This window comes from Nesoenas mayeri (assembly GCF_963082525.1).
Source record: "Nesoenas mayeri genome assembly, chromosome: 7".
NCBI classification, from domain to species: Eukaryota; Metazoa; Chordata; class Aves; order Columbiformes; family Columbidae; genus Nesoenas; species Nesoenas mayeri.
In genome coordinates, this window is record NC_137551.1 from 20,150,715 (window position 1) to 20,222,803 (window position 72,089).

Consider the following 72,089-nt stretch of genomic DNA (forward strand, 5'->3'; position numbering starts at 1 on the left):
CTAAATGAAGCTACATAATGCTTAACTAGCAATGGAGGAAAAAATTATTACAATCTATTAAAGATGAAACCATTCAATTTTTTTTTTTTTTTTTTTTATTTTTTTTTTTACAAAAAAAGCTGCATTCAAAACCCAGACAAGTGGAACTTTCTTGATCAGTCTCCATGTATTTACTAACAAGCAGATGTCTAAACATATGTATTTACCAATCAGAGATTACCTGAGTTTAACAGAAAGAAACTTTCAGTTAAAATTTAACGGTCATCTGCTAAATTACGTGACTGCAGACTTTGAAGCCATGCCCAGAATAAAGTAGGAGTTCTCTGTGGCAATAACCTGATTTGAGCATGGCTAGAGGGTAATGTTTGAAGGACTGCCAATACAAATGATGCTTGTTGATAACATCTGCCTTGAGTGTGGTGAAATGTCTCTTGGATGCAATTCACTAAATATTTCTGTCCTCTTTGAGCAGCTTCCAAGTCTAAAAAAAAAAAAGCAACAAACAAAACAAAAAACCCCCGACAGAATCAAGGATCATCAGGAGTTGTTGCATCTGGCTTAATAGTCATGTACCCTTTTGCACATCTATTCATCCTGGGTAAAGATAGAAATCAGTAGCACAGAGTTGTGTGTTTCAGCTTCCAGATTTGTTCTGCTAATGCAATGCTCATAGACCATGTCCTGCAGAAAATTTTGGGGAATATGAAAACCCTTCTGCTTAAATATGGTGAAGAACTGGACAATAAATTATGCCATGTGTAAACAAAGTCTGCTACTTATTTAAGAACACGTTTTAAAAAGCTGAATATAGATCAATCTTAAGGGAGAATGCTAAAGAGCAACATATTTCTCAGGGTGAAAAGGGGGCTACCCTAATACTTATTCAGCATCATTCTTTGTTGACACTATCAGGTTTCAACAAGTGACTAGAAGACATGGGTTTAACATTCCTTAAGCATAAAAGCACCAGTGAAACACTATTTTAAGAAACTGCAAAGGATGCCCAGAAACACAAAGCTTGTTTCTTAGTCTATGAAGTCATAACTGGGAGTAGGCTGAGCTAGATGCAGAGAAGTATGAAACAACCATATAAAGGCAAAGAAAGTCTATTGTAATCACTGGCTGAGTTAAATCTGTATTTGTAAGCTGCATACCACCACAGCCAACAGAAGTTGGCAGCTATGGATATGCAGCTAGTTTTTCTAAAGGAAGGCCAAAGAAAAACTAGAGTGTATTTATTCTGGCATCAAGATACTCTCACCCCAGCCGAAAGCTCAGCTATATTTGTTCTAAGTCCAGAATTATCTGCATTCTACTCTGTGTATTATAATTCCTTTCAAATACATATGCATTCTTAAAATAAATAATAATTTGCATCCAGAAATAATATTTTAGAGGAAGGTTAGTTCTGGTGAGATTACCTGACAACTCAGCAAGCAAAAGGGCACCTTTTGCAATTCCCACTATCTGGTGTCCTTCAATATCAAGAGCTTTTACTAAAACCTTCACTGCTCCCACTTTTTCATATGGGGAAACTGAACTCTAGGGAGGCTATCATCTGATTTACTGAAGGCTCAATAATTTCTAATCTTGTTGCAGCCTCATTTGAGAAAGTTGACAACATGCCATAGTTCCCAGGTAAAGGCTATTGGTGTTAAAACCAGAGTAATAACTAAGAATACTGATGTTTACAAAAGTAACGTCACACACCAAATATGTAGCTCGGGGAATAAGTTGGGTGTACTAAACCCAAAAGCAAAATAATCACACTTACCTTATTAGAGAGAGATCTATGGCTGCCTCTATTTACGCAGGTGTTATCTGGAGGAGTTAACTGGGAGCTGCAATGAGATGAGCTTTGAGATGAGAAGAGTGTCACTAGACCTTTGGGAAAGGCTATAGGAGAATGACTGGAATATCACTGCAGTTGGGATAAATCCCTGGGGATCCCTCACCAGCTAAACAGGAGCTGAGGCGGGTCAGTGGGATGCAGGTGAGACTGCCCAAACCTGGGTTAGCATCAGATGTGGTCCTGCCAGGTGCAGCTCAGTGCCCCTGGGCTTAGAGGCTGCTGCTGCATCTCCTGGCTAACAGTGAGGGGTAGTGTGAAGCCACCGAGCCCTGCCCAGAAACACGCTCCATGTCCAACATATCCTGTCTGCTCCCCAGGACCCGCAGGGCTGTGCCTGGTGCCAGCTGCAGCCTGCTGCAGCTCACACAGGAGCCCTGGTACAGAGCCAGGTGCTCAGTCCACTTCTCCGGAGCTTCAGGCCTTCATCACAAAACCCCTTCATTTCCCCTCAAATCACTTGCACTTACTTTCCAAGGTATATGTATGTTTGTGAATAGGAAAAAGAAAAATCAAAAGAAACTTAAACACTGTAATTACTTTATGGAAAAATCTCACAGAATACAAAAAAAAGAAGCAGAATTTTATAGACATAGGGTCCCACAGAAATTATAATAAGAAGTCTGCAGAATTTTATCAAGAATTATTACTTGTTTCTTTCATCCAGACCTGTGTTCCTGCTAGGGTTCTGCAGCAAGCCTGAGAAGTCAAGTTGTAATGCACTAATTATCATTTGGACCTTACATAAAGATTGCCAGGGAAATAGTTTCCCTCTGCAAATCAGCAATTTTGTACTTGAATGAGAGCTCACCTTTAGCAAAGTTCACTGTTATCATTATAATTGAACAGTTCCATGAAATGTGTTATTTTGTTACCTTACAAGTGCACTTAGGTGAAGTACTGCAAGATAGCAAAGTTTATTAGCTTTATATCTTCAGATATTTGCCCATTAAACACACCTTAAAACATTTTTTTTTTTGTCAGGATACCCGTTTAAATGATATATCACTCTATGTGAATGCACTTTGTCATACTAAGTCCCCACAAACATATTTTTTATTCATAGCATGATTTGAGTTAAATTTAGGGCTAGATTTGTATCATTATTCATATAAATGCCAGCTACAGTGGAAGTATGAGAGATATTAGTGCCCAATTGTCAGTCCTAAGTGAATTTGATAGCCTAGTAAGTGGGTTTTAAATAAAGAGATGCTTTACTAGCTTTGGTTGACATAGCTACGTGCGGTGCGTGGTTGCTGGAAAAAAGGCCTTTGGCATCTCAGTGGTCCACAGGAGAATTCTTTCCCAGAGAAGGCAGACACACAAAAGGTATCAGAGCCTGAATCTGAAGTACGGTATCATTTTGCAAATTGTATTATCCAGGCTTATCATGCATGTATCAGTTTTGAATTTAATCTCTGCATTAACTGACTTTCCCCCAGAGCATGTACCCTACCAGGAAGATGTATCTTCATTACCTTCCTATGTGATTTTTATAATACTAATCTTGAGGCAAGCTTGAAAAGGCAGAACAGCAGTTAGGTCCCCATCTGGGTTTTGCAGAAAGTTTGTGGAGGTTGGAAACAGGCTTAGAAAAGGATGATTTATCATCAGATACAGAGCTTTCAGATCAGATTTATTAGCAAGTCTGGTATGATGACCAGCCTTAGGGAAACAGGACAGGCTTTGCTAATGAAATCCTTTATATCCAAGACTTTGATTTGCATGAAATGCTGCCTCTTGCCATAGGCTGATCAAGACGCTGACACTTTGCTTATCAGTGGTAAACTGATAACAGAGGGAGGAGCAGGATCCTATTATGTGCTGTGGCTGACTGGATTTTTTTATCTCCTGGCACTTGATAGATGAGTTTGCTTTTGTATTCTTCTGAATCTTGTGATCACTGTAGTCTTACTGAACTGGTAACAATACAGGACTTGGGAATGCATGGAGAAAGAAAAGGGTATTTTACCTTGTCTGCCATTTTCCTCCTGGTTTGTCTATGCTTGCTCAGGAAGTCCGGCTGCTGCTGCAAGAAAAAGTGTGTGAACCCAGGTCAGTGGACTCAGCCAAATACACTGTGCTCATGGGAGGCTCAGGAATAGTTGCTGTCAGAGTCAAGGCCTAATGCAAATAAAAATTCACAGAGTAAGAACACATAAAATCTGGTTTGTTTCACTGCATTCGCTGTCTCTCTGAAAGTTGCAAGAGAAGCATCTGCAATAAGATGTGACAATGAGAATACTGGAAAGATGCTTTGAGAGAAGTCTGAAATAGTGTTTTCACTTGCCCGAAGCGTGCCTGGTGATTGCCAAGTCAACCAACGCACTACTCGCAGAGCCTTGTTATGGAGAGGGCAGGCTGAGAGCCTCGGCACAAGAGGTTGTTCTTCAACCGGCAAATGCAATCCAGCTCACAAACAGGCTTTGGCCCTGTCCTGGAGCTGCGATGGTGGGTCACCTCCATCCCTTCCCCTGCAGATTGTTGCCAGAAGATTTGGAGGAGCACAGCAGCACTGCCAAGGGAGTGAGCCGTGGGGCAGGGACCAAAGGCACAGCCCTCTGCCAGGAGAAAGCTCCTGCTGATTGGGGCCAGACAGGACCCGGCAGGCAGAACACACAACCCCATCCTTACAGAGGGGGTGCCAGAGACACCAAGGTGCTCTGTCACAAGCAGCCTGATGTCCCTAATGCATAAACCCCATTGTTAACTGGAATTTCTACTGTGTTTCAAGAATGCATTAATTATACCGAAAAGGTGGTGTAATTAGGTGGTGAATAGGCCTCAGATAATGGAAAAGAAAACATTTAGCAGTGATTTAAAAATTTATAATGCAAGACTGGTTATGTTTTTGTAGATTAAATCCTTTCAAGAGTTTTTAAGCATAGATTTTTTTTTTTTTTTTCCATTTTAACTGTCAACACTCCTCTGAGCAAATACTCCTTCACATTAGAATGAGGATTTAATGTGGAGATAAAAGCTTGGGGCGGATTCTTGCCCAGCGTGAACTCGTACCTTTAGGATGGAGGATGGCTCTGCTTGTTTAAATAGCTGTCTTTCTGCTAAGGATGTGAATCACAGATTTTGGTGCTGACAAGATACACGACCTGGGCAAGCTCCCTGCATGAACTCAGTGTCAACCTATCAACATCATTTCTTGCCTTGGAGAGGGTCAAGGTTCTTCTATGAGTTTAGAGGACAACTGGCAAACGCCTAATCTCCTGTTAAAAAAAAAAAAAGAGCAACAGATTAAGTGATTAGTGTACAAAAAAACCCCCAACTATTTGAGAATAAATAAAACCAAGTTAGACTGCAGAAGAAGCCTTTCTTTTTGTCTTAGAAGTATTTACAGAATATGATTTTAGTGGAGTAAAGGTGGTGGGTTATACAAGCCCATGTTGAGATACCAATACAAACATGGACCTGCAGAAACTGCAAAGGTACAGATTCTGGACATTTCTTTACTTTATTAATGCATCCTGATCATTCAAAACTTTAAACACTCAAAGGCAGTCAACAGTTTTGAAAGACAGCGTTCATATGGAAGTTACTGCCTGCAGATTGGTGACTGGGTCTGTACCCTCTGTAGCAGCCACATCCTCAGAGTAATTGTGCAGAAGACAGCGATGCAAGGTTCGTGTTAGGAAATGGTCAAACTCACCTTTGGCAGAATTTCATGTGGAACCAGGGCAATTATATCAGAAAGTGATTAGGCACAATTGAGCCCAAACATAGAACTGCAACAGCTAATGTGGTACTATTGATTCTTACTGAATAGGATGTTTATAAAAAAGCTTAAATATGTGCTGCATAAATATCCATGGGGAAAAAGGCACACAATTGCTCATGCTGTTTTTCTTTTTTCTGTTTTGATGATTTTTCTCCTTAGTGTATTCAGAACCACAGGGTTCCTGAAGCTGATTGTGATCCCCCCCGCCTCAGATTGGAGAGTTACAAAGCATTTCAATGTATTTTACTTGTCTTGACAAAAACCAGTTCATTAAAGAATGAGAAGTCCCTTGAAAAAGATGCATAATATTTGGTGTTGTAGAACTTCAAGGCAGGAGGGAAAACCTACAGGTACACCATTTACTTTCTGATATCTGAAAACAAACACCTCCTCGATTAAAAATGGGGTATTTGTGTTTCAAGGGTATTGTAAGGAGCAACTTAATAATAAGGCAATTTAAGAATATTCAGAGAGGATTATGGCTTTATGTGTTTCTGGAGTGCTCTATGGTTTGGGTATAAACACTCACAAAACATCCAAGCTTGATAAAGGGGGGAAATATTAGAAATTAAAGCTTTAAAAAAGCCTTTTTTATTGTGAAGACTGCAATTCTATACACAAAGTTGTGATTTTCATAAAAAAGGAAAAAATGAATGATCAAGTTGTTAAATTTGGGAAACGTATTTTGTAAACTAGTGAGCACATAAATAGTTGCATTGAAGTCCTTGCCAATCAGGTTCTCAAAGTGGAATTTCTACAGTACAAACTTGAATTCTATATTGACAGCAGTTTTACAAGTAGGCAAATAGGGGATTTATCCAAAACCTCTTGAAATAAGTGAGCATTTTCATGGGCTTAAATAAGGACTTCAACATGATATGCTTCATAATACAAATGACACTGTTCTCAACACTTATCTCTGCGAAACTGCTTGAAGCTTCGTAATCAAAATGGATTATTTTCAGCTTAGAAAGCATGTTAAAAATTCATAGTTTCATGGAGACTCCAAATGCATATTTTCCATCACAGTATTCTTCTAAACTGTCATTTATCTATGTTAAAAAAAAAAAAAACAAAACAGCTAAGAAGTAAAACAGAATAATAAGTCAGAAATCCAGGTTGGGTTAAGTCTTGTACGTGATTTTTTGCAAAATGTTCTGTTCTCTGTGATGAATATAATTTCAAAATGCCATAGGAATCCTCACCTTCAGCACTTGAAGTACAAAGGTTTTTCCGCTAACAAAATCTGCAAAAAGTGTACACCAAACCGAACAGTTAAGTCTCTTCCTTTAGTTATCTGCAAACCAGAACAGAGTTTTGTAAAAGAAATGGCCTAGAAAGCATCATAAGCATCCATTTGCTGGTATGGCTTCTGCAAACACCCACTAAAAAATTACATTTACAAATGTCTCCATATGCTATAGAAGTGGAAATTTTAGGACGCCTTAAATTGCACTTGTTCACACAGACTATACGCAGTGCAGCATGCTGACTGGAAGACTGAAAAGTAGCAGTAAGAACTGGCAATAAGGTCTCTTGATCTCACACAAGATAATGTTTGCAAATAAACTTGCTCCAGGAAATAAACCGCACAGCTAACGCGAGGGGCGATTGAGTCTGGGACCCAGAGGTTCTCTGCTGCTCCACTTAGTGGCTATCCAGCTCAAAGCCCGACTCCACACCAGTCCTCCCCCAGAGAAAATAATCCCTTCGGTGGTTCAGAGGCCAGGCAAGGTTGACCGTGTTATACAAACAGCTAAACACAGCCCAAAGAATATAGTGTTGATGTTACAATAAAACATGTAATTTTCTGGAGTTCAATAATAAAAAAAGAAGTTAGTGCTGTGTAATAACTGAACAATTTACCATGATGGCTTTCATAATATCCTTTGCATTTTCAGCCAGTAAGGTCTTTCTGGCTTGTTATTTTTGTACATTGCTCAGGAAAATTTTATACTGAGACATGAAGAATGATGGTACTTCAGTTAGTAGACTTACCACACTTTGCAGAATGTGTTCCCATTCTCAGCCTCTTCTGTTCTCCTCTTAGGCCATGCCTGCCTTGCGAGCAGGAGGGAGGGTTTCAGCCATGACTCCTGAATGTGATTAATATTTTGGTTTAGCCACTAAACCAAAACATTTTCAGAAAACAGACTGAGGTCACATCAAGATAAAAGTGCAATGAAGGCTCTTCTATTTTCCCGAGGCAAGGAAGCAGAAGGCTCTGGTTCACACCGGGTTAGAAACAAAGCTTTTATTCCACTTGGAGATGTTTAACAAGAGCTACTACAGAAATGAAAAGCCAGAGCTCACACAGCATTGACAACGGTGGGAGAACACTACTCTCTCTGACCAGCTCGGTGTGCCCCCCTCCAGTACCAGAGGGCCAGGCTCCCTCTGCCCAATGCAAACCACAGGTTTAGGAGCTCATGGGCTACGGGCAACACAAGTTCAAGTCCTACTGTCGGTAGACTTGAATACCGATTTGCCCATTGCCAGCAAGTGTTCAGACCACCTAAGTGTTGAGTGGAAAGGATGGAAAAGCGTAACACCTCCCTCACTTCATAAATCAAATATTTGCACGAGCTGAAATTAGCCATTACATTTTATCAGCAATTTTGGATCAAAAAAAACCCTCAGGTGAGCTCTCAAGGGACAAGGGAGGATCGCTATACGTTTGCAAGTATGCAAAACCCTGTAACTGTATTTTATAGATGCGCTATTTATCAAATGAAATTTCTGATATAAATTTATCTTGCTTCAAGAATCAGACACATTTGCTATAAAACTAAGTAATTAGTGAAATAAGCACTTATGCTACTGGCTAGATGTAATACTGAAGGGAGTATTTACAAACTAGTACATTGCCCCAGAGTTACCTCTTGTTTTTTTAATTCCCTTCAGCCAAAGCCATCCTGTGCTCTGCTTGTGGGCAGTCTGGGAAGCCGACCAATAAAACCACCAAAATAAAACAAAAAAAAATCCCCAAACCCCCGCCCTTCAATACGCAAAAATAAATAAACCTTTTTTTATTATATGCAAGTTGCCAATATGTGGTTCAGTATTTTCTGTGGTTCTCTCTTCACAGTCCACCTATGCTAAAAAAGTAGCTGAGTGAGATGGGAGATGCTGTTACGCAGTTTTACAAGACATAATGGACATGTAATGCCCAGCATGCACTGCATGTTGAGATAATATTAGGCATTTTTATTTAGCTGCTTTGGACTAGTAATATTCAATAATTGATATGTAGCTCTGATCTACACAATACAGTTTCACTTTCTTTTCATACTACTGCTTTTAGGTTTAATAAGGTACATGAAAAATTCTTGGTATTATTAACAAGAAGCCCTATGATCTTGCTTGCTGCAGATGTTTTGCCTTTTAATCTGCTACAATTAGGACAAATTAAGCTATATATCAACATTGCATGTTTCCAAAACTGTTTTAATTTAACATGCTTCAATAAATCACCAACCATGAGGCGCATGTGCTGCTGAGTCCAGCCGGCAGCCTCTGCCCTGTCTCTGCTGCAGGACCCATCGGTGGCACCAGCTGAGCGAACACCATCTCCCAGGGCACTGGAATCAGTCTGGGTTAAAAATGGGTCCATCTAGACAGACTTGAGATAGATACTGTTAACTCTTTAGCTTTCTAAACATTGTCAAACAGAGAGGGATTTCCTATGGTCCAAGACAAGTCTTGGCTTCTTTCTCATCTCATAAGTACAGCTCAATTGCTTAATTTAAAATTGAATTCTGACAATCTGAAAGCATGTGAAACCCATCACCGGTAGAAATTAGGTAAGCATGGGCTATGACAATATCAAACAGGAAAGAAAGTAAACATTGCCAAGGTAATTCAAGGTAATTCAAACAATAAGCTAATTGCAAGAAAAAGGAAGAGGAGATCAAATTACAACAGCTGATCTGAAATTCGGAGCAAAAGCTTCCATTTCTTTATCATTCAACAATTACATATCTCTTTTATTATGAATGACAGTAGATCTTGAACATAGTGAAAGGCAGCATCACTATGCAAAGAATGTGAAATAATATGGCTTGTTGCTATAAGTAATGACAGGAGAAATTAGCACAGGATTGGTTGCGCTTCATGAAAGTAGTAATTTCTTCTTCATGGTACAAGTATGAAGATGCTAAGTGCATGATTAAGCACAACATCTGTGCTTGTCATATAAGCTCTACTAATAACATCAGCAACAAATAAATCAAAATTAATTTCAAGGACAAAAGATAAACTGAGAATATCTTTGCATGATAAAATACATAAGCCTTGATGCATCAGTTGGTGCCCTGGAGACAAGAAAGGGTAACCCAGGAAATTAATTTTTTCTTTTGAACAACTAGTGATATGAAAAATGATGTGAGCTTTTACGCCTTCAGATTCACAATTGCAGTGTACCCACTGCAAACAGTTACAAATGAAAAACACACACACTACTACAGCTAGCACATGGGGATGGGAAATCAAACAAAGAGCTCAAAAAATCCCAACACTAGCACTTTAATATAAAAAAATACTCCTATTATCTCTCTCACATTTTGGTTATGTGCCAACAGTAGTTGACACACACACACAAAAAAAGAGGCAACGAGGAACAGAAGACATGGTGCTCAGCATAGCAGAGTTGATGCTGCCTGAAGAGCTTTGATTATAGGATGATGTTTAACTCTTAAAATCAAGTATGGGAAAATAAAACTGGGTCTCTAAACTAATTTCATTGATATTTCAGTTCTGCACCTGTGAGTTCTTGAAGAAACTTGAGTACACTTCTTGAAAGGAAGAATTCACAGGTATTGAATATTTCAGCGTAAGAAATAAATTAAAAAAAATCCGTAAGCCTGTGAAACCAGTAGAAAGTGGGCAAGCATGGGCTACGACGTGATCAATAGGACAAAAGCAAACATCCCCTAGATAGTTCCAACACAGCTTGGTTGTAATACCTCAGGAGAATTCGTCTCGTCTTGCAACTAACAGAGCAAAGAAAAAAATTATTAACTTGCAATCCTTTTCACAGATTTACAATAACCTCCAAAAGCACAGGCTACTGGAAAGAGAGTTTTCACCTTTCAGAATGTGCCATTTGAGATAATAGCTTAATGCACTTAAATCAATATGCAGAAATATGATATTGAATAGCTTCTGAATCCTAAAACAAAACCACCCAAAACAAAATGCAGTGAGGTTGTTGATATGCAACAGGAACAAATGTATATAATTACTTTAAAAGCTTCAGTTTGAATGAATACCAAGTGCTTTCAACACTTGGGAAAGCTTTTCTTTCACTGTAAAAATTGCCACAAAAGTTAGAATACCCAAAGAAAAGTGATGCAGAACATTTTACTGATTTCAATACAATTACATAATGCAGTAAGCATTATACAGCGGTGCACATGCGAAAATAGTAGTTAACTCAAGTTTTAGCTTTATCTAACATGATGATTGAATTAAAGAAAAATATTTTCGGTTCTTAAACTCTCAGAGATACTAATCACTAGAAAAATTAAACCTCATCAGTTAAGGGAATAAAATTAGATTTCTCCAGCTTAAAAGCAATTCTATAGAACTACTGTATAAGAAAGCAGATTTTTCTCTTCCACTACTAATCAATTTTTTTCCTGTGCTCATCTCTATTTTACATAGGCCACATTTGTCTGCTGTGATTAATTTTCTATTAATGAAGCAAAATGTTTAAGAATGAACATGATGCATTTAGTATCACAAAAAATGTGTTGTGAGGAAGTTTTAAAGTCTGGGTAGGATACTCCTCCACCTTGGAATCCAGAAAAATTTGGGAAAAGATGCTGCTGTAAAGTAGATGAATGAGATGACAAAATTAAGCACCTACTCTGCTTCCTGTGGCAGACCCTGCTGGCCCATCTGCCCATTCCTTCCCACTGATCAATGCCAACCATTAAAACCCCCAGGCAGTATGCATGCTGCCACCACTGCCCTTGAAACTAAAGTGTGTGAGGTTACATAAAATCACTAGAGACAACCAAAATCAAGTCTCACATGTTTGAGTTTAAACCACACTGTTTTCAAAGTGACTGTGCTTTGGCTACTTTACATCCAGCTGGACTGATTTTTCTGGGGGTCAAAACATAGTTCCTGCCCTCCACAGTGTTGTTACTGACACAAAAGGAATAGCAAAATAAATGAATATTCTAGCTCTTTCTAGAGGTAAGAGACTGAATGTACATCAAGTAAATCACTCCTTAACAAGATGGTTTGAATAACTTCCACAGACTTACAAATAGTTTTGTTCTGATAATGCCTACACTAAACAGTGGAGGCTGGATTGTTACCATCCACAGTGTGGTAGCAGCCAGAGATTTTAGTGTAAAGATACTAAGGACTCTGTGAGAATACAAGCTTTTTTCCTAGTTAATATGAAAGCATGCTATAGAGTTAAAGCACTATGTAAACAAGAAGCCCATAAATTAAACCTGACCATCATACATCTATATAAACTAGGACAGCTCTTATGGGAAGAGAATATTGCATCAGAAAGTAAAAATCTATTCATCACTCACTACAAATATCAAATCATAACAATTGATGCCAAAAAGAAAAATGGTAAATGAAACCTTGCTGTGGTAGAACAGAAAACTCCTGAAACAAACAACAAAACCATTAATGTATATATAATATTCTTATGTATACAGGTATTATTTAATATTAGCACTGCAGAAGAGTCCAGAACTGAACTTATGTTAGGTGCTGCCCAACTTGCATGATCTTCTCTCACCCTTCCAGAGTTCCGTGAGCAACTAGTCTACCAGATCCTCAGAGACAAAAATCTCTCCACCTTCCTTGGCCTCAGAGTTCTTTCCTAAACGTAGTCTGTAGAACAAGTTATTTTTGAATCAAATATCCATTCTACAGTTATGAACACACTATATCAAACTATAATAACCCTTGCCATACCTGTTCCCCTGTTATATTTTACATAAAGCCATTGGGGTTTAAAGACTGTAATAAGAATTTAATTAACAATTTGAAAGGTGCAGATCTCTGGGGACCCACTTTGCTCACTAATTTAACAACAAAACCCACCTGACTATGAATTAGAACATTTCTAACATAAGTGAAACAGCTGTGGCAGTCTAAGCTGTCCTGTTATTATTTTCCTAGATACTATGAATCTTTAAAAGTGCAAGGAGCTTCAACAACACATACAACAGCACAGATCCTGAAGAAAAAAAAATCCAAATAGAATGGAAAAATACCCAAACAAAAAAGAAATTTTATTGAAAGCACTAAATGCTCTAGAAGGAAAAACACATGCTCTTACAGTTTGTCAGTCAGGACATGAAAACAAAGGCTTTGAGGAACCTTTAAGATATTTCAGTTATTTTAGGAAAGGATTCTGAAAGAATGTTAAGTACCACAGCTATGAAAAATAACAGCAGATACAGCATTTGCTTTTGGAGCAAGTCAGCCAGCACAACCAGCAACTGCAACTACAGAGAAGGAACCTCAGCATTTTGGCATCAAAAGAAAATACTGCATTTCCATTTTTCAAGTCCCAGCACCAACCATCTGATCCCCAATTGGAACAGGACAAGGCAAGCTGCGTTTTCTAACCTCTTTCTAAATACCAGTCTTGAGGTTATTGACTGTTCAGAGATCAGTAACAATCAATCTCCTGTCTTTGAGGCTTTTGGAGAGTTTCTCATTGATCCCAATAACACATCAGGGAACTTTTCATAGAAAGAGAAGACATTTTCAAAACTCAACAGCAGACAGAAGCAACTGCTTCTCCCTCCTCCATATCAATTTGTTAAAGCCAATTTATATTTGCTGATTTTACAAATCTGAAATTATTTCTGATATACATTTATAAGAGAGAACTTTTTTCTTCATTATTCAAAGTCTGACATCTAATTAAGTGGTTTCAATCTCCATCTTTGCTGCCATCTGTAGGTAACTTGAGTAGTACAAAGGAGACAAGAAACAAGTTTGAATTTCTTCAGATATTAGTCCTGTGATCAGAACCTGTGCTCATGAGAAAGCATGATGTTCTTGTTACCTGCCCCTCCCAATTATAATGTTAAATTACTCAGAAGAAGACAGAACATACAACGACTTGGCTTTATCTCTCCTTGTACCTCACATTACTCTTGCAACTGAGAAAAAAAGACAAAAAGGAAAAAAAAGAAAACTGAGGATCCATGCTATTTTGCAGCATTATTACTCCATGGTACGCACTGGAACACCTGTAATTTTGACTATAAATATGGAATATACTTCTGGGTGTACGTCTGGTAGTCAAAACTCAGTTTCTTTTCCAGTGAGCCATGAAAAGTTTTAGCAAAACAGTAACTATAAACAAAACTTTTCAAAAGAACAATAAGACAAAAGCAGATAAGCTGGTCTTATTTTTAAACCCATTATGATCAGTTTTGGAAATCTGAAATTAGACAAGTGAGGCCAAAAATTGAAATATTTGATTTAATGACTGCACAATTTTAATACATAAAAATAGATACTTAGTAATGAACAAGTTTATACAAACCAGATTTCTTTTGTACGGTACAAAACAATGACGGAGATAAAAAAAGATTTGCTGGATTACAGTGCAAGACAAAAGAACAACAAAACACCATGGAGGAAAAGTTTTAAAATTATCAGAGGCTTATTTCATAAATACAGTGCAATGCTTTCATTTAACAAATAAAAAATTTACTATTTAATTTATCAATGTCAGGAAATATATAAAATGTCATTGAATGACAATCTTATTTAAAAACTGATGCAAATACAATAACCTTTTCAGAATTCTGAGGTAATATTACACAGTAAATCAAAAAAGCTTCAATACATAAAACTAAACCCAAGGCAAAGTGCAATTCAGTGAAAATAAGAAGATAAAGCTTTTATTTTAACAATAATAGATAAATAGTTATTAAAAGTGGGCTTAAGCCATAAAAAAATATTTTGGCTAATTTGCCATGTTTTCAGATAAACTGTATAGTTATTTATTCATAAGCCAACCTTCCATGAAACCAGTTCTACAGAGAAAGGGGGAAGGTGTCTGTTTCCAGGTTTTTTACCTCCATCCACATTCAGCTGTTAGAAATGCTAGAAATTGCTAGAAAGTTTCATCTATTTCTCAACATCTGAAATCCTATAAAATAAATTTATTTTAAAATCGCCATTTGGGAGAAACGATGTAAAATGCAGAAGTTTGAAGAGCTGCTTTTAACACACTCTGTGCTAACCTAGTTTTCTTCCAGGCTGAAGTAAATGGAAGATTATTACTGGTTTCAAGGAGAGCACAATCAATGCAGTGCCAAGTGTTTTAAAATATCCTACTATTTATCTCTGCTTTAATAAAACAGTAAAATCACTAGTACCTTCTTCTAGGAAACAGAGTCAAATCAAGTTTACACTTAGCTACTGAAGAAAATCCACAACAGCTTTGAAACTACAGATTAGGCAGATTAATTTGTTCATCATGTGTAAATCTGTTGTATGTAAATAATATAGAGAAGGAAACCAAGAATAATATAATAATTTACTCTTATTGCAAATAAGTAATTGAGTACAGACACTACAAGATATTTAAGCATCCATGCCCCAGCAGAAGTCAATGGGGAAAGCTGACAAATTAGATGCCAAAGTGTCCTAAATGATCTGGGCCTCATTCAGCTGAAAGAAAATTCTATAGAACACACAGTAGCTATTCATATTAAAAAAATACTATACTGCATGCTGATAAACTCTTTCCATTTAATGAATAAAACCCAGAATTATAATTACATCTGAATTTTAGAACCAGCTTCTGTCCTAGCTCCTAATTTACTAACTCAGAGCAGGCATAGTAAGAATTCTTTTCATGTTGTTTGTGCAGTGAAAACCACAAAACATTGTCTTTAAATGCTGGCCTTCAAGTTAATGAAAGCTTCAACAGTCTTCTGAAATGTTACTGTATTCACTTTCATCACAGCTTACTTAAGACTTTCAACAAAGTTGCTGAAAAAAAAAAATCACAGCAGGATCATTATATCAGTTTTCTGTGTGTTGTGGATTTCATTATTCTTCTGAAATATCTCACTGAATGTGAATTTAAATATCTAGTTTTGCTTACTATAATGCTACAGTAGATCTGGTTAGTTTGCTGTCAGAGAATGAACATACAAGCTGCTTAATACCTGTAGTTTGAACCTGAATCCCCTCAAGCTGAAAAAAAGTACCTTTTAACACTCTTGTATGGTCAAGTGTAAAAGCTTAATATAGAACATCTAAAACCTCTTATTCATAAAAAATAAATTTTTAGCAGTAAATGGCACTATCAAAACCCTATTTGTTCACAGGCAGTTATTTACATGCTTCTTGGACAGCCTGTTTCATTGAGAAAGAAACCCAGAACATTAAAACTACATACACTTTATAAAGACTAAAATTCCTATTTGCCTTTGTGAAAATATGGCTACATGCTGTATGGTATATTTTTTCTATTATTCATGTTAATTGAAAACATTCTACCACTGGGATTAGTTAACGAAGAAATATTCTGTATATTATGTCCCAGTAGGATACCTGTAATGTAAAGGGATTATGATTAACGATAAAGTGCTATTAAGAAAAAACAAACTATAACTTGAAAATCATCTTAGTCGGGTTTCATTTATCAAATAGACTAGCTTTTTGTATGAAGAAAGCTACTTTCTGTGACAAAGCAAGCAGTAAATGTATTGCCATTCAAGAAAAACCATACACTTCATATTCAATTAAAAAATACCTAGGTTAGGTAAGACTGGCACAGTATCAAGAGACGTAACAACAAAAAGCTTAAAGGCACAATTAGAAGAGAGTGAATGCTACATAAAAATGCTGTTCTTGAAGTATTTAATTTTACTCTAAACCAAAACCCTCTGCATTTGAAATTCCAATAATCAACTTTTGCTTCAGTTCCTTCTTGTTCTTGTAAGGAGGGAGACAAAGCTGGTTGAAGCAGGTATGGGCCACAGGTAACCTAAAATAATTAAAAACAAACAAACAAAAAAACAACAAAACACATTTAATAATAATACAATAGAAGCAGAAAGCTGCCAACTGCCTATACATTTTCAGTTAAACATTACTTACATGAGAAACCCTGTAAAAGAAACATTTATCCTAATGTTGTTGGTTCAAGTTCTGTTGAACAAAAATAATACCAATGTTGGTCATATGCACCTCAAGTGAAACTTCTGCCTCCAACTCCCTTCTCAATTTTCTGGTTTTTTTGTTAAGTTGGAAAAATCCTCTTACAGGTTTTGGAAACTCCAGGTACCACATGGCTTTAAAAACCATTTTTTCTCTAAACACAAAATATGGGTATAATTGGAATCCACAACACGAAGAAGGAAGGTGGGTCCTGCAGCAGTTACAGAGACACCTAGATCAACCACAGTTACTGCAAGGATACAGAACTCAAGGTTCAGCCTGGCAGAATACATCCTTATAGAAATATGCCTCAGTTCAGAGCACTGAGGAGCTGACTGGATCCCTGGAAACAACAACAGTTCACAGTTTTGGGTCTTAGCCATACCAACACTTTCGGTTTTTAGTTTCTTCAGAGAGCTGCCTCTTAGGATTGATTGCCTGACGGAAACACCAGAAACTCTGCTCCTCACTAGAAGCCATTAGTTTGATAAGAACTGTTCTTCAGTAGCAGAAGTATTTGTTTTGCCATCAGTATGAGATGCCACTAACATCCTACCTCATAGCCACAGGCACTACGTAGCTACGGGATCTTCTTGCCCTTACTCAAGTGACAAGCAGGATATACGCACAGACTGAGGATATACGCTTGTCCTACAACTGATTACTTGGGAGGAGAGAGGAGAAGCACTAAGCTGAAGCTCAAATTGACATTTTCAAGTAACCTAACACACTGAAAAATTTCTAAAACTTGGACACTTAATAGTTAAATTAAAGCCCTTAGTCTTCTGAATGTCAGTGCTTGATCTTTTGTCACTAGGAAACATTCTTGAAGGGGGATGAAATCTCCCACATCTGGAAAGCCCAGCTACCTCCCCCTCCCCACCCTTTAAACAAGCAAGCAAAGATCTGTTAATCAGGCTGGAGTCATGTGCTTTGGAACTTGGAAAGTTAGGAAACCGGATATTAATTTTGCATTTCTTAAAGCTATTATAATATATTCTTTGATCCTATTGTGTGATCAATACAGTGCAAACATGTCCATGTTCATCCCTGTGCAGGCAGTCTGACTGCAACAATTATCTTGCAAAACACAGAGTTACATAATTTTAAAATGCATATTATTTCAAAACATATTTTTCCATTTTTAAGAAAAAGATCAATTCATAGGAGAATGAACTTAACCAGAGATTCAATGTTGACTGATTTTTCTTCATTTTTTATCAGATATTCATGCTCCTTTAACATGTTACTGGAACCAGTTATTAGCTCATTGAATAAAGCAGTAGAAATACCACAGTAATGAGATAAACCCAATTTAAAAACCAAACCAAATTCTTTTTGTTTATGCATTTAATTCAGTTCTCCACAGAAAATCCAACAAAATTTTGACCTTAAAAAATATATTTCCATGTAAGTATTTTGATTACCCTAAATGTTTTAGAAATCCAGGTAAAGCCAATAATTACTGCTTAGCAGCAATTACTGCTTAGCAGCAATTACTGCTTAGCACTGAGCTTCAGAGCAGTAAGCTTTTCTATACAGCTTTCCAAATTACTTAAACTGGCTTTCTCCAAACTTGAGAAGGAAAATACTATGTGGAATTTTTCAAGTCAATTCAATACAAAATAAAACACTACCAGAAACATAAGAAACTGGCATGAACAATTTAACCTTCACAATGAAATTACAAGGCTGCTTTGTTCCCATTTCTTCTGAGCAACCTCTGTATCAGCCATACACTTACTCACCATAGACCCTAAAGGAATGCTACATCTTCTCAGCCATATATGTTACAATTCTTTAGACCATCAAGAAAGAATGTAAGCATTTTCTGCAACTGAAGGGGGTACTACACATAATGACAGACTCAACTAACTCAAAAAGTCATGGTGATTCACAGTACACTTTCATTAGCTCAGCTTTCATGTTAGGAACAATTAAACAAATAATTTGAATTGAAAACATGTAAGGAAACTTTATAAACAAAGATTTCCTGGCCCGAAATGTAAGCATTGACCAGACAATTAATTTGTATTAGATCGTCACTTGCAAAATGTATGCAAGCAATAAATGCATATAATAACATTTGGAAGACAAACTAAAGGAGCCCATGCAGTTTCTTCCTTATTCATTAGTTTGCTTTTCTTTAAAAATACATTCAAGAGCAATAAGGTCTCTCGGGAAATAATTTACCAAAAATTTTTAAAAATCCAGAAAACTACTCACCAATTAGTTGATGTTTCACTCTTTGAAATCTTGAAATTCAAATCAGCCATTCCTCCCACAGGTACCCTATCACTTCCTGTAGCAAAATGTAGCAGTTTCTTTTGAAGGTCAAGAGAAAATCCAAGTACTACATCCCAAAAGTATCTATGTTCAGGGTAGAGGGAGCAGAAAATGGTGTAAGACACAATATCATGACACAACAGTATGAGTATAACACAGCCATAAGCACTACACGATGAATGTCAGTAACTGAGAATTTAATCAATGTAACGTATAGGACATAAGTTGTATCTTAATATGCAAGTTTAAATAAATTCTTAAGGACTGAACAAGTACAATGTTTTATGATTTTTGGAATAATGCCTTGTCAAATGATGCTCAAAGCCACTTTGCTATAAAAATATAAATGCCTTCTACTCACTAATATAATAAAAATGTCCTCATTATCAAATAGGATTGGAAGAGAAAAAAGCATTTTTAGAGGATTGGTTAATAAAAATAAAGACTCAGGTTTCACCATGCACGATTTGAAGCTACTATTTTTAAATTATATTTCAATCTGATCATAACCTTTTAAAGGTATTCAGCAACACATTATGCCATTAAAGATCTAACTCTTCCTAGTTACAGATAATTTGATAGTGTCTTTGTCTTATTTGGAAATAGGTATTTAAAACTTCAATCATTCTCAGATTATCCTTGAAGAGATTATTCCCAACAGTCTACCATTCTATGACATTTTTAAATGCAGTAATTAGAATGAAAAAGATTAAGCCTACCGTATAGTAAGATCAGTTTTTTGGTAGCCCTCATATTGCGTACTTCGCTGTAAAGCAGACATATCCAGTTCAGGACTGCCACAGACAAGAATTTCAACCTCTTCTGGACGAAGTAACTGCCAGAAATTAAGGATGATTTTTTTTTTCCAAAGATGAGAAATTATGCAACTAGACTGAGATAATTTTTTTTCTTTTGGCATTATAGAAAAACTAACAGAATAGCATTCAATGTAAGTCTGTGACTTAGATCCACACTGTTTCATACAAAAATTAATTCCCCAGTACTTTGAAGAATCTCTTACTACTATATATAGTTGCAAATTACCGGATAACATCATATTCTAGTGTATTTCTTTTATCACTCTTTTTCATTCTTACATTGATTACACTGACTTGCTTGTCATCTGATTAGATTACAAATATGTCAGGAAGATGAAGTTTGTACATATGGAATTCAGAGAGAGGGTCTTTGTCTCAAGTTTGGTTACAACTTCCATTTCATTTACACTGAAAAGTCCCAATGTAGGTTGATGAGTAGCAGTGGCTGACAGTACTCGACTCTTAGTTGTACACACTGCTATGCAAAACAAATACACATAATAATAAACCACATTTAACAACCGCTAAACTTACAGCTGGAGAACCTATTTATTAATTTACTACACTGTTAAATTTCATTAAATTATGTGATGACATTTAAATGGATTTTCATTCTTCTTCCAGAACCTTCCCTGCAGCTAGTCACATCTCACTTTGCTCCAAGTGTGTCATACTTGGCTAATTTCACAGGAATGAAGAAACTCTCATGCAGAAAATAATTGCCTCTTCTTTCTCTTCTTACTGCACAAGGGGTGATATAAATTACAAAAGCCATTCCAACAGCCAAGCAGGACTGAATATGAAGAGTGTTTAATCTCAGTCTCACTGAGTGTTCTTCCTGCAAACTAACATTCACAGAGAACCTGTGAATGCATCCTGATAAACTTAACATGCAGAGCTTGATTTACCTGTTTTCAATGTAGAACTACAGAGAAGAGTTGACCTGCTTAATTTCTTCTGCTTAGGCTGGATTAATCAACTACACTGATTGATCAAGATTTTTCACTAATCCTAAAATCATCCAGTGTAATTTGTTTAATTTAGCTAAGTCACTGTCGCATATTTGAAACAGAAGCAAAGAGTTATGGTTCATTTTACTCTTACCAGTAATGCATATGAAGCACAGACACTATGAAATCCATAGTAGAAAGCTGCAAATTGTTTGTAGATTGATTTGTTGAGAAGAAAATCAACATAGAGCTGCACATATTCTAAAAACAGAAAAACATTTTATTTTGGTACATCATAATAATATGCTCTCTCAGATTGTACTGAATAAAGAAAAATGAATTTATTGCATTTTAGATACTATTAAATTGGTAGGCATACCAGAAAGGACTTCATTTTCACACTGTCTTAAATAAAACCTGGGCTTAATAAGAAGGGAAAATAGAACAAAGTTAAATCTGCCAAATATGTGTAGTTAATATGTATTAAAGTACCTTTCCTGTTCTGATTTGTGACTGGAATTTTATCTCCATTTGGCTTTAAGTTGTAAGATTTTATAACACCAAATTCTTCTTGAAAAACCTGAAGAAAAAGAGTAGTCAAGGTCAGTGCTGGAAAATACATTCATGTACTCACAAATTACAAAGCTTGTATTTATTTATTTCATGTATTTCCCCTGTCTCTCTCTTTAGCACATAATGTAATTCTGAAGGTTGTGGGGATTTTATAAGTTAAATATTACAATTTTCAACAAATTGCTTAAGAAATTGGTATTCAAAGTAGAAAAATTAACCCTGTTACACAGTGACATATCAAACTGACCTGCAGGCTCGGTAGCCACAGATTTTTTCATACAAAAGAACAATTTAGGAGCATCAAACACAATTAAGAAGATATTAGTTCCACTGTAGCTCACCTAGGAACTCAAAACTACTTGCTTTACAAAAATTCTCATATGGCCTGACAATAATGTAATTCAAAGCTGCGGTCAATACTAGACCAATATACATCCCTAAACCAGAATGAAATTTTACTAACTACTCTGTGCTCTAAAACAATGAATAAATTGAAGGGACTTTCTTGATTGAAATATTAAGTCAGGCAAAACTATTGTAACTGGAACAAGCTGTTGTTCAAGTGAGATTTCCTGGGCAAAGTGAATAAAATAACCAGAGTAACCTAACATCTGTGTTAGACAGGAAAGGGATTGTTCTGCAGCCTGATGGATTCTACAAAGCAGGTGACTGATTGCAAGGTGATGTGCCTGAGCAAAGAGCTCAGATGCCCCAGCAGCCGCCCACTCAGTCAGTGCTGGGACCCAGCAGCACTGCCAGGGGACAAGAGCTGGTGGCTGGGTGAGGGTGCACTCTGTGCACCCCGGGAAGCGTCAATGCCCACACAGTTACATTCCAGACACTCAGGAACCACACAGTAGTTGGAAACTCCATTGGAGAAACATTGGTAAAATTACTGAACACATTTGAGAAACAGTTATAAGTGTGTATTTAACGACCTGAAAGGTTGAGTAAAAATCCTCTTCGACATTGCCTTCATAGGACAGCAGCTCACTTAGTCCATGGGCCAGCTCCTACAATATAAGTAAAAGCTCTTCAGTAAACTAAGTAACTTACTTTGAAGGGATGTGCCAGAATCACTACTTTATACAAAAAAGTATCTTGTAAAAAGATGTATATTCAAAATGCACACACAAACAGAAGCCCTCGCTGCTTAATTAATATGTGTGCATACATTTATTTTTATTTCAGCAAAAACAGTTACATTTTTCTTTTTACTACAGAAAATGCATCTAGAATGCTCGTATCAGATTTTGGTATTCTAACTTCAAGTAGATCAAGAAAAATTCTGCTATGCTAGAAAACATGGAGAATTTCTGTTTTCAATAGAAAAAAAGGAGACTTCATCACCCTGTGCTTAAAAAAAAGGCTGTTTTCAAACAGTTTATAATTCAAGCATTAAATATAAATAAACCAGTTTTTAAATCAGTAATTCAGCCTCTTAAATAAATATAATACTTACAGGCATAATCTGAAACAGGTCATCTAATGTGACATCACAGATGCCTACAAGTGTGTTATGATCGCAGGGAACAATGGGAGGACTTAATAATTTCTTGTAACAGCAAGGTGGGAAACGAATATCCAAGGTGATGCTATTATATACAGCAAGGCCCATAAGCTATACATGTAAAACGTTAAGGGTAAATTCCGCACATCCTTATTATAATTAATATTTTAAGTAACTTGGAAAAAATATTTTAAAATTTTATTCAGCATACTCTAATACATCCTAAATAAACAGTCTGTATTACAATTAAGTAATAGTTAAAAATACTCAAACGATACACATTGATAGAACACTTGAACATCTTCTTCTATTAATGTTTACAAATATATAAAGGGTGAGTGTCACGAGGATGGAGCCAGGCTCTTCTCGGTGACAGCCAATGGTAGGACAAGGTTTAATGGGTTCAAACTGGAACACAAGAGGTTCCACTTAAATTTGAGAAGAAACTTCTTCTTAAAAAGGATAACAGAACACTGGAACAGGCTGCCCAGGGGGGTTGTGGAGTCTCCTACTCCGGAGACATTCAAAACCCACCTGGACACATTACTGTGTAGCCTCATCTAAGTGTTCCTGCTCCGGCAGGGGGATTGGACTAGATGATCTTTTGAGGTCCCTTCCAATCCCTAACATTCTGTGATTCTGTGATTCTTCATAATATTCTATAAAAGCATTTCTAGAATAAATTGTTCCAAAGTACTGTTAAGAAATTTTTTTTACACAGAACTGGAAATATATATTTTTAATTCATGAATTCTAGAGAGAGCTCAATATAGCAATTTTTCTTTTAAATGAATCTAAAACCATAAAGACAAACCTTCACAGGACTTACAGTTCATCAGCTAGTACATTTCAGTGAATCTCATGAAATAAATTTGAAAATATACCAACAATTAGAAGAATCCAGTTCACAGTTCTGATTCTCACTAGAATAGAATAGTTCAGTTGGAAGGCATCTACAACAATCATCTGGTCCAACTGCAATCATGAAAATGGGGACATTATCATTTCACCTTAGTGTAATTATAAGTATATATTAATCATCTGCCTGAGGACTTCACAACTGAGCACAACAGAAAATGTAGGAAATAAATTCATGCTCAACATAGCATCTGGCTTCCAGTCAATATATATAAAAAAACCTACAAACTGATCAACAGGGACTTCAATGAAATATTGATGCATGGAGGCTCATTTATGTTTACTGAATGAAACTCAGAGGTGTAAGTACATAAAAAATTACAACTTATACATAAAAAAGTTGCATGTGTAATCTTAATACTAGTATTTTCTGACTGTAAAATGTACCATGTACCTATGTACCACCATTTAATTCCTATTTTTAGTTCACTTGTTTGAATGACATCCTTTTAATACCTTTAAAATGGAAAAAGCTTGTATAATATATACAACATCCAAATGATCTTAAATCAATGCCTTATTTCATTCCAGTACCAACTCACTGAATGGCTGTTCTTTTAGCACATCTAGAAGGCATAAAAGGATACAGCTCCAACCAATCGGAATTCAGAATAGTTATCGCACTTAAAGCTGCTGAACCAATGGCAGTGCGAATCCTTGTGGTAGGTGAACATGCCTGCAAACAGGAACAGTGGCCTTTACAAAGCCTGAGCTTTGATAAAAAGTCATACAAACCCTCATCTTTCTCACATACGCACCCTTGAAAGCGCCCCTCAGAGTGCCCATACCTTATTAGAATAGAAAGCTGTAAAAGGTTTGTCTTATACACACACTACCAGCAAAGGGCTATGTTCCATATTTTCTGTCAAAAATTATATCGGATAAGTTAAAAAAACCCTCAAACTAAATAAACCACTCACTGGTCTAAATGACAAGCTAGATCCTACTGAAATCACAGCTACAGACTAGTTTGACTGCTATTTGTGTCAGATATGGATCACTCTGTTTTAAAGAGCAATAGAAAGAAAAAAACCTACGTAATGAAACTATAGCACAGCTTTAAAATACTTAGGAAGTACTGCTTAGAGAAGCAAGATACACTTCAATTAAGTATGCACTAACAGTGAAATTAACTTCGGCAATGCAGAATTGGATAAAAGGTGATGACTGGTTCTAATTTGTTGGGATTGAATGGGCTGAGAGTTTCCACAGTCAGTGTACAAACAAAGCATTGAAGAGTTCTAAGGACACCTTGGTATTCAGTAGCTCACCGCATTTGTGTTTGAAGATGAAGCTGGGTACAAGTAACATTCAAATGAAAAATCAAACTCCTTTGGATTAACAAAAGAATAAAAATCCAGTTGATGTCTCAGGGACATTTAGTTCTTGTGAAAAACTATAAGTAAACCTCTGCCTGCGTATTCACCTCCCCGACTCTCCTGAAAAAATCTACCTTTATCTTTTGAAGTTTAGCTCCAAAAGGTGCTCATCACAAAAAGTTTAGACAGTGCCTTTACCAGAAGCAACAAATAATTGCATGTAAGGCAGAGCAAGATTCACATACTGAAAGAAGGCAGTGATACTGGAACAAAATACGTCTCAAATCCCATTAATTAACTGTCTGCATCGAGATGAAGAAAGCATCATAACACACATAGGAGAGCAGACAACCAAATTAATTTGGAGTTCTTTAATTTCAGGGGTTGAATCTGCAGGATCAGCTAACCTGGAAAGGGTAATAACAGTGACGTTTTCTTATGTTTTTTCCTTCCAACCTTCAAAACTCCATTATTTGCAACTTAAAAACATTAAAGACAGCAGAGTATGCAGTCCCTTCCCAAGGGACGAGAATACTTTTGAACTCCTCCCACACTTGGCTCATAGTCACATCAATGAAACAATTTACACTTTAAAGTGAGGAAGCCTGCCAGAGCTGGTGAAAAAATTACTCTCGAATGTTTCCAAACTCATCAGTTACCCAGCTCTGCTGACAACACATTTTTACTAACAGAACTGTCAACTTACAGAACACTTTCTTCAGGATAAATTGTTTCCTATTAAGGTTGTTATCACCAAATGTCATCTCTCTGCACATACCGCTTTTTACTAGAAAAAGGGCTATAGGCAAATAATGACTCTCAGCAGATTTGAGGACATATTTATAACTTGAAGGTGGACCTTTAGAAGGAATCCTATAAACAACAGAGGACTGTGCATTTAAGGGACATAAACACTTCCAGGCAAAGACAGACAAGCTCTTGCATCCTATCAGTGGCTATCAGGTGTTATGCTGAAGCCCCCGGAAATCAACATTTCTAATTTAAGAACCAGCCTGGGAACACTTTAACCCATTATAACATCAGTAATGTAACCACGCACAGCTGAGGAAAGCTGATTCATTTGAGAAATATTAGTGGGGAAAAAATCCACCCAGATCCATCTACAGCAATATAGAAAAAGTAGATTGAATTGTTTGTTTATGAATGCTCATTCATGTCTTCCAGTCTCCTATTTGATCAGAAAATAGGTTGGTGCATGTGTGTTTTTCTTCCTCAAGCCTGCAAACGTTATAGGCTCCCATGTCCTGGTAACAGCAGAGGCAGGCTTTGTCATTCAGTCTCACATCTGTCTAGAATGTCTCTGTACTTGACTGAAGGATCTCTCCCTCCTGAGAGTATCTCAGACCACTTTAAGAACACTAGCCTTACCTGAACAGAACATATGATGACAGATTTGGGTAAGAACTAACGTCTACCTATACTGATCACAGAAATAGTGCTAGAACTTGTAGACATTACCAGTGCAAATGGAAACCATTGACAGAAGGGAGGTCAGAGCCAGCAGTTTGCCAGAATTGAGCACAGTAACAGCATCCAACTGTAGCTACTTAAAACAAACAAAACCAACCAAACAAAAAAACCCACACAACAAACAAAATAAAATAATAATAATAATACAAAAAACAAACAAAGAGGAAAACTCCCTAAACTAGCAATATGAGGACAGCTGAGGGCAGCGTAAAAATAGAAAATGCAGCATGAGAAGAAAGAGGCAAGGATGGCAGGTGACAAACAAATAAATTGGCCTTATCTCCACTTGAATATTTGCTAAACCATCTGCTGCAGAGGCTGCTATATGTCTCTTCCTATTTTGGAACAGGAATATCATATTCCAGTTGCAACTAACCAACATATTAAGCTAAATGGAAGCAACTTGTTCTTAAATCCAAATATATGAATTCACTCATACGCTTGTGTGAATTCTAGAAAATTTCCAAGGGTAGATAAGTATCAATGTTTCAATGCCTTGCATAGCTGTTGCTTATTTTCTTAGCTTGTTAGTATGTCTGGCAATTCACAAACACTCATAGAAAATTCCAAGATTTCTACTCAGAAGAGAGATGAAAACAACCCTTTCAATGGCCTGATTCCATTTGAGTTATATTTAAATTATCATTGCCCTACTCCATAAAATAGTTGATGGCCTTCTCCCATCTGCCCAGAGGTAAATCAAGATTCTATCTCTGGATAGAGGTGGAAACAATTAAACACACATAAGAACTTCATGGCAAATCTACTGCTGGTCTTGAACGCCCCCTGCTTCTTATCCACTAGCCTAGGGATACTAACAAACCACAAACATTGAGTTTCTGAAACAAAATTTAGCATGAATGAACTCTTAAAAAGCTGAATCCTAACTTTAATTCTAAGCCTTTCCATTGATCAGAGATTTGTTCACCCTCTAATTTTGCCCTACCACTGAAGTAAAGTCTTAGCTTTTCAGCAGTGCTTGAAACTCCTTGTCAAAAGCCAATATCTTCAAAGCTTTTCAAGTACTTCCCACTCTCTTCCATGTTCCTCTATGCCAAATCTTCTCATTTATATGCAATTCTAACTTGCCTGCTTTTGGTTTTATATCAATTAGTAACTGGTCTGCCTAATACTGGATTAATGAAGAATTATTATCCATCACTGTTTTGATAATTTAAAAATGAACAAATTTTCACTTTGTATTTAAGAATGTTTATGAGGACTCACCATAATCAGGGTGAAAAATCTGACGAATCAGAAGAAGAAACCACTCTTTTGTCAGGCCACCCATATCAAGACCAGCTTCCCCTACAAATGTGACTTTCAACTTCTTTTTCAGATCTGCCCTCTTCCTCGCTAGCTATTGCAAAATAGGCAGGGAAGAAGAAAAAGGAGATTTAACATATTATGACTACCTCTAGCCATAGAGAACACATCTCTGTCTTTATTGTACTTGCTTTGTTTAAACTGGTAATTTGGATAATCTCCTACGAATAGGTCAAAACCATATTAAAACAATAATTCAATTGCAGAAGCAAGACAATCATGACTACTTGGCATCATCAACTACCTTGCACATGGTGCCACTCTCTAGGCTTGATAAGAAGTTAGGTGGTATGCAAACAGACTTTTAATAACCTACTAGATACAATGAATCGAGTCTGGCTGGAATGTTTTGGATCTATGTAATTTTTTACCTACACAGAAAACATTCTGCCAGGAAGAAATGTTAGATTAAAAAAAAAAAATAAAAATCCTTTGGAGATATTTAGAAATAAGGAAGCAGCTAAAACTTTTAATGTTTAGACACCGTTTTGTTCAGCATAAGATAGATGCCAGCAAGTATCAAGGTAACAAGCTCTTTTCATTCCTTTATCCTAAGAGACAGCATTTCATCCAAGTATGCAAGAGACCTGCAAGGAACTAGATTACAGCCTTTCAGAATGAGCAGTGATCTTCCACATAAAATCCCTATACAATTTTTCTTTACATCACTAATTACTGGCCAGCTCCAATGGAAGTGTTTACATTAGTCGGGAAGATGCATGTGCTAAAATAATTTCTATGTTTTTAGCTGCTCAAGTAAATTCCTATTGCACAAATTATATAACTATAGATATTTGTATTATTTGATACAAGCTATTCATTGGCTGAAGTGATATTCCTTTGCAAATGCATTTTTGAAATTTGAAATACAAACAAAACATCTTTCCTGCACCTTCCATTCCCCACTCTTTTGAGAATATGGATAATCTAATACATCCTTACTCATCGCTGAGATGGGCAGAAGAAAACATCAGAAATAAATAGGATAATATTTTGGCTATCAGAACTCTTGAAGTTGCACTTGGTTATTTTAGTGTTCTAAAAAAATTCCTAACAATGCCTAGAGAAAGCAGTATTCATATTTATTCCATCTTAGGAGACAAGGCGAAAATAGGCAGGCTGTAATCTAGGGAAGAAAAAGGTCACATTTATGTTTTCTGAACATAAGTAATAAGAATTTGGTCTTGTTTTCACTACTTGGACTTATTTTTCAATACCATCAGGTTGCTTTTAGTGTTAAGAAAGTAGGGACCTAGTCTTCATCAAATAAGGTTCAGTGGATACTGAAGAATTGCCTACTTTAATAGACACATCTGTTACATTTCTAAAAAAGGAAAAATTACATTCATGAACGTAAGGAATTAGTTAAAATCAAGATAAGAACTTAAGAAAAGAAAGCCTAAAATAATTATATACAGAATAGAGAAGTTAGTGAAGGAAAAGAATAAAAATATTCCAAGAACTAGAACAGAACAAGCTCATTAGCGATTAGTCACTTACTATTCATGCTCCTATCATGGAACCAAGTCCTACATAACCTAGTAATTATACACCGTATTTTTAAGACAAAAACTGATAACACAAACACATGCCGTGGGGCATGCAAACATACATGTTCATTATGAGCTTCGCTATAGACCAGTACAAGGACTGAAAATAAAGTTCAGAATGTCTAGCAAAATCTATTCTGCAGCACTGCTATTGTGACAGTAATTCAGTTCTTTTTATTTATTATTGGACAGTTATATTCCCTATCAATGCAGAAAGATTTAAATATGAAAACCTGAAATCTAAGCGCAATAGCTATTCTGCAGCAACACTCCATTTCATTACGTTTTTTGTTACCTCATCTAGTGAATCACTAACAAGGTATGTCCTCCTCACTTTCACATTTAGGAACAACATATTCATGTCCGGTTTCTGTCTGCGAGAGACTTTATCCACAAGGCTTTGCTATTTGAATGGAAAAAAAAAAAATCATACATGCAGTATCTTCATTTAAAAAACAAAGTGCTATACTTCTTAAATGTTACAAGTCCTTAGTATCTCACATTAAAGACATTACCCTAATATGACAGCTGCTTCAACATCTTCTAAGAGATGGAGAGCAATTTCTTTCCTACTGCAGATAGCATTTACAGCATATTCAAACTATCTTATCAAGAAATTTAACAACAAGGTGGCAATTGTACAGCAACATTTTAAACTCCTCAAATAGTAAAGACATACCCATAAGAGGCTGGTTTGTGCTTTACTTCACTATTCACAAGACACATCCAGCAAGACAGGAATGGGTAGGTGGTGATGCTGCCATATTGAGCACCGAGGAAAACAGTATCCCCTAACACCTGAAGGAAATTATCACTGCAGGAGGCAGACAACACCTTTTACAAAGCAGAAGAGGCTGCCCAGAAGCACTGCCTCTTCTGTGACTTGCGAACATACAGCTGCAACTTGGTCTTCCATGATAACACATTTTCACAGAATAAAATGGGAAACAGTCCAAAATTCTCACAGAATTTTTCTTCCTTAATTATCTTGCTAATTTAACATGCTGGCATGTTATGCTGCTTTCTCAAAAAAAGAAAAAATAAATTACTGTAACTCTTTCTCCACAAGCATCCTTAAACTAAGCAAAATAAAATAAATACAATAGTATTGAGAAAATCCAGCATGGACATTTGTAGACTAGTAATAGGACTCAGGTTCTTTTTCGGGGCATTCAAAAAAACTAGAAGTTGTAATGACAGGCTGTGTGTAATATCAACCTAACAAAAACTTATAAAATGCCAATGGATGAGACACAAACATTTACCACTAAATGACTTACCCGTGCAATACTTATCATCTGTTGTTCTGAGTCCCTTTGAATAATAACTTTTTTTGCAGCTATAGAAATAATAAATGGGTATTGACAGAAAGAAAACCTAACAACAAGAGAAAAGAAGGTAAAATATTTCCTTTTAGCATCTAGCATATCATATCCTTTTCAAGAATATAGGAGTGAATCTTTGTGTTATTGGTAATTGACTACACTCTGATAATCCACTGATAAGAATTTACAAATAGCTGCTGTGTTCCCTTGTTGTTATTGTTCGTTTGTTTTTTGTGTTGTACACATAGACATTCAATTCATTAGAACAAGCTGTTATTTTAAAATACTATTATAAACTGTAATTAGTAGTAATACTTACCCTCAATAAAGCCCTTTTTAATTGTTTATCATTATCAATAGACCTAATAAAACAGTCATCTGCTTTAAATGCTAAATTTTAACTGCTACACTGAATTAAAGAAAACTATAATATATTCCTAAATACAAGAGAAACATATCTCTGTGCAGCATTCTTAGGTACACAGTTTAAATATTTCTGGTTTGACTTATTTACTGCAGAATTGATTTTCAAATGAACTGATTTTCCACAGGTCTTTCAGATTTAACCCAGGGTTACAGGTGTTTAGGTCTTCTAAAATATCAGATGACAACCACATTTCACTGCAATCAAATAATTTTTAAAACCTTCAGAAATCAGCAAAGTAAAAGATTTCTTTTCTTACTGGTTAATGTAAGTTTTGTGTTGATTTAGCTCATGTATTGCCTAGCAAAAGTTCATACTGAAATACTGAGAGCTTCAGACTTTGCGTGTGCATCTTCAATCCAGACTGCATGTGCACCCTGCATCCTGCCTGTGAGAAGCTCTGGATTCTAATGCCTTCAGGAAATAAAGGAAAATGAAGAAAAATATTCTCACTTGGTCTCCTGGAAATCCTAATCCAAACTGTTTTACCAAGGAGTGTTCACTTAGTTCAAAGAATTACGTATTTAAAAATATTTCATATGGAAGGTAAGCCAATACTCCCTCCTACTTGGTCGTCTTAGTTCTAAACATATAATCTTGACTGTATTTTTTTTTTTTTTTTTTGGAACAACACAGAGTTAAGAGATGTAAAATTGGAAAAGAATGTGGTTGTAACAAAGTAAAAGAATTAAATTTAAGAATAATACGGCTAGTATGCACTTCAGCTACTCCAAAAATAATGTGACAAGCAAACTCTGTTTTGATATATATTAAATTCCCAGTGTCTCAGCAAACTGAAAAGAACTGGAACAGGTGGAAATCTCACAGCCCTTTTATAAGTTTGGATGTGGGTGCCAAAGCAGCCAGATGGTGTAAACGAAAATAAAATAAAACAACCATTTTGAAGCTCAGCAGTATTCAGATTCCAGTGCTTTGACTGACACTTTGCAAAGCCTACGATACATTTCTTGCCACCATGTATCACAGGTTTTGGTGTTTTGTTTTCTTTTGTTTTTTCCTTCTTTCCTTCCTTCCCATGCAGAACAGCAGGCATCAGACAGAAGCCCAGCCTAAAATACCTGCTTTGGTGGAGTAAATTATGCTCTCCAAGTTTTCCTCAACTGCTGCTAAAGGCAAGGAAAACTGCACACACAAACAAAAAGCTACATTTAGATGGCTGATGTCTTAAATGAGCTTATTGAAAAGTCTTGAAATATGAGGAAATTTTAATTGATCTTGTAATTCAAGCTGTAAAAACTGAGTGGTACGTACTGATACACTAGAAAAACACAGCTATGCAAAATAATCTTTTTATTAAGAAAATATTGATAAGATTTTAAACCAGCAGAAACATGAAACACCTGCTTCTGTATCATACTGCTGGCTGCCTCTCACAAGAAGAGAAATACGTTTACAAACTTTGAGTCTATAAATATTTAACTTGTGCATTTATTTTCTTGTAACACAAATAGCACAATTGATTTCACTGGAAAAATATGATCACAGCCACATATATAGAGGTAATTAGACATTTTCATCTTGAAATGACAAGTATGGACATAACACCACTTTCTGTGAATGTATTGGAGGTTAAAATATGTTTGTAGTAAGATACAAAAGTCTATGCCAATAAATAATAAAACCATACTATTATCATACTATATTATCATCTATATTTTACGTATTTTCTCCACTTTGCAAAGGCAGAATGAGATTTATTACAATCACTCTCACATCCATGCTGTAGCAAGTATACGAGTAGCAGCTACATTTTTGCAATAAAATACAGTATTTAGTGTGGCTATATACACATATAAAGGGTATGTATACCATATATACACAATATATATTTATGATAGATATACATAGTGTAGATATGGTGCTTTGAAATACTGCTGAACAAGAAACAACCAGTTATTGATCTTACCTGTGAGAATTTCCATAACATTGCCAGTTATGGTATTCTTCCATAAGATCAATATGATCAAGTGTAGAATTATAGAAATCCGTATATGAAATAATAGGAGGACTGATCAGACTATTTGCAGCATCTACAAAGAAAACACAAAAGTCTTTTTAAATACTGCTTGATTTGCCGCATCTGTTTTCTAGGCATCCTGAGCACCAGTGACCTCAGAAACTTTACGTCAAACCAGCTACTAACAACTTTGCTCAGTCTTAGCTACAGAATTACAACTATAACTTAACACATATGACATTGTATCAATTGCTGTAGAAAACAGTATAAATAAATCCCTAGTTCAGCCCATTTATAAGAGAACCCCCCATTTGATTGTAGCCCACTTAATGACATGCATCAAGTTAAAGTTTCAAGGATAAAGAATGCTGTGTTCTGCTGAAATCAACGAAAAAGCAGTTTGATAAGTGGATTTCTTTAACACCTTCATTTAATTTCAAACATAGCTATGCATATAACATCCACATGCTTTCCAGTTAACAATTATCTGAGTCTGACACCTGTTTGCAAAAGGAATGAAAAGTGGGGGGCACAAAACATAGTATGCTCAGATAAGACTATCTCGTCAAGTATCTATTATACCATCTAGACTCACCGAACAAAAATTAAGTACTTAACCAAATGAAGAAAACCAATTCACATTCATGCTGCCTACCTCATTTTGTAACATTCATATAATGTCAAACTGCTAATAATTTTCCTCTGTTTGCACTTTAAAATAATTTAATTTTGATCAGTCAGATGGAAAGTAGCATATTTCGAATTACTACAGATTTTTCCCAGAATTAAGGAATTAGCAGCTCTTCCATAGATGACTAGACAACCACACCTTGGTTTTAGATACAGTTGAGCTTATTCGTCTGAACTGTCGCTCTGGACAAGAAGGACTGTGCACAATGTTTTAAGATGAGAGTGAAAAAAAAAAATAAAAATCATCATTCCAATCTTAATTTTCATTTCCTTGTTTCATTTTCTCCTAGAATGGAGAGGGGCTTTTTACCCCTTAAGAAAAGAGGACTGGCCTTAAGCCTCCTTTTTCTATAGTAAGTGCTCTAATCACTAAGCTATTGGGGATGACTGGAGGAAAAGGTTTGCATTTGCAATGGTCAAATTTGTTATGCTTTATGTTGAACTGGACAGGGATTTACTTTTTTTGACCTGTAATTTTGGATTTAGGAAGAATATGTATTGCCTAACATCTCTCAGATGCTAAATACTTCTGTGGGGATAAGCCAATTACAGAAGAAATTCTGGGAATTAGATATTTTCACAGTTTCTTTTCTATTCTATTAATGAATCTAACAGAAACCTTAACCATTGATTACTTCGATGGATTTTTGTTTGAATGATCTTCAATTGTTGTTACAGGAAAATGATGTATAGCAATTATCCTCTACTAGAAAGCAAGTACGAAGACTTGCCAACAGAAGATGGGTTTTGTTGCTTCCTACCTTTTGGCATTTTGTTGTAGTTCATACTGTGCCACCATCATCAGTCTCTCCCCTCATATATATATATACATACATAAATGTACATCACACAGTTCAAGAAAAATACCTACTAAATAAAGCCAGGACTTTGGTTGCTGATGGAATCCACCAGGTACATTTCACCATAGGTGGAAACTCTTCAGGTTTTGCAGGAAACAGGCGTAAAGAAATAAATTGCAGTAACCTGTCCACCAGCTGCTTGAACCTCTTCTGTGAAATCCTAAACCAAACATACTGCATTTACTCTCATGTGATTGCTGTCCACACTAGAGTTTGTAGTATCAAATGTCAATGTTATTTGATAAAAACACATGCTTTTGTCCTATACATAAAAAAAAATTCCAAATATAAAGTTGAGAAGTATGGTTTTAAACATTGGCACATAGCAATGCTCTTCAGTGCATGCCTAGGTATGCTTCTTAATGTCTGTGATTTAAATAAAAAGCAATAGAATAGTTACTTGTTGACTTTTAGTAAACAAAAAGAAAACAAAAATCCTTAGCTATTTCACTCCATAATCTGAATACAGAGGAAGTCTCAATTTTTTATTTTGAGATGTTTGGTCCTATTGAATAAAGAGTGGAAAGTACTTCGTATGCTTGTGACAAATGCACATTTTAAATTACGTGCCGCACCACTTCCATAATATCAAAACAACGCACATATATATGTAGACATATTAAAGCATCCTTTTCTAAATAAGAGCTCTCCTATTCATAGAATCATTCTGAGTTGGAAGGGACCCACAAGGATCAGAGTCCAACTCCTGTCCCTACATAGGACAACCCCACAGTTCACACCATGTCTGAGGGTGTTGTACAATCTCTTCTTGAACACTGCCAGGCTTGGGGCCATGACACCTCCCTGGGGAGCCTGTTCCAGTGCTCCACCACCCTCTGCATGACGAACCGTTCCCTAATGTACAACCTAAACCTCCCCTGGCACATCTCCCTGTCATTCCCATGGGTTCTGTCATTGGTCACCACAGAGAAGAGATCAGTGTCTGCCCCTTTTCCTCCCCTTGTGAGGAAGCTGTAACCACAACGAGGTCTCCCCTCAGTCTCCTCCAGGCTGAACAAACCGAGTGACTTTATTTTAACGGTTTAGATTTTTAATACATGTTAAGAACAAAACCATCAATACATCTATTGCATCATTAACCAAGAGGGTAAACCTTTTTTGTAAACACCAATTCAAATGAAATAATATAGTACCACACTTTTAAGCAAATTTAGACATATTACAGACTGGGAAGATAGAAATTAATTTACATCCTTGTAGGGAAGAAAATCCTTTATTAACAGATTCCCTAGGAGACAAGGGAATTTTGAATATGGCCATTCAAACTTTTTTTTAACCCAGACGGAACTTATTGCACAGCCATTATAAAGAAAGCAACCTGCATACTAACTTGAAAGCCATTCTTTGGGCAGTTATCCCCATATGACTTTATTAGTGAGGTCCTATAAGAGTTACTGCAATTAATTACAAATCTAATGCCCTAACTACCACCTCTCACCACCTCTTTACACTACAAAGAAGGGACTCCATTTCATTTGAGATTTTCATACAATAGAGTAAGATTACAGTGTCTTTTGCAAATTATGCAAGATAAAGCTTTATTTAAACAAAGATCATAAAGAAGTTTGTATTAGTAATACTGTTTCAACATGTATCTAAAAAAAAATCACATACATTAGTTACTTAGAATGTTTTATGGAAAAATAAATTACATAAGTCCTTTTGCAATCAAGGCATTTTTGCTTAAAGATATTCAATTTTAGTACATTATATAGTTTGAATCTATAAATCAGTATCGCTTAGTGGACTATGTCCAAATGTACTTTGAAAACAAAAAATCTCTTGTCAACTAAATTAACTGTCATATAACTTATAAAACAGTCAACATCAACAGAAATACAGCAACAATTGTAAACCCAGAAATGGAATTTTAAATTTTACTTATTGCTTTACTTTACTTTTTAGACCAGTGCACAAGGAAATGATGGTCTGCTTCTGTTAAGGCTGCAATCTGTCTTAGCAAGTGAGCATAGATGACATAAGTAGAAGTGTTACTAAACTGAGGATTCTGAAAGAGATTAGAAAAATGTGTTAGGTTAATAAGCTGCATAAAGGGAAAAAAGTCATTAGGATTTTTTTCTTATGTTTGTTGTTGCCAATACAATTATGCAGGAAAGGAATTCACAAAGTTTCTGTAACAGTGGTAAAACTAGGAAAAAATTATTTGCAATTTCTATTCAAATAAAAAAATACATAACTTTCATATTGTAGACATATGATTTTCTTTTTTTGTTTCAAAAGAAAGCCCACAGGTATTGAAGGCAGTACTCAATGTATTTTTCTGGATTATCATTTACTGTGTAGCACGTAAATTAAACTCATCTGAGCACTGTACTTTCTATCTCAGTAATAAGCATTCTTATAACTCCTGTCTTCCCATACATAAATCCAAACTTACTTTCCCTCTTGCATATGAGTTCACGCATTCCCACTTTTCAGCAGGATATACTCCTTATAATTCACAGCAAGCATACCATCCCGCGGAGGAAAACTATTGTCTCAAAAAATTAAATTACCATCTGATCTTCTCATACAACAGTAGAAATCTCCCCTTCTATGTAGAGGTGTTATCTACACTGGCAAAATCTAAAGGGGAAATTTGCTACAAATGCAAATCAATAGTAGCAAAGGTAATAGGTTAACAGAGACAGAAATCAATGTTGCCAGACTGGACAGAGTCAGCTGGATAAAATGCAACATCAGAGAAAGTTACAGCAATACCCAAAAGTGCATACACTGCAACTTTCTAGAAAGAGTTACAGCATAACAAAAAAGCAAATCAGGGAATAAGTAAGAAATAAGAACAAATAATCTCCTAAAGCATTCGTTCTTTCAACCCACAAAATTATAGGAAACAATTACATGTCTCTTAGTTCGTAGTTCCAATCTATGCAACTTTTCCCCATCAACTATCTTCCATTAAGCTCCCATTCCCATCATGCATACCCTGCATTTCTTCCATAATTTAATATGGAACATTCTTATAACAGCAAGTTAAATCTGAAGTATCTCACCTATACAAAGTATCATTTGCATAGAATACTGGTTTATAGATTATAAGTTAAGCAGATACATACTTAAGTAAAAATATTGTATTTTTCTTACCTGTAAAAGTATACAATATGCTCTAAGATCATCTTTTGTTCGTGGCCTATGAATGAATGAAATAATAAGCAGAACCATATGTATACATCATGTACACATATTAAGAGTCACGAAATCATGCACCTTATGATTTAACTTTGCTTTGCAAATATGTGTTGAATACCATATTTAAGGATCTTCACTGTTCTCAGAAACCGAAAAGGACACTCAAGGTTTATGACTACTCTCTAAATGCAGCAGGCTATTTTAGCATCTGTCTTTTGTGGCATAACACAAGAGAAAAGGGAGGAAGGGGAGGGAGGAAATAAGGTCAATTGAAGGGTAAGAGGTGTTCCAAAGAGTGAAGTCTTTGCTGTTGTCTGTCTCAGGTGACACCACAGAAGAGTTTGTTTGCCCCATCTTAGATACCATCTTATATATTTCCTGCCAGAATTCCCCATACTCTTCTACCACTGCAGCCTCTGTACTTCTTGCTGTTTATCTTCCTTGAGGCTTCCACATAACCACAAAGACGCGCAGCAACAGCACAGAAAAGGTAGTATAAAGTGGAGAAATGAATAGCCGAGTGCTGGGTCACAGGTGAGTCACAACAAGGTGCTGCCTCTTGCTCTATCTTTCGGTGAATCAAACCATGCATTCTCACTTCTATTACTTCTTGCTAAAAGGTTGTCTTCTCCAAACCTCCTGTCTTTGGGCTATCCCTTTCTGCACCCTGCACAGCCCTTTCTGTGCTGTTGCCACACATGAATGGTATAGTGAAATAAACTTAGGATCAAGGAATTACCTAGGTTAAAACATCCTAGTTGCTGTTGGGGCATGGCAAGGGATAATATGTTTTACTCTAAATACTCAAAATAAATTCCTAACTTCATCTTGCAGTTCAGATGCCCAAAATACTATCTTGGCAATAACCAGCCGAGATTTTGTAGAGGAATGTATGGATGGGTATGGGTTTGCCTCTCAGAGGTTCAGTATCAGCTTACAGAGTTCAACAGGTATACTTCAGCAGATTTGCCTGCCAAAATGAGACAAGTTCTCATGAGTCAAATAAGTTGTATCAGACCATTCCATTCTTGGGCTAAAACAATAAAGACAAAAAGTACATCAGTTATAAGTGCTGACACAGCACTAATGCAAACATTTATTATAATTACCCTTTCCATTCTTGTAGCAGACCATTAATTATTCCTTTTAGGACTGACTTCTGAACATCTTGAGGCTGCAGAAAAAGGGGAGGAAAAATAATATCTGATGTAATTATATGTATTCTAGACAAGATACTGTATAAACAAGCAAGTTTGTTTTACTTGTGATTCAAGGCAGCTAAAAAAAATCTTCATGTTATGATGCTGAGCTCCCAAGTATCTTTCCTCATAGGCTATTAGCTAAGTCCTGGAGTTGTGCCAATGATGGCTTTCAACGCTTTAAACAACTTAAAAGCTGTGAGTATAATTTCTAAATTACTCCTGTCCTTTGTTAACTAGGCACAGTACCTACTTTTTGCTGTCTCCATCCTCAAATTATCCTTATTTCCCACCATGCAGTTTACCATCACAGTCATGTTGTATCTTGCAAGCGGTCTTGAGATCTGCCACAGCATAAACTGTACTAGTAGCAAAAATGTCCTTTCCTTTTACTAGAGCAGTTTTCATGATTCTATGGCAAATCTCATGGGACCATTTTAAGTATGTTTTGAGAGATTCTTCAGAAATCATGCCAATCTGAGAAAAACTTTTGGTATAAATTGCTTCTTGGCTGAAATAATTGTTACAATGTTTTAAAACATGAATTCTTCTACTTACAGTATTTAATAAGGCATCATAGACAACGTTCACAAATTTCACATTGATTCCAGAGTCCTCAATGGTATTAAATGGAGAACCGGTATCTTTCTGCAAGTTAGATAATACGTGAAGCATTTTGGGTTTGAAATGTTTTGAATCTTTCAGCTATCTTTGAAAATAAAAGTTTAACAGCAAGTTTAAACAAAAGACATACAGATATAACTACTTATTTTTTTTACCAAAACATAAGAATCTAAGTTGCTTTTATTAATATTGGAAAGATGAAGCTAAACAATAATAATCCTACACATTGGCAATATTCATGTAACACCATCACCTTATTATTCTATTTTTACAATGTCAGAGGATTTCAAATAGTGAATTACATTGAATTTTCATCTTTTTTTCATTGAATTTTCATCTTTTTTCATCAATTTGGACAAGAACAATAAAATCATAGGCATTCAACATTTGTTAAGTAACTAAAAGTCACAGGTTATTTCTTCTATTTTGAGACCCTACTGTCCACATTAAAGATCATAAGCACATTTTGCCCTGTAATAGGCAGGAAATACTAATTTAGCATTAATTCAGATAGTTTTCATACATAAATATAATCTTTCCCACAGAAACTTACGTATGCTGTCGCAACACCAGAACAGCTATACTACTTGAGCCCATATCGCATGTTTTTTTAGGGAGAGGGAATTTCTGTTTCCAGATTTGCCCAGGTACCCATATTAGCTGCATTAGCTTGCATATTTTTTAACTGCAGTTTGTGCAGAAAGTCATATGCAGTCATAGTGTCACAAACCAAAGACATACACTTGAAATACAGTTGCCTAAGCTGGAGTGAATAAATCAACGCAAAGACAGCTTGCCTGCCAAAGTCAGGTGAGAACATGACAAAATGATCTTAGTGGCCTTCATTAACTAGCTGCAAGCCCTTAACTAATGTTTTTGTAAGCACTTTGAAGTCACAAAGCACTGTAAGTACTAAATAGTATTATGAATTATTTTCTACCTTAAATGCAGCATTTATCTCCATGAAAGAATCAAATGTTGTAGAATAAAAATCATGTACAGCCTTCCAATCTCCTGATGACTTAGCCTTTTCCACATCATCCCTAGAAAAAAAAATATATTATAATACTGGTAATATAGGGGTCCAGCCTTCCCAACCGCTTAAACTGTAGTCTGCACTGTAACTCTGAGCTTTTCTCACTACGAATGCTTAGAAGACAGACAAGTATAATATCAGTATCTAACATCTTCCTTGTCATTTAAAGATCTTGGTATTGCAAGAGAACAAAGACACAGTTTGTGTTTGATCTGCCTGAGCAATATCTCTTTTCAAAATTTTAATTCACGGTGTCACCGTTCAGTATGTTAAGACAAATAATTAGCAAAACAGAATTACACTGAAGATACACTGACAAGATAAAATTCGAGACTAATTTATTTAAGTATTCAGGCTCCTAAACTAGTCAAATTCACTATCATTCATACAAAATTTTATTTTTCTTCAAATTTGTAAAATAGAACTTAATCTCTGTATGTGACTATACGCATTCCTTATGGGGACAACAAAACCTATGGATTTACTCTTAAAGAACTTCCAAGTGTTGGACCTTTTAAGTATTGGACCTTAAAGTAAGTATCAACACCAAACCAAAACAAACCCCAAACAACCTTTGATGCAGAATTTTACTTTAGCTACCTACAGTGCTGGTGATACAAATCCCAGTTTTCTCCCTGACACCTCCGGATAATTTCTTTATACTAGATATTTTTTTAAAAAGTTTTTAGAGGGACATATCAAACATGTTAGTGATTTTTTTTTAATACTTTACTTTAAATAATAAAATTCCTGATAATTATATAATTAGGCAGTCAATACATACAAAATTCTGAATATGGAAAAAAATTTCAGCTCTTCAGATCACCTGAATACCAACAAAGGATCACCTCTTGTCAAATTATCTTTTATATTTGTTTCCTTTTCACCAAATAGACACACTGACTAATCAAAAAACATTCATTTTCCTCACTGAAAGCAGAAAATTTCAAAGATGGAAAAGAAAAATGAGGAGCACATGCTCATATCTTGTGGAGCAACCGTGATTTTTTTTCCCCATCTGTTTGAAAAATAAAACAATCAGGCTTCTTCCCAGGAATACTTCTCTGCATTTCCTGACCACGATTAACCTACTGTGAAACACTCATGCGTACTACAGCAGCATAATGTTGTTCTGTGGGTGCTAAGGGTAACAAGAAAAAAGCTACACATTCAATGATTTAGTAAATATCCGTTTAAGAACACATCCAATCTAAAGAAACAGTCTGCCAATAGACGTTCCCATATTGCAGGCAGAATCGTCTGGTGTAGACACAACTTATGTCATTAGTTTTTCAACGAAGTTATGCTATTGCCTCAGAGGACAGTGTCAACATTACAATTTTTGGAATATAGCTACATTAAGTAGAGAAAAAAAACGTTCTCTATCGCCTTGTGCCCACAGTGAACCAAGCAAAGCCAGCAAAATTTTGTGGTGTAGATCTGACATCAGGGAAAGACAGTTAAAAACAATTCAGGTGGTTTCCCTGGAGACTTCTGCTAGCCTAGCTAAGCCTAGCTAAGCTGATCAAGCATTGTGTACGAAAAAAATCTCATCCGGATGCACTTTTGAATAAGGGTCTGTACCAATTTAGAAAAGTAGAAATGGAACACAAGACACTATTTCACATCAATTCTACTTTCATTCCAGCTAAATCAGAGTTATCACGCAGCAGTATAAGTATTGTCTGCACAGACTCCTTAATCTTAATCTTAAAACTATTTTTACTTCGGCAAACTTAAAGCATAGTGACTCTCACAGAGAGGTGCCAGAATAGCTTTCACTGCTTAAAATTGTGGTGAGATAAGAAGCAAGAATACATGAAAGAAAAGAAATAAGATTTGGCCGTAAAACTAATATTGAAAATTAACACTCTTCGACATACTGCATGAAGAAAGGTCATCTGCACTTTTAGCCAAAGCTTGAAATAGTGCAGTCCACATAATCACCAATCTAGGTCCTCAAATAGGAGGTTATACATTTAAGTATCAGATGTGCAGTGTTACAAGCCTGAGAACACTCAGTATCTCAGTGGACAGAACACCATAATTGGCACCACAAACAAATTACCCAAGATTGAAAGGGATTTTCAAGCCTACAATAATCCATGTATATTTTTTTCCAAAACTGAACATCCGCTGAATGTCAGGAACCAAATTTTTATCTCTGAAGTACAAGCTTCAGCAATTCTTGAACAGAACAACACTTGAAGATAGAGGCAGTTTTTTGATAATTTTCACAGTACTAGTTATCAAGCCAACCACCACAATCAGTCCAACTACTACTAGTCAGTCTTAGTGGACTGTTCCCTCGTTTGACATTAACAAAATCAAGTGCATACGTTAGGACAAAATAAACAAAGTCCAAAGAAAGAAAGCACACTTCTAGAAACACTGGTGTGACTTACTCAAAATCTTTCACTGTTTTGGTTCGGACAGGAAGGGAAGGTTCAGGAGGAATTGGTGCTTTCAGTTCTTGGGGTAGTGTATCTATAGAGATGCGCTGCTTTTGTCGTACATCGAGGCAAATAGGTGGTAGGTCTCTCACTTATTAAAAAAACAAAAACAAAGCAAAACAAACAAACAAACAAAACCAACAATAAATACAACGCAATCATATAAACAGCTAATAAAATACAGGTTTATAGGAATTAGGGAAAAAAAAAAAACCACAACACAACAAACCAAACTCAAACTATCTGTTTCTGTGTCTTTAAACTCCTGCTCATCCAAGTACTTTTCTTACCAGGTGCTCATGCCAGACAGTACGGAAACTTCCATTAATTGAAGGGAAAGCAAAGCCTATAAATAAAAAACTGTGTCCTGAGTTCATAACCAGGTCTTTGTGAACAAAGTGCTTCCTTCTGCCAAGGAGAAAAGGGAGAAAATTGTCTAGTCTGTCTCCTGTCTAAGGCTTCTGAAAGACAGGAGTCTCTACTATTTTTCAGAACTGCTGGACAAAGTTGCAAACAAATTATTTGTCTATTACAAAACAAACAAAAAAACCCCACTAAGACAGATTTTCACAACTGCACTGCTGGCATAGTACTGACACACAAACACAACTCATTAGGAAAAATAGAAAATATTATACTTACCTAAGATGCACTGGTATTACATCAGTAATAATGAACTGGTATACATACAGCAGCATTCACATAACACAAGAAAACCTCAAGTTCATATATAATTTCATTTTTAGAAATGAATGCTGCAGAATTTTCATTAAATTTATTTGTAGCTGTAGATGCTCAACCTTCTGAACATTAACCCAAGTGCCTTCAAAAGTCTGATGCATAATGAAAGTGCCTATTCTGAACCTGAGCCTACGAGGAACTCAAGATAAGCAAGGTAGAACTTAATTTAAAAACAACAACAAAAAGTCAAAGGATGTCGTGAAATCAGAGTTACCCAGGGTGATCCTATTATATTTGCTGTTTGAAAGACAAACTGAGCAGTCCACTACTGGTAGCTATTAGTCATGAAAAGTAGTGTTGTCCATTATTGTATTTACAATATAGATTCTAAATATTGTAATATACAAACTACAACACTGGTGTTCCCTACATCTAAGAAAAATCTCAAGCACAACCACACCAAAGTCCAACTGTTTTCTGACGTACAAGGACAAGTCTTCAGTCTGTTTTCCTATACCGTGATTTTCAAGTTTTAGCTAGAGCTGACTGCAGATCATTACAGCCTCCTCAAAGAATCTCTTCAATAAATTAAATGAATTCTCCCTCTTGCGGAGAATTACTGCTGAAACAGTAACATCTTTAAATATTTCTTCTCAATAAGTTTGGCTGCCTACTCTTAAGTACAAATAGCAGTGCTTCAACAAGGTCATTCTGTTCTACTCCTTACTTCATATTTGATCTGAGAACATTGTATAGGGTTTTATGTGGTAATGTTTTGGCAGCAGGGCGGCTGCCGGGGTGGCCTCTGTGAGAGGAGAGTTGGGGCTGCCTCTCTGTCAGACACAGGCAGCTCCAAACTGTTCCAAAGGACTGCACTCGATGGAAAAAGCCCACATTGGAGCAGTTCTTGAAGAACTGCAACTCATGGGAAAGAGCCACATTGGAGAAGTTTGTGAAAGATGGTACCCATGGGAGAGACTCCATGCTGGAGCAGGGGAACAGCATAAGGAGGGAGGAGTAGCAGAGATGAAGTTTTATGAGCTGACCACAACCCCCATTCCTCACCCCCTGCACCGCCTGGGAGAAAAGAGGTACAAGAGTGGGGAATGAAGGAGTGAAGTTGGGAAGGAGGTGCAGGGGGAAGGTGTTTCGATTTTTGGGTTTTTGTTGGCGAAAAAATTATTTCCCCAAGTCTGCTTTGTCTGGTAACTGGAAAGCGGACTCTGTCTTTATCTCAGTCCATGAGCTTTTTCATTTTACTTTCTCCCTGTGACCTGTTGAGGAGGGGGAGTGATAGAACAGCTTGGTGGGCATCTGGCAGCCAGACAATGTAAACCCACCAAAAGCATGAAAAAAACGCAGTATACAACACAATATACACAAACATCCATTTTACTGACAGCATCCTCTCAAATATCCTTAAAAAGCTTTTTTAGTCTGTACTATACCGCATGTTTTTAAAAACCGTATTCATTATGATTCATGTTTGGGATAAAAGACACTGTATAAAATATGTCCTCAAAAGTCAAACACATTACACTGAAATCCTCTATGAATTGGCTAAGAACCCTCTAAGCCTTTTTGCTACAATTCCAACAGGGTTGTTTTTTGGTGTCTTTGTTTGTTTGTTTGTTTGTTTCTAATAAAATCAAAGTAGTAAAACTACTCTGCTGCCTACTCCATTTATCACAGCAGGGAAATAGATACTAACAAAATTCCCAAACCCCAAAGGAAGATTCTTTTCACTCATGCTAATGGCAGAGACACTGTCATTGTGACTTAGCCACCATTCATCAGACGATAATAGGTCAGAGCTGCCCTCAGTCCCGAGTATGACATCAATTATAGAACCTTGCCCACTCTCAAAGCTGGTATTTAAAGCTATTTAAATGAGAAGAGTAGTCATTTAAAAAACAAAGTGGACACATAGATACTAAATTAATTCAAATCAAGGTGCCAAACAATCCTGCCATGTAAGTACTCTAATATTGCACATCATTCTCTGAAAGCAGGATGGACTGACTTAAAATAAACCATTTTTATACTCTGAGAAAGACAAGTCATTCTGTCTTTTCAATTTTAAATGGATTAAACATTGAATTATAACCAGCTGAAGACACTGAAATGCAGAAAATATTCTCTCCACATCTGTAAAAGAGACAGCTACTGACAGAAGCTGTTTCTCATTTCAGTCAATTGTGACTGCAGGTGCTAAGCTGGTAACTTGCACCCTGTCAGTGATGCAATTTTCTTCAAAATATATGCAGCTTAAATTAGATATACTAACACTGAGTTTTAATAATAGCTTTAATAAATACTTTCAACTTCAGTATGTTTTGCCATAATTCAAGTTTATTTGTAAATAGATTTATTTGCTCGTCTGACATTCAAACATATTAATTAAGATCTGTCACTTGAGTTCCATTGAGGAGAAACTTGAAACTTGAAGCTTTCTGTATTGAGTTGATAAGCAGCAATAACACAATATTACAAGACAAGAAAAAGCAATCATTTCTGGCTGCTTGCCCAGTTACATCGAGTAAAAAGACTCAGCAATGCATGACTGCTTAGGGAATGATCAAAAACTTTGAGCAAGAAAATCTCATTGATACAAAGCAGAATTGACTAGTACAAGGAAATTTAGAGTGAATGAATTTAGAACAGCAGTTATTTTCACAGTGATCAACACAGGTACTGGCAGAAAAATTTTTTCAAAATAGGTAAAGCAAACAAATTTTACTCATATTGTAATATTATAAAAGAACTAGAACAATCTAGTTCATACACAGATTTCATAACAAATCATTGTTGTGTTAGAAGACTTGTTATATAAACTCAATCTGTGTGGCAGCTAAATAGCAAACAAACATCATCCTCGCTCTCATGCTGTATTTACCAGCATTACCTTCTCCATACTTTTGTTTTTCAACAAAATTAACTTTCTTTGAACTCAAGCCTAAAATGTTACCAGTATATGCACATCTATATAGATACATATTCAGAAAGATATCACTTACATAGATAAACTGAAAAAAACCCACCAAGCATCATTCTCAAATTCCAGAATAGCAAGAGAAGCATTTTTAACTGAGAAGCCTGTTGCAATGATTATTTCTTCTGTTGAACACATATACCTCCTCAAAAAACTTCAAGTGCACCTCTGACTATTGGAAAAAATAATCTGATTTTGCATAGGCAGCTTACCCTGATCCTGAAGTTACCAGAATATCTGCTCAATGTTACACATTAAGCTCAATTTCAATAATATGGCCTTGACTATAATAAATAATGCCATGCACTAGTGCGGTGAAAATTAACAACTAAGTATTATGAGGCAGTAACCACAACTGGGACAATATCACGTGCAGAAAGAACTGAGGGCATTTCGGGTGAAAAAAAAAGAAAAGGGGAGTGGGGTAGGGCGGATTTCCTGTTTAGTGAAATCAGTTCTGCAAAAGGCTGCTGTATTTTTCACATTGCTTGCCCCAATACTAGATTTAATTCTACTTTGTCCTAAATTTTATTAAGCAGCAGGCTTTCATATTGTAAGATTGTATTAAGCAGCTGTTTGGACAGAAGCTGGACAGGAAATACTTAAGGCTTAAATAAGGAAAAACAGTAGCTTGGAATCAATGAATCGGCTGCATGCATGTTTCTGCTACAAAGGCCAGCAGCCCAGCAGTGAATATTGCCAAAAGGTCACCTTCAGCTTCTGGGGAAAAGAATGTTACCTTGGAAATGTAAAACATTTTATTTCTCTGAGGACTTTCAGATTCCAAAAATGTTGCAATTGTTTGCATACACTTCACATATGAAGACTTTTCTTCAAAAACACGTAGGTCAGAGCAACAGCCACCTGAAGGTTGTTCTTCCAGCTTCATTAGCTCAACCTTACAGCACTTTGAGAATCACCAGAGCTCTGACCTGCTTTGTAGCATCATCTTTTTGCCTTACCCCAAGCATTTCCCTGAAGAACACCACCTCTACCTAAACCCTGGTAAGTTATGCAGCAGTGGAAGAATTCTTCACTGGCCAGCTGCAGTCACCTTTATTTTCTTTGTGTAGCACAAAGTGACTTGAGCATAGTACCAAATCCTGTCTGAGCCACCATTTACACATAATTACCTTACTTTGAAATGGACAATCCCTGTCCATAGTTTTCTTTCAAACTTGCACTGCTGAGATCTCTTAATTAACGCAGTCTCTTTCTCTCTAGCCTTGAATTCACTGAGTGCTATAGGTTTAAGAGAACCACAGAATAATAATGCTGAGAGGGACCTGCTCAGATGCGAGGTCAGTATACACCTGAAAAATATCTGTACAACCTTTTCCCAAAGGTGCCAAATTACTGAAATTCCATATCCTAGCCCAAAAATCTAATAAAAAATTCAAGTCTAGCCACAATGTCATGTCATCGGGCTTCATGATTCTAGTCTACCAGCTCCACTTTCTTTTCAGCACCTATCATTACCTCATCATACCACAACAACCTTCCTTCTCACCTTTAAAGCTCTTCAGAACTTACCAATCTTGGCCTGTGAATTTTATTTTGTGTCACCACCAGCCTTCATCTTCACTCAAAAAGAGCAACTCTCAGCAACTGTCTCCCTTAAAAGCCCTGTGCTTGCTTCATCCCTGCCATACTTCAGATGGCAATTGAAAAATCTTCTCCACGAAGTTCTGACACAATTTCTAGAAAAACTGCCATCTGACTGCAGTTAGACAAACAGCATCTGCAGATGGATGACTGAATCTGTAACTTTCTTAGAAACTTCAGAAGCTTATTTCATCCTCCATGTCTATTTTTCTTATTCAACTTGTCTCTGACATAACCTCTGCAGAGGGTATACTACAATATATATTACTGCCTGTACAATGTACAGTATAGCATAATTAAGCAAATCTAGATTTTGTGGCACTACCACAATACAAATATTGGCAGAACACTGAGCACCATCTTAAAATGGTAATTAAGAAACACTGGGTTTTTATTCTCTTACCATTTTTGATGTTGGGTATAACAAGTTGTGTAGGTGAATTTCTGTTTCCGATGCCTTCTTTCTTTTGGTTGATAGTTGTGATGAAACTGCTGAAAGTGGAAAACTGATTTTTGGCTCCTCTCTCCAACCCCTGTAATTAAGATGACAGCATGCTATAAAGGCCTAATACATTACTGCAAGAGTAATCTTACTCATGAGGTATTACACAGAATACTTAAATGTCTTTATCTTGAAATCAGATGGGTAATACCTAAATAAGTCAGAAATAATGATTCTACACATTTGTTTTAAATTGAATCAGGAGAGATACCATAAAATTCCTTTCCACTACATTCAAAAACTCAGCGACTAATTTGCAGGATACGGTATCCTTGGATTATTGTGAAGAAAACAATACTATTAGAATGCTTTCAACAATATTCTAACTTCCAGTATCCTAATTTCTAACTACTTTCATATTCCTCACTACATCCAGCTCACTTTAAACAGATAAAGGGTAACATATTCCTTTTTATCCAAATAATCCTAACATAATTAAAGTAGTTTAGAGGAATTTCCCAAGATCTGAAATGTGGGGCCAAGAATTCCATGAGAGGTAACCTACTAATAAAATCTAAATACTGACTACCTGTGTAAAAACCCCTAGTGACTCAAAAACAACAGAATCAGCTGCCACTGAAGAATGACTAGCCAACAAACAATTGTTAACACCGTATTAGATAAACCTGCTTGAGTTTGTGCTGCCAACAAAGAGTCTGCATGAGCCCTTGATAAGAAATGTTGAGCACTTATGTGTTTTAACAGTGAACACAAGTGAAATCACACAACAGACTTCCAGAGGATTGCACCAATCAGTCTGTTTGACACCACAAGTGATATTACATGTAATTATTTACCCTGGAGAATTTGCAAAGCATGGGTGGGTTAAGGGGTTTGCCCAAGATGACAGAAGTCATTTGATAGAGATTTTCTTTTCCATCTCAGCTCCAAACCATCAGTTGATATTATGCAAAGGTAGATCAACAAAAAAACCCACACTCTCCCTACATATGACGATCTTCAGCCTCACCTTAACCTAATGATTCATTTGTTTAATATCTGGTATTTGAGCTCTCAGTTATTAATAGAAAAAAAATGCAAATCAAAACAGTAATTCCCCAAATGAGAATAAAAGTTCTAGACTAATTAATGTAATAACCTATCTTTTTTTTAAACCATACATTTCCCTTTCCCCTTAAGAGTAGTAAATTTGGAGTATGACATGCAGCCAGAGTTCTGAGGAAAGCACTTCACTTCCACCACAACATCCTGAAATACCATCAGGAGGGTAATAACACAGCCCATAAACCTGCCGTGCCACAGTGTACGCAAGCTGGTATGCTGCCAGGAATTTAAAATAACTGTGGCACAAACAGCCATTTTTCCATGGCTTATAACTCAGCAAATTATTAATTTGAACAATCAGTAGGACTTCTGGCTTGAAAATACCAAGTTTCAATTTCTAGCTCCAAATTCCTTGTATGCAACAAACATTCAAACACAAAATTTAGTCACCATTATAATTTTGACACTAACTTTTTATTTTATTCTAGAAATGTATCATTTGAAATATCATTAAGATGCTTCTTAAAAATCCATGACTGGAGAAAAAACAACCCTGAACAAACATGCAAAGACATTATGAACTGGAAAGTGACTTTTAAACAAATCTAGATCTGAGGTTAATCTACTGTGTCACAAAATGTATGTTCTAGGTCGAAAACCCCTGGAGCTTGGACTTGTCTAATTATGATTAATAGGGAATAAATATCATAGATCATTGACAAGAGGAGCTTTTACAAAACAGACTACTGTAACAGCCTTTTTGACTGACTCAGCTTTCTAGATTTTACTCCAGCCATACCACTGTGTTATCGCAGTTGAACAGTTATTTAAAAGGGTTCTTAATGTTACTTCGCTCAGCAGTGACCAGAAAGAACAAAAATTGCATGCACTATTTAAGTCCATTATCCCACTCCAAGCGCAGTTCCAACAATACTAGATAAAAGTATGGACAAAGGCTTTACTGGGAAGCCCCAGAGGGATACTGGGAAACCACATGCTCATTAATGAGGATCTCTGACACCTCCTGGGAAAGTAATCTAGGACAAGTGTACAGCACCATGTCATACTTACAAAATTTTGTAGGAGGTCAGTGAACCTCTAGAGCCCAAGACTCCACACACACACTAACAGCAGAAAACAGAACCAGATGTAAAGAATGAGTGTGCTTAGGGGGAGTGAATGGATCAAAGTAATCTTTAATCCTCTTTTTAAAAAGCATTTTAATAACTCACAACTCTGCTGGATTCTTACTGGAAGCTTTCCAAAGCATTAAGCCCTCCATAAGACTAGAGAGGTACCAGCATTATACTTTATAAATCTATGTTTTCCATTATTGAAGTTAAATTCGATGTTGAAAATAAGTCAAACTGTTTACGAAGAGCACATACAGAGTACTTTCTGGGAAGAGGCAAAAAGCAATCTAGAAGAGTTTCATGAAAGTCTTACTCTTTAGCCCCAACATAACTCATTCAAGACCCATTTGTATGTGGCAAGCAAAGGCCAATGAGGAGTAGAAGGTTTTTTTCCCCTGTGGAAGAAGACAGGGAGAACAATCAGATTACCTAAACGCAGCTGTCAATACAACAGTCTATGCAAGAAGTAGGATTTTCCCATCCATTCATATCTTGAAAGGTGTAACATAGGACTGATTTTGTTTTACAGAAGCCTCTGCTTGTTCCTGCTTAGAAGTTACTTAGCTTCTCACGAATTTATTTTCAGAATCTGAACAATGAACCTTCAAATCATCACCCTTTATGCATTATTTCCAATCACCATGTGACCCATAAAAAAAAAGCCTGCACTCCTTGCAGGATGATGTTAAGTTATTCATGGACTAATTAAAGCCTGCACTCCTTGCAGAATGATGTTAAGTTATTCATGAACTAATTCAATCACCATAGCTTTCCTTAGAAATAAAAGAAACAAAAAAGGTAACAACAACAACAACGAAGCAATCATTCTTCCACAATTCCACATGGCCCTTAGCTAGGAAAATCCACAGTATGGACGACGATAGCAACAGTCACATAACTCCTTTATTCCAACTTGCAGCCAGCTTAAACTCCAGATGAGACATCCTTCATGCACATGCTCTTAGGAGAGAAAGGATACCAGTTATCTATTGACTTACTAAAATTCTGACCTCTTCCACAACCATTGTGGAAAATGGAAGCTGTTGAAAGGATGTGTCACTCCATGTTGCCTCCAAGGAACCTCTAGTCATGCCACACCAGTTGCACAGATCTATGGTGGGTCTTTAGCAAACTGAAGAAAATGTCAATTACACAAAATCTGGGGAGATGTTCTGAGACAAGGATATCTAAGGGTCACTTCATCTAGAAACAAGGTATAGTATCTGTATCACCATAGTCATTATATGATGCCTATAAATTTAGAAATAATAGGCAGAGAGAATATGGAAATTAAGGTTATCTGGAATATCACTGTATTTGTATCAGATGTGTTTTTAAAGGAAGGGAACTGTAATGGGAAAATAAAAATCATGAAGAAGCAAAGGTATTTTTAAAAAAAAGACAATTATTTCTCCCTTTTGTCATTATGCCATATTACAAACTCTTCTCCAGTTTAATGAAGAGGAAGCTGAGAACATACTTCTCTCTTTAAAAGTGTTTGAGTGCTAAGTAACAGTTATTTTTTGATGTTCAATCAGAACTTGTAATACAAGAACTTGTATTAAAATCATGCTATATATGATGAATCTCACAACATATTTCACAAAGCCCTGGAATTAGATTTGTAGGTTGGTCACAACTAGGGCTTAGCAGACCTGGAGTCCAATACCTTATTCATAGCAGCTCACAAATGTCTTGCAAAAGCATACCTGTATGCCCTGGTTAGTATATTTGGATCAACACTGCATTCTGTCACAAACAGAGAAATCTAAATCAATTACATCTGTAAACAAAACTCTGTCTGTAACATATTATTAAAACCCACATACAGCTCTTCGTAAATTCAAAATCCCACATGCATTTAACAAGTGACCACAACCAGCCAGATTTGAGCTCCTCTGTAGCAGGTCAACTCAGACAACTTGTTCCCATGGGCAACAGTTCAGAGGGGCATGAAGGATGCCCAGCTACAAACAAGTTATCCTGATTCTTTAAGGCAGTGGGAATTCTATGTGGCTGCCCAGTTGCACACATTTTTCATTAGCTGAGCTAAGCCTGGTACATTTCAGATCAGCACTTTTATCTTTATTCTAGGAGACTTGCATTTGGCAATCAATGTCTGAAGTGGAGATTTTCAGAGGTAAAAATAACTCCTGGGAACTCGTCCATTACAGACTTCTCCCACCAAAGCTGTATTTAAATCACAAGAACAAACACATTCTTTCACATTCAGACAGATTTGCCAAGCTGAAAGTCTTTCAGAAGATTGGAACATTGTAGGCAAAACACAAAATGGGCAGAATTGCTCCAAAGAGTTTGCAGTTTGCCTACAATTACTTCATTTAACATTACAATTATTTCATGACAGTCATAGAGACTCAATCTTTTAAACTCAAGTTATGTAAAACGATAATTTCTAGGAAGTCAGATACTTATAAGAACTGCTGAATTAAAATCTCCTAACTGTATTACTATAGGATTGGTAAAATTCTTACTCTTTTGTTGAAATTACAGCAAGCTTTAATGTTAAGCTACAAAGATACTCAAGTCATGCCAGGAAAATCTTACATTTCGTAATATTGTGTGGTCAGCAGAAAGAAAATCATAACTCCGGTAAAACTAAAAATCTCAAACGAGTTTTCTTAAATGAAATTATTGTAGCAAATATCCCTCTCGCAGTTTGTTTGTTTGTTTTTTAACCCATGTTAACTCATTCAGCAATCATCAAAGTGTTATGTCATCTTTGCTTCAACACAATGTAAAAACCACAAAAGACGTTTGAAGAAAAAGTTAAAAATACAGAAGTATTTTCCAGTTATCTCTCTTGCTATTAAGTGTATTAAGAGCTGAAACCCTCCACCCCCGGCAACCTTTAACGAACATTCACAATGCTGCAAACCCTCAGTCATGACTAACAGAAAGGAGCAGACCGTTGTAAAATGTTAAAGAACTATAAGTAGATGTAGAATTTATAGCTTCCTTATGTCACTGCTTACAGATGCACATGGTATTTTTAAAAAACTTGAATGAAAGCTCTCAACGGAAAAGAACATGAAAGGAAATTAACATGATGCTCTCCCACCACCAAGCATAAAGCAGCAAACAGAACAAATGACAGCCGGGACCGCACGGACGGTCCCGCTCCCCGGGGCCGGGCGAGCGCTGACGGGTCGTCCGGCCCCGCCGGGGCCGCGGGAGATCTACCTCGGCAGCCGCGCTGGATGCCGACGGGATGGGCGGCAGTTTCTCTCGCTCCTTTTCTTTCTCGCCTTCTTCCTCCTCCTCTTCATCCTCGCCGCTCTCCTGGGCTGACGAGGGCGCCGCGCTGCCCTGGTTCAGCTCCGCGCCCGGCGGGAGCCCCGCGCCGGGGCCGGGGGGCAGGTCGGCGGCAGCCGTGGCCGCCGGCGGGCTCTGCAGCGACATGGCCCCGCTCCCGGTCGCCCTGGGCGTCTCTCCTCACGGCAGCCCCTCAGCCGCCGCCAGCACCCGAGCCCCCGCGCCCTCTTCTCTCCACTCCCGTCGCCCCCGAGAGCAGCCCCAGCGCCGCCGCTCTGCTCTGCTCCGCTCCGCTCCGCGCGGGGCCGCCGCGGCAATGCAGCAGCCGCGCTGCTCCCGGGCGCTCAGACACCCCCGCACGGCGGGGCGGAGCGCAGCCCTGCCGCCCTCGCCGCGGCCCCGCCGAGAAGGGGGAGAGCGGGACGCGGTTAAGCGGGGGCAGCCGGCGCCGCCGAACCCCGTTACACCCGTGACCCCTTGGCCACCGCGCCACCTACAGACCGCGGGCAGCAAGGGGGGCCTCCGCGGCCATGTTGTTTATAGGAGGCTCATAGAAACGCGCTTGGCGACCGGGGGCGCCGCGCGGGGGCAGCGGAGGACACGGCTACGGAAACTGCGTAGCGCAGGAAAAGGCGCGGTGCCGGCCCGGCGGCGCCGGGCGTACGGGAATGGGGGCTGTGCGCCGCGCTTTGCGCAGCCGCGCTGCCCAGGAGCGAGCGCTGAGCGGCCGGCGCAGCCCCGGGAAGGATTCGGTCGCCGGAGCGGGGGTGGCGGGAGGGCGCTTCGAAGCACGCAGCTCCCGCACCCCCCTGCAGCGATGCTTCTGCCGGCCGGGATCTCCGGTCTTCCAGCGAAGTCGTGTCCTCCGCGTCCCCGCGAGCAGGGAGCAGCCTCCTGCCGTGCTGCGGGGGCCAGGCGCGACAGGGCTATGACGACGAGTAACAATATGCACGAGTAACAAATATAAACTGCGGTGAAGGGACCTCGGGGCGGGTACCGGCTCGGCAGTTCTGCTCCACCTTCACACGGGCCGGTGTTGCCTATTGCACCGCTGGCAGGCACTGTACTGCTGGTGGCACCTCTCGCACCACCCTGTCGCCTCATGGTATCTTCAGCATGCCTTCAAGTCACACTCCAACGAGAAAAACACATAAATGAGGTGTAAAAGCTCAGAGTTGTCTCTGTTGCACTGGCAAAGCTAAAGTAGAGCTGAGGCCTCTGCGATGGAAGGTCTTGGCCCTTCATTTGGACAGGTCTCAGGAAACCAACGGTCATACCTGCTGTCTATGTGGTAGCTCAGTCTTGCTGAGGCTTTGCAGTAATAATATATTAAAAACTAAATCATCTTCAGAACACATGCTACCCTGTTTCCCCAAAAATAAGACCGACCCCAGCAGCATGAGTTTTCAGGAATTTTGGGGATGCTCGAAATATAAGCCCTACTCCAAAAATAAGCCCTACCTACAGTTCATTTTAAAAGTCAATTTAAATAGTGTCCAGGCAGCTATACATGTAAAAAAGTAAGCATCTTTTGGAGCAAAAATTGTGTAAGACCCTGTCTTACTTTTGGGGAAACAGGGTATTTTGATCTGGTTGCGATACAATATCTAGACTAGCTATAATACAGCATTTGTCTGTGGGGTACAAACCTACAAAGGTAGGTTGATATACAAAGGTATGGGAGTTTTTCCACATACAAAGGGTGCCACATTTGTGTATGCTCAGCTAGATAAAATTTCAATCCTTCAAACCATCAGCTGCCAGATGAAATAAGCTGCTTTCAGACCACTCTAATTTTGTGTCTACAGAAGAATTCCCCTCTCAGCTTCAGGATCAAAAGAGTTTGAATAGCGTTACAGACTACTTGAAAAAAATTCTTCGAAATTGTTTTTCAGATGGAAGTAAGCCACGTGACAGTTTTTCTCAGCACTGGCATTACACAAGTAGCTCCTGCAGGCTGGAGCTGTGGTAAAGATCTCTATAAGCTGCATAAAAGCAAGGGCATAATAGGTACTGCAGTGTTAATCTAACACACTGAAAAATGCTTTCCATTTTTGAAGGAACTGGCAGACCTGGAGTTTATTAGGTTTCATTAAGAAAATGCTTTGTCTCCTTACCAAGTTAAATATGAGAGCTGGTTTTCCAAAAAGTTTACTCCTCACTGTGCTTCCTTCCAGTTGCACTCAGTGGTTGGCATGAGTAAGTGGCCTGCTGCATTTAAAGACCCCCAAACACTCACTCATCTTTTTCCATTCCTTGCCAAGAAATAACATAATGATAGTAATTGCAACAACTTCAGTACAAGCAGCTACAAACCCAGCGGCAGTCCCCAATGGGAAGTAATTGGCACAGCTGTTTTGTGGAGCTGTGCCGACTTGAAACAGGGAAGGATCTGCTCCCTTGAGCCTGCAGAGAGAGATGAAGCAAAGGGAAATAGAACCGTAGGAAGGCAAGTATACAAGCAAACTCATAATGCCTTTTTTTTTTTTTTAAAAAATTCCACTGAGCTCTAAAGGCCTGAGTTTCAATAGCTTTATTTCACAAAAAGCTAATACAATGTCAAACCCATCAGTTTTTACTGTCCATACTGTCCTGTGCTCTTTGAAGCTGAAGAGTTCCGTTGAACTAAACTAATTCAGGTGAATATTTTGACCCCTGACAATTATGAAAATAGGCACAAAAGTACTGTTAAAAAAATTCTTCCTGTTTTTCTAAGAGAGTAAAAGGACCACATACTGAAAGTATTTCAGTATAATTCTTAGATCCACAAGGCAGTCAAAGATTTAACCTCAGGTGGGAAAGGCATGCCTAGACTGGCTTTCGATTTGCTAGCACGGATAGATGCTAGCTGGTGCAGCAGTGCCACATGTAATGAGCCAATATAAGTAAACCCTGCAATCATTTGTTGCCAAAGTGATAAACCAGAGTAGTGGGCAACGGAACAGTCAGAAAACAGGATAAAGACAGTCTGTCTTCTATCAGGCAAGATTTGTGGGATATACAAAGTACAAAATTTTGCAAAAGTAAACAGAGGTATGCAACTTCCAATATGGAAGGACTTCAGGAATTTGTTGGCCAGGTGACCTGGGAGCCTTGTTTGCAGGCTTTTTGTTTGTATCACCTTCCAGTTTCCAGTTCTCATAATGCTTTTGCTTACTTTGGTGGTTACTTTTCCACCCTCAACTGTTATTACGTTTCTTCCTTTATCCTTCCAAGGACCCTTTCCTTGATTTTTTTAATCTCTTCTGAGCTGCTTAAAAATCTTAAATGACACGGTGCCAGCGACTTCACAGTATTCTTTGGTGAGTGGAGGAGAGGTAAAGTTCAATCAAAAACTGTTGCTCATGCCAAGTACGTGCTGCCTGGGTCTACACATCCACCCTGGCTCCTGGATGAGTTTGCAGCCTGTGCCGGACCCCACCCTGGCGTGCCACACTGCTGGCTTAGACAAGCGTACATGCACTGTAGTAACAGCCCTGGGTGACACAGGGGGGACACAGGCAGTACGTGACCTTGAACGTATTTTCTTGTACTTACGGGACAACAATCCTGCCTTATTAGGGTGTTGATCCTTTCAATCAGAAGACAACCTTCTCAACAACTTCTTTTAAAATTGTTCACAAATAGATTTCCTCTATTCAAAGAGTTTGAGTTGTCAGGAAGGGGAAAAAGTCGATAGCACATCTCTGTGCAATGACGTGGCCAGGCACAGACTGCTGCTAGGAATGACAGATGGAAACAAACCAAATGTTAACATTTGTTCACAAATGATTAGTAAATGCTTACACGTAATAGATACACTTGCAGAGACTGGCATTTGGGAGTGATGCACAAATGAAAAAAATAAAAAGGGCTAAATTCCCTGGCTAGTATTTTCGTGACAAATAATTGAGTGTACCTCACACGTTCCTCTGCAGTCAGAAGTCAAAATGCAGCCATAGTGAAAATCAGCCCTGGCTTAATTCAGTAATATTAGGGATGGTTTGGGCTCACTATGGGTTTTTTTCCCGGCCCTCCAATACTTTACTAGTGTTTGCAATCAAAGAATATCAACGATCTCTGGTGCAAACTGGCATTTCAGGAATGGAAGTGGCCCATGTCCTTTAGAAAAGGTAAGCTGAGTTTCCTGGTCAGTTGATGGTAGCGCTGTCATCACACAGCTATACTGTGTCTCTCTTTTATTGAATAGTACTTTTTCTTCCTCTTCATACTGTTTGAAGATCTCATACACTTCCCGGAATAAAATATTTGGACCATTTAACAGATGTGTACTTTGTCAGATGGACCCTGAGTGGGCACAAGGGGAAGCACAGGATGACTGAAACATAGAAATGGGAAGCAGAGGCTGGAGACAACCCATTTCCTCTCTATGGGAGTAGGAGAGAGATAAATGGTTGGGAGTTTTCCAACACAACAGGTTTTCAGCAAAACATTTCACTTTCAACAGAAAGACCTGATTCATTGAAATGGAAATGTTTTACAAAGAAGCATCTTTTTCTGTGACCTTTTAGCAGGATTCAGGCAAGATTCCACCAAAATCCACCTGTTACTTTGCTGACTCAGTTGGAAAGATTGCCACACTTGCCATGTGAATCATCAAAATCAGGGGCTGAACGGCTTCTGGACTCCTCGGCCAGCTAACTCCCGAGCTGCTCTACCCTCCTGTGCCACCCACCCACTTCACCCATTAGGGAAGATGGAAGTTCCTGCCTGCCCACCAGTCATGACTGTCTGAGACTGCACAGCCTCAGAACTTGTAAGGGGTGCCCTCAGTCTTGTCCGACCTCACCTATTGGCAGCCATCTGTTTCCCTTGAAGTTGGACTAAGGTATAAATTTGGGGAATTTTGTCCTAAAGAATCCGAATGCTTGTGAATCCATCTGCCATTGCTGACGAGTTTGGCCAATTATGTTTGTTGTTATTTTTGCTGGGAATAGGAAATTATGTCAAACTTGAGTTTGCCTTACTCTTTCAGCCCCTGGATCGTGCGCCATCATCTGCAAGAGAGAAAAGCTCCTTCTTTTTCAGGAGCACATGTACAAGGTGCACTCAAACTCTCCTGAGCTAAGTCCACATTATTTCCCTTGTGACTAACATTGAAGCAATCTATAGCTCTCACCCTTTGGCTGTGATCCAGTACTTGGAAAGCCCCTTTTCTTAAAGAGTTTATAAATATTTAGAAAAGCGTTGCAAAGAACTCCTCAGCTAATTCATCTGAGGCACTTACATGCAAGTTACCCAGCTGTTGTTTTGTCTTGGCAGATATTCGATTGTATCTTTCTCTTTTGCAAATGGTAAACTTTTGATTGAAGGTATCTCATCAGATGGGATATATTCTGCTTGGGCATTCCTGGTATAGAGAAGGAAGAGGTAATCAGCAGTTCTGTTTTATCTGCATCCTTACATTTGCATTTTGGGTTTCCTGTCATCACTGACTGGTGCAATACAACATCTGTACCAGCTAACTGAAAAGGTTCGTGAACACTGGTGCCTAGGCAACAGCTGATTTTTTAGGTTAGTGATTAACTCTTTTTTGTCTGCCTGAATAAGCTGAATATTATATTACCCCTTGCCATGGAACAGGACCTTTGGGTTGAAAGACATCATTAGCTTCTATTTTAGAAACACTATGGATATTTTAGTGATGTCCAGAAGGAGGTTATCTGGGATAATGCAGTGTATGTAAACACTAGAAGAGAGAGATAGGAAGAGAAAGCCTCACCAAGTGAAGAGAATGAGCTTAGTGACCACATAATTTTTATTAAGGTTTCTGCTTCATATCTCCAGAATGTTGGTGTGGGTTATTCCATCTTCAATTGTCTCACTTAAACTCTCACAAGATATAACAGTGTCATGATCTTCCTTAAGGTATAGCAAGGGACAAAAGTTAAGGCTAGGAGATAGCCCTCTATTTTGTTCATGTTTAATCCAGAAATTATTTTAAAATGAGATAGAGACAGATATTAGACACAGAATTTTACCTAATTTCTATTCAAACTGGAAATAAGAAAACAATTATGCTGTGCTAAAGAAAGTTAAAATGAGGAGGCAGTAAATAATGTTTACTTCAGAAGGTTGCTTTTGTAACTTTGTCATGATATGACCTATAGAATTGTAAAATACTGATTTTACTGGATTAAGATTTCTGTTCACTATTGTATTCTGTACTGGATACAATTTATTGAATTAAGATTTCTGTTTAGCATGGCTTTGCAAATCTTTGCTTACTTAGGAGTTAAAAAACTAGCCTGATTTATTTAAAAAGAGGACTTTCCTGAACAGAAGTGACAGCGAGAGGTGACATTTAAGTAATTACCGAATGCTCGTCCTCTTCGTTGGAGAGGACCCGCCGAGGGGAGGGGCGGCTGGCGGTACCCGGGGCTGCAGCGCCCTCCAGCGCCGGCGCGGCGGCGCTACCAGCCGCGGGGACTTGCCGGGGGGAGGCGGCCTCGGCTGCACCGCACACGGCTGTGCTCCTGGTTCCAAGCCTTTGGAAATTATTAATTAGCTCACAGACTTGATGGACATCGTAGAAATTCCGGGATTCTGAGCTTTAGAAATAATAAATGTGGGATCAAGTCATACATACAATAATTCACATGAGCACCCTGGAAACCGATAGGATAAATGGCATAAATTAACTGTCTCATACGTTAATTTTGGCAGTCTTAAAAGTCGGCTGCTTGACAGCTGAGGATTTCACATATTTAATGCAATATGGGCTATTCCCTTTGCAGTGTATAAATGGATGGGTATAGGGCTTGCTCCTTCCGATACCTTAGTTAGCTTATTTCTTGAAAAGATGATGGCTGAATTTTATAAATAGGAGAGATGTCCGAACAGCTTACAGAGGTCTTGAATCTCCCAAGGAGGAAAGGCCTCTGGCAGATATACAACAGTAACTAAAATCTGAGGGCTGGAGCAGTTACTGCTCTCCTTCTCTCTCCTTTCTGCCTCCCCTGGTCCCCTCCCCCCCAATGGCACTGTTCTTGCCAATTGCTCCTTTCCTTGCTCCTTTCCTGCCCCACCTTTCAGACTGGTCTATAAGGTAAACCAGCTGTGCTTTGAATCTGTTGCTGCAAGCCCATGGGACCCCAAAGTGAAGGTGGAGCCTTTTCTTCTGCTGGGTGCTGGTGGGGCTGTTCCTAGAGCAGAGCGAGCTCTGAGGACATTTCTCCCCAAATCCCATTTCTCATGTACAGCTGGAGCTGTGCATGATCCACTTGCAGATCTGTACCATGGACCCCAGTATGCCCAGTTCAGCACCTGGCCAAGCAGCAGCTGTTGGGTGCTGTGTCAAACAGGCAGGCACCTGGCTTTCCCAGGCTCAGTCTTCCCTTTTCCAGGGCTTCTTTATTTTCCCTTCCTCCCTGCCTAGGGTAACAGTTGTTTGAGAAAGTAATTTCAAAATATGTCTCAGGGCTTGCTCCCCTACCTCCCATAAACGCTGTCAGTTCCAAACCCAGCATTGCCACTTTCACAAGAATTTCTTCAATTTCTCGCATTGCTATCGGTTGCAAATTTCCCCTGGATGCTGCCATGGACCTTCTGGCTGCCTTTCAACAGCTTGCCCATAGTAGCTGTGAGAGGGAATAAAGATAAAGAACACCATGCTGTGCTATGGCAGCCACAGACCAAAACCACAGAATGGAGAGAAAAACTCCCAACAAGACCCCAAACTGTGTTGATGTGTTAGCATAGGCCCATCATACAGACACACTAATACATTCACCATACCTCTGAGGAGCACACCTGAGGTTTCACAGAAGCTTTGGAGGAAGACAGCAACTTCAGGACATATTGTCAATCAGCGTGGACTCTAACACCAGAATTTCCCTGTGTGCCAGCAAGACGCAGTGGGACACACAACTCATTTTCCAGGAGCACCAGAAGTGCTTATGGATGGGATGGGTGCCGAGGGCATCTCAGTGCTGTGCAATGTGGATGCCACTCAAACATCCTGACCGGCTGGCCCATGGCTGTGGACAGGGTGCTCCAGAGCAGGTTGTGCTAGCATACTCCACAAGGGCCTTTTAAAACAAAAACACAAATATAAATAAACATGATCTAGATATGTTTTATGGATACTGGCTAGCTTCTTTTACAGAAATACTCAAAACTTGTTCCTTCCTAAACAGTATCTATTCTAGTAAAGCAGCCTTGTACAACATTAAGCACAAAAACCTCCCCTTGGTGTGTGTGAAAAAAAAGGAGTGATGCAAACACAAACCATGTAATGATGACTCAATTTACTTAATAAATAATGCTGTTTTACTTTTGTAACCTTCAGAAGAAATGTTCACCAAATGGTTAATAATCACATTTTCTGCCCTTGCCCCACACAGTATCCCTGTATTAAAAAAAACGCCACAGTGTCTGACTAGTGATAGAAACTTTACAAAAGCAAAGCATTGGTCTAGATAATGGGATTGATGTGTCTGACTTCCTCCTGAATAATTCTCTTTTAAGAAATGTTTTCCCTTTGTACTTTTTCTGCAGTTATTCTCCTTAAAAAAGAAATATTCCAACATTTTCCACAAAGATCTTCATGCCTACGTGATCTCTAATAGGGTCACACTCACTGGAGTCTCTGAGACTAATAGTAAGGCAGAAAAGAATCCTGTAGTTACAAAACAATTTTCATATATAAATAAGAGATATTAAAACAAACAGCTGTACCAGATCCCCATATAAATTATTACGATTCTTTAAACTGAAAACTCAGTCTACTGAAAATGAATCTGGGAGTATTTTTCTTGAGAGTAGGTTCAGTTTTGGACTTTGTTGGTCAGTGCTGGCAGTGTGAGCAACACATCACTTTCCTTTTCAATCTGAGTGACAAAATAGGTTCATGCCAGGCTTCCACCATGCACTGCTCCACCTGACCTCTCTGGAAAAAGAAAAAGGGCAGAAGAAAGGTCTTGCAGAGCTTCCTATGAATGCTCTGTCCAGCAGAAGAGGCAATAGGGAGATGTGTTTAGATCCTCCCTATCCTGCGAAGCCTGGACAGGGGTGAGCAGGGCTGCCCGTTCCAGCAGGGTGCGAGGAGAAGCTGGGTGAGGATGGCTCCATTCCCCTGAAAGGGCTGAGTTGGCAGTGGGAGACCAGGGGACCAGGCTGTGCTTATAGCACAGTCTCCCACATTTTCAGCTGATATTGCAGAATTTACTGTTGTTGAGTACAGAGGTATCTGATTTGCTGGAGAGGACTGCAGGAGTACAGGCTCCTTCCCAAGATGGTAGTGCCAAGTTATAACGTCATTTGTATTCAGCCAAGTAGTTCTATTTATAATAAACTTTCAGATGACCCAATATACTTGGTATACTTGGCAAATTACTTTTAAAGAAGGAGATTATTTTCTGTCTTTCCAGGGTATGAAGTAGTGTACTATATAAATACTGCATCTTAACTACTGTCTATTTTGAATGTCAGTTAGGATCAAGTAGTGTTTATACACTCCTGATTTTTAGCAGTTTTTATTCAGGACTTTTCAAATTTGCATCAAGCTGAAACTTGGCATGTAAGCTGTCAGCACAGATGCTAGTTTTATTCCAAAAATAGAGCATGTTAAAGCTTTTAAAAGTGTCAAATGGATGATTTATGCAGTGGTTGCAGATGCCTTACCTCTTTTAACTATACAAAACCTTATTGTATCACCTCGCTCCCTCCTCCATTCTCCAACGTTACAGTCCTGAACAGTGAGGAATAAGACAAGTAATCACACTGAAGTAATAATCCAAGGACAGTGTGCCCCGGAAACAGGTATAAGTAGCAGTCATTTTTGGTGAAATAGAGCTATCCATATGGAGTCACCATGAAGAAAAGAAATTGAGAACACACCTGAAGTGAATACATTACCCAAAATGATGACAGTGAAAGGGAAGACAAAATCTTCAGTGCTGTGGAGGGTCCCTAATCCTCCCACTTAGACAAGGAAGAATCTCCTCCCAGTGATTACTGTGACTTCGTCCTCCTCTGCAGTGATTACCACCGAGGATATCTCTACATCCACCATGATATTTATTGAGTATGTATGCTAAAATCTAAGGCATCACAATTTAGAAAACTTATAGTAGTATAGATTACTTATGTTTACTAATCTACAACAAACCACATCTACATGTGAGCCCATTTGCTCCATTTTGCACAGGCAAAGAAACATCCTCTGAAGTTAACAAATCTGAGTTCTACTAGACTTGCAAATAAAGCCAGGAGATTATAAACCAGGACCTTTTATGCAGTGTCCAGCCAACAGCTGCAGGAGAGGGCAGATTGATGTAAACATAACACACCCTTGTTCTTTTTTCTAAGTACTCTGGAAGACAGGGTGGGAGAGATAACAAAGCTAGGGAGGTCCTGCCTGTCTCCAGCACAACTTTCTGTTTGTAACATATTGAGGCAAAATACACATAAACATTTGCAAGCATGTTTAAATGTAAATCAAGAGTGTCCCATATGATATGTAGGCTTCTAAAAATTTTCTAAATTTTAAGAATACTTACAGGATGCAAAGGGTGTGATGAGATTTCAATTGAACTTACTCATTTAACATGATATTCAAATTCATAGATAAATTTTTTCCAGGGAGAAATTTACTCTTGGTAGAAGCACTTGTGTCAATTCAGCCTTCTTTAGTCTACCCCTATTGGGGAGGCATACTCCATCTGTTTATAAAATAATTTGCCACAATGGTTATAGACAAATATTTTTAAGTTTAGATCCTTTCATTCCACTGAATCCACTAGACCTAAATGTGAATAAAGACCATTCACAAGATTATAAGCTTGAAGCATTTACTCATACATTATACAATATATTCATTACTGAATCTTTTTTTTCTCTGAAGAATGGTAGAATTTCAACACGTGCTTACTATACCTCTTCTCAGAGGTTTTATCAGTAATTTCTCCTCTAAAATTTATTCCATATAATGTTCATCTGTATCAAAATTATAGATAAAAATACCATATCAAGCTCTGTTAAGTAGCCAAGATTTAACAAGACACACTGACAGTCCTCATCACATGCAAATATTTCAGTCCTTCCTGTCAGAATGAAGCAATGAGAAGAACCTGAGCTAATTTCTTTGGGTTTTAGACAGCTGTGAATGAGACCTAATTTATGGTCAGGTTTTACAACCATGCCAGCAGGAGCTTGCTCTTCAAACAAATGCTGCAGTACACTGTTGGGAAGGTCACATATCTCACATCATCATTTGATGGGGACCTTGTCAGTAGTCTCCTCCACTCTTACTACAGCTGTCCTTGCAAAATAGCAATTCTGTGTTCTGGTTGTTGTGTGCTCTGTGAATTATTTCTCTAAAATTTTATTTACAGAAAACTCAAGGATCCATTTTCTTAATACTACAGACCTGGAGGTTAAACCAAATCACGCTTGTTAAAAAACCCCAGTGCTTCGTATGGTACAAATCTGAATATTTTTTAGTAACTTCAAAATGTTAAATTCATTTTACAGATAAATAAAAACCAAAACACAACAAAACCCCAAAGCCAGAAGGGATTCTTCTTTATCAAACCTTTGCTTTTGAAAAGCTATATAAAAATTTAGAGATTGCATTTTTTCCTAATATGCATAACAATAAGACAGCCCAGTGAGATACAGGTAGAAGAACCCACATTAATGTCAGTGTCTGCCTAGACCACTGCTTGGATCTGCCTGAATAAAGGGACCTTCACATCACACATCACCTGCTGCTGCTGTGTGGGCATAAGCTGGGGTTTCTGTAGCACTGCGCCCTCCTCTGAATGAGGTTTCGGGAAGCAGAGGTTAGAGAGGAGCTGTGGCTGTAGTGCTCAGCACTCACTTGCAGAGGTCAGCATGGCTCTGTGGGACACAGGGTTCAGTCCTGAACTCCGAGTGTGCTGTCGATACTTGCTGCCTGTGCTCCAAGTGATGGGCAGCAGCGGCAGCTCCACGTCTCTCCTGGAGCCCACTTGTCAAAGGCTAGAGGAGCACACCTTGGCCAGAAGCTTTTGGCGTCTCCTCAGCGTCCATGAACTTGAGGTCACATTGTAACATTTCCCCTCAGGAAACACCATAGTTGATACCAGGGTTTCTTCTGTACCTGTCTCCAAGTGAAAAAAATAGAAGTTAGATTTTTTTGGTAGGTTGCTCATACTGTCAATGGTCAGTAATGGCTGTAGCTTCACAAATGCTTTCAGGTAGCATAAACTGGTTCTGGTGTTGGAAGAAGCTGTCCACCCTTCCTCACCTGCCAGCTAATTGCTGTCATTCCACCACTCCCCTGCCCTAGTGTTTGCAGGAGCATTTCATGGGGTTACGTGGAGAGCTGATTGTTCTTAAACCAGGGAAAAATCAAGCGAGGTTGCTAAACCATTAATGAAAAGACAATGAGGGCCAGCAGCAGGGCCTGGGCTCAGCAGTGGCTCTGTGCAGTGTCTGAAGGTCAGGCAGCAGCTTCGAGGCTGGAACTCACCACGCTGATGTAGGTGCTGTACAGAAAAAGGGCAATTAAACCAACTCCTGGGTGAGACTCAGACAGGGCACCCCTGGGATTCAGAGCCCAAATTCACTACTGGTGCCCAGCTGCCTGCAGCACAGAAGGGGAATGTGCACGTGGGTTATATTTTACAAGAACTGCCCGAAGAAGGTGCAGTGCATATTTTTTGCTTGTGGTGTGATTTGACACATGACATACCACAGCAACCTTCTGGGGCAAAGAATGCAATCCTAGCATGCATCTGATATAATTAAGGATGTATGACTTAAGTACCAGCTCATGGCAGCAGTCTGAAGTTATACCATTGGACTGAGATACAACATTGTGGTTTTGCTTCCCATCTAGGGAATTGCGACATGTGCTAAAAATACTCTTGGGCTCATGGAAATGCAGAGTGTTATCGCATGCCGAAGGGCAGATGGAATGTCAGTCCCAGTAGAAGTCACCACGGAAGGGGGAAAATGTAGCATTGAACATTTTAAGGTAAGCCTTTTTGTGTTGCTAGCAAGATAAGCAGGAACTGGGCTGCCATACTTTATCCCTCCCTCCCCTCTGTCCCTCGCAGAATGAAAAATTATCTGTTAAGAAGTGAGTCATAGGTAAATAAAACCTATAGAGGTAAGCATTTGCACCATATTAAGTATTGGTTTTCTGCCACACATCGTATCTATGTAGCTGCTGAAGATGATGTTTTCCTCCCTGTGTTTTGTCATGGGAAGACGCATTTCTTTTTTAGCTGCACTTAACGTCATTCATCGCTAGGGAAACGTGGGAGGGGATGCTCGACATGCAAGGACCGTGGTGACTCATCTTCCCCTCCAAACCCATTCTGTGCCCTGGCTCTGCTATCCCAACTCTGGGTGGCACACAATGACTGTGATTAAAGAGAGCAGCCAGAAGAGAAGAGTTATTCTAACAACCTTTTTAGAAAAAGTATTCATGACCCTGTTTGAAATTCTGATTACAGACAGTGGTGTCTGCTGAATTATTGAAATGGATTAATTCAGGTTCTACAGTCATGTAATCAGAAGAGAGGGAGCAGAGAAATTTGTACACAGAGTTACTTGTGAAGGATAATAAAGTAATAAACAAAATATCCTGGATAAATACAAATTAACCAAAGTGATTAGATTTCAGTCTGAGAGCTGTAAAGCCAACTCCTGCGCATTTTACTCATATGAGTAGTTTCATTAACAATAGCCTGGTTCTTGGTAAATTGCCAGTTACCATAAAAACAATTAAACTTGTTTTACTCCTCTGTTGTTATTCATTTAAATAATTCTAGTCATAACCATTGAAACTTGTGCTTTTATACTCCCATGTTGCAAAATACTTTTTCACATTACTGTTAAACTGCTCAATCTCCCTTTTCTGTTTGATTGTCAATGTAACATCTACAGAAGAGGTAGAGGAAAAGCAAATACATCCAGAACAGGTGCACAAGGGGGATGATGCAACCGTCTGCTCACTCTGCCCACAGCAGCAACACAGCACCGTGGGGCCCTGAGCATGGATCTAGAAAGTGGCACTGAGTGAATTCCACGCCAAAATGTTGATAACATCTAATATGCACAAGAAGGATGCTGAGCACACAGTCTTGCTGAACATAATACCATGCAAACACCAGTGGGGTTAGATTTGCACACAGTGATAATTTATTTGTTATAGAAACAGATGCGCCCTACAATTGTGGCTAAAGAGTGCACTCCCAAAATTAACAATTCAAAACCTGTATGAAGATAAAGATTTTGTAACTTTAATAATTAATTTGGAAAAGTTATTCTCCATTTTCTTGTACTGTAAGTACCAATTTTAATAAAGGACTGAGTCACATCTATGAAGCTATTTTAAAATATTCTTTATCTTGTCACATTTTTTATGTTTATAATGACACTATGCTACATAAAGGCGTGGCTATGCATGTATTGGCTTAGAGTAGTGAGTTGTCTTTAAAAGTGTTGTTTGTGTATTTTCTTCTCTTTTATACTATTCATGAAGTACTTAAGGCTATTCAGGAGAATAGCTACCTAAAAAATAATCATCTTTAGTATGCATGTGCACAATACGTATTCTGCAAAGACAAGTTGTCAGAATTCTGTATGAAGTTGTGGGTTACATGTCTTTCCTGAAGAACAGTGTATTTATGAAGTGGCTGGCAGTCTTTTCTTCTCCCCATGAGAAGTGACACTCCAGAAAAGTCCCTTTGTGCCCATTCTTCTCAGGAGCATTACCAAGAGGGCGACTGACTCAGTGGTGCAACAGCTCTGGAGGGAGAGATTTCCCCTTATTGTCCCTATGAAAGGGAAAAAGTGAGGTAAAAATTATATTAATTTGCATTTTTATCCACGCTTCCAAGAGTCACACTTGGGAAACTAGCAGAGTCGTGTGCAGGCATTTCTGGAACTCCTAAATCTGTTGTGCTGAATGTTGTACAGAACCAGAATAAAAAGGCAGGCCGAAAGAAAGACAGCAATCTGTGTGTGATACAACAGACAATATATGAATGCTAATGGATGGAAATGTAAACAATTCTGTTATAGGCTTCTCAGTGATCTGAAGAATTGGTATGCAGTGAAGGTAAGAGAGGGTGAAGACTTCCTGTTTTCTAACAAAATGACTGTTTCCAAATAGACTTTGATCAGTATCTTTTTACAGTCTAGTGGGAAATTCCTCTTGACACTGATGAATAGTTAATAAGTTTGAAGTATCTTATCTTACACTTCATGTATGTTTGATGAACTGTTTTGGAACCCTCTTGGATGGCCACAAAGTTGTGATCTCTAGATAAAGCAGGAACCTCTAAACCTTAGGTGTCTGTCCTAAAGCTGAATCTGGTCCCATCAAAGTTCATCACTGTACATTGTAGGGGTTTCTGCAGCCAGAAATCTAGCACCCTCTGGCTTTGGTGGAGATTCATCAAGAGTATAAGTCAGAGACCAGGCTGCTGCCAGTGTCCATGGGTTGTGGCAAATGCATCCCAAGCAGAAAAAAATCTCTTGAGTCTTTGTACTGCAGCAAGGATAACACAGTCCCAATCCAAACTGGAGGTCCAGAGTGTAAGTAAGAGTTATTAATGGTGACAGACTGCTGTACAACTGAAAGGTCTGGTCAAGGACACAAGACACCCTTGCCTCAGTAGTTTTCCATTAGCTCATGATGCAAATGTCTCCCATGACTATCTGAGTGTTCTCTTGGCTTGTTCTAGTCTTTTGGGCAAAGCATTAACTGTGATGAACCCGGGGTTCATGTGAGCTCAGGTCATGAGGTAAGTCAGACTCCAGACTCCTAGTCTGTGGGAGTAACTCAACTGATGGCACTGCCCTAAGTAGAGTTGTAGCACTGTGCCCTCTATTCTCTGCTGTATTAACTTGAGACCACTTAATCTAAGGAATTCTGCTTAAAAGTGGTTGGCGTGGTGGAGTTTCTGCTGAGAGGTGATTGAAAAAGGAGAGGAGGAGTGATAGGAAATGAAGGCAAACTCTACATGGTATGAACCTTGTTTTCCTTTTCAAAGTAAAACTAAATGTATGTGATCTAATTTAAAATGACAGGGTGTTTCTGAAATATATATGAACGGTTTCATTTTAGTAAGAAGAAGTGCTGAAAACCTTTTTTTGCTACCAAGCAGACATGTGGATGACATTGGCTGGCAGCCTGTTACGACACAGTAGTACAAAGGGAATTTTTTTCGAACATTGCAACAGTACATGTTTTTTTCAGTTGAGATCTTACTACTATAAAGTCAGTCAACTGAAAATAATTTATCATGTTTTGAGTGGTAATAAATCTTCTAGAACAGTGTTAGCCAACACCTCACACAGCTTTGTGGGTTCATATTACTCTACATCCCACAATACAAATTCCTTCCTAGTTTTGGTCAATACCATATGACTACATGAGAGAAACAGCAAGGGATTAATCAATAATATAAGCAGTAAGCTATATCTCAGGTTTTAAGCTAAAAAAGAAAACAAAACCAAAACAACTCTTCATTCCCTGCTTCCCCTCCTTATTCCCATCTAACTGTTCAACAGACAATGTGAGAAGTCTTGGAACAATTTCCCTTTTCAACACTTCTAACTTAAATTAATTACTAGAAATGAATATTTCATGGCATATCAAGACTCTGTTCTTCAAAACTTTGTTCCTTTAGTGCTAATTATTTCAACAAGACCTATACTAAAGGTGAATCCTGTCACTTCTCTATATTGTCTGCATTAACACTATGAAACTAGCTTCATATGACAGTTAAAGCTCTTATTTCTGGTATTTCCTCATTTTCACATTTTAGTGTCTCCCACATAAAGAAGTGACACAGTTTGAAGAGTCACAGGGTTTGGAAACCCCACAGTTAACCAGCTATAGCCTCATTAGTAAAAACAAAGCAAGACTGCTAAAATTTAATCCTTACTTCCCTTCTTCTTCAAGCCAAAGCCACCTTCAATTTCTATACTGGAAATTCCCACAGCAGTACCCATAAACAAAGTAATCTTACCCTCCAGACAAGATTGAAATAGTATGTATTGCCTGAGCAAGGAAGCAAGGTCTACTTAGACACCTACATGTTTGGAGTTAAGGAACTTAGACGGTTTGCACTAGACCTCACTTCTCTTGTAGTAAAAAGAAAAAAAATAAAAATAAAAATTAAAATGATCAGCCGTCCACCTGTATTCATTTTACAATGTGATGGGCCCAGAGGTAATAAAATGACCCCTCAGCCTCTCAGACAAAACACTTATGTCATTTGATCAAATATCAAATAGAAAGACATGCAGTACAAAGCTGGAAATCTTTTCCATGTGTCTTGGCCAAGGTCAAGACAACCTGGAGTACAACCTGTTGCCCCTGGGGTGTCAGTGTTTCAGACATGCTTTCAGAGACTCTTGCCACAGCTCCTTCATGCAGTGTGCACATTGAGGAAAACACATATAAGGCAAAGTCCAGGCTCTTCATCTCACCCTTTGAAGTTCCTTCTTCTTCCTTTACTCATACCCAACCTTCAGCAGCCCATGTCTTATCAGCTGCCATTAGGAATGAGAGAGTCTTCGTTTGTCCTTTCTTCTGCCTCTGTCTAGCTGAGCATCCAGGTGGACTCTCAGATTAAGAACGTGAATAACAAAAGCTGCTGGGAATAGCCTACAAGAGAACAGCATGGG

The 72,089-nt window shown here is 38.0% G+C and overlaps 1 protein-coding gene across 1 annotated transcript; it reads right to left on the reverse strand.

Annotated features, from left to right (window-relative positions):
* Window positions 1-16,196: 16,196 nt before the first annotated feature.
* On the reverse strand, window positions 16,197-54,599 carry HECTD2 (HECT domain E3 ubiquitin protein ligase 2; the record flags this gene model as incomplete). Its single annotated transcript, XM_080347950.1, has 21 exons — window positions 16,197-16,584; window positions 18,984-19,127; window positions 19,763-19,878; window positions 20,966-21,072; window positions 21,304-21,391; window positions 22,323-22,397; window positions 22,847-23,005; window positions 24,400-24,488; window positions 27,850-27,982; window positions 29,794-29,901; window positions 30,779-30,875; window positions 33,175-33,298; window positions 34,787-34,935; window positions 36,695-36,804; window positions 37,902-37,947; window positions 39,056-39,120; window positions 39,704-39,793; window positions 40,710-40,812; window positions 43,211-43,349; window positions 48,940-49,069; window positions 54,381-54,599. The coding sequence occupies 21 exons, from the start codon at window positions 54,597-54,599 to the stop codon at window positions 16,464-16,466; spliced, it is 2,412 nt and encodes an 803-aa protein (XP_080204076.1). The 3' UTR covers window positions 16,197-16,463.
* Between the last annotated feature and the right edge of the window lie 17,490 nt (window positions 54,600-72,089).